General features: G+C 39.7%; 2 protein-coding genes and 2 long non-coding RNA genes across 8 annotated transcripts in view; 3 read left to right on the forward strand and 1 right to left on the reverse strand.

Moving 5' to 3' along the window:
• Nucleotides 1-994, forward strand: part of LOC136793526 (uncharacterized) — a 4,843-nt gene extending 3,849 nt beyond the window's left edge. Inside the window, exon 4 of the long non-coding RNA XR_010838882.1 lies at nt 854-994. This is a non-coding gene — a long non-coding RNA (uncharacterized lncRNA). The remainder of the gene's footprint in view (nt 1-853) is intronic.
• Nucleotides 995-6,504: 5,510 nt separating this feature from the next.
• ANKRD1 (ankyrin repeat domain 1) lies at nt 6,505-15,577 on the forward strand. The gene is made up of 9 exons (XM_059055474.2): nt 6,505-6,829; nt 7,488-7,667; nt 8,581-8,718; nt 8,846-8,953; nt 9,997-10,095; nt 11,627-11,725; nt 11,867-11,965; nt 12,103-12,201; nt 14,731-15,577. The coding sequence occupies exons 1-9, from the start codon at nt 6,803-6,805 to the stop codon at nt 14,839-14,841; spliced, it is 960 nt and encodes a 319-aa protein (XP_058911457.1). The 5' UTR covers nt 6,505-6,802; the 3' UTR covers nt 14,842-15,577.
• A 9,347-nt stretch (nt 15,578-24,924) lies between these two features.
• Nucleotides 24,925-59,469, reverse strand: RPP30 (ribonuclease P/MRP subunit p30). 5 transcript variants are annotated; one of them, XR_010838884.1, is made up of 14 exons: nt 59,351-59,458; nt 57,798-57,853; nt 57,191-57,247; nt 55,916-55,990; nt 53,188-53,259; nt 45,364-45,453; nt 36,250-36,366; nt 35,668-35,697; nt 35,264-35,301; nt 34,800-34,879; nt 31,128-31,312; nt 29,818-29,957; nt 27,823-27,913; nt 25,821-27,280 (listed from the first exon to the last, which is right to left on the reverse strand). XR_010838884.1 is itself a non-coding variant. In XM_059055477.2 (11 exons), the coding sequence occupies exons 1-11, from the start codon at nt 59,430-59,432 to the stop codon at nt 31,203-31,205; spliced, it is 807 nt and encodes a 268-aa protein (XP_058911460.1). In that variant the 5' UTR covers nt 59,433-59,469; the 3' UTR covers nt 29,353-31,202. The 5 variants fall into 5 exon arrangements, 1 of the variants encoding a protein (XP_058911460.1); XR_010838886.1 differs by lacking the exons at nt 25,821-27,280; nt 27,823-27,913 and adding an exon at nt 24,925-25,734; XR_010838885.1 differs by lacking the exons at nt 25,821-27,280; nt 27,823-27,913 and adding an exon at nt 28,604-28,747 and having other exon boundaries at nt 59,351-59,460.
• Nucleotides 27,379-31,438, forward strand: LOC136793527 (uncharacterized). The gene is made up of 2 exons (XR_010838887.1): nt 27,379-27,528; nt 31,150-31,438. It is a non-coding gene; the product is annotated as an uncharacterized lncRNA (long non-coding RNA).
• Nucleotides 59,470-66,895: the final 7,426 nt, after the last annotated feature.

Below are 66,895 nucleotides of genomic sequence, written 5' to 3' on the forward strand. Positions count from 1 at the left end.
CAGCAAATGGACTCAATGACTGCTCAGTGCTTTTCCTGGCCCTCGAGTTTTCTTCCCAAGGAATCCAAACTTAAGATGTTTTGCAGCATTTTCTCTTTTATTAGGGAACTCCAAACTACACCAAGAAAATTTTTTTTCCAACGCTCCTTAAAGTCAGAAACTGTATTTTAAAAATAATTCTCCTCTGCTTTAATAAATTGGCTAAAAAGCTTAAATGGACTTCCTTTCTATGTTTGCAGTGACAGAAGCACTTATCTCTCACCCCAAGTGGATGTCCTATGTAATTGAATGTGAAGTCATTCCAAAGTTGCATCAAAATCTTTTCAGAGTGTTACTATGACAATCAGACTTCTTTTTAAAAAACCACTTCAGTGCAAACTCTCCATCATCCCACTGTCCATTCAGTACAATTTCATTGCATGAAGTAAGTTTAGCTTTTCAGAAAGCTTAGGGGCAGGAGGGGGAATCATTATGCACTCACATTAGCTGCTTCTTCCACACACCCATTCTTCTCCGAGTGGTAACAGGCAGTCCACTCATCCTTATCAGCATCTCAGAATGTTGGTTGTTAAAGGCTCTGCCTTACTAAGACTGGGAATTAGTACAGGAGCCTAAAAGAGAACACACTGAGGAAATAAAGTCACTGACAGCTCTTCCTGCTTATTGATACCTTTCCTGCATGGACTCTGGCAAAAGCAAGAACCTGGGCAGAGAGTCTCAGAGGGGAAGGAGGAGGGAAGGAGCCTTATCAATATCTCTTAAGGCCTGGGAAACTTTGGAAAAGCATATTACCATTTCTTTCATTGGTTTGGGCCCCAGGCTGATCTTGACATTTCTATTCATGTTAACACAGGGTGTGAGATCTTTATGTTTATCAAGTGGGGCATGTCTTAAAAATGGTTGAAATACACCGGGCAAGTGAAGGCTTTACCGGCCATTTCCTGTTTTAGAGGTTTTGGAGAATCAACTTTGTGGTCTGCATGTGATGCTTCACATGTGAGTGTTATTTCTATCTTCTGATTCAGTGGTTTTGAGACCTCAATAAAATTTTAGGGGCCCAGAAATCATTTTGTTCAAAGCTCTCCTTTGGTAACTTGAGGAGTTGAAGGGATTTGCTCAACTAGTCCCAAGGCAGAGGCAGATTAAAAGCCAGGTTCCCTAATTCCTCATCCTATACCCTTCATCCTTTACAACTTCATATATATACAACTGCTGCCTTCCCTGACCCTCCTTGGCTTTGTGCCGGAAGAAGCATATTATATTGCCTGCAGTTTTCCTTAAATAGCTCAGTAAAACTGAAAACTCCACAAGGGCAGGAGAGTTTGTCTCTTGTGTGCATTGGTATATCTCAGCTCTAAAAAATGCCTGACACATAGTAGGGCCAAATAAATATTGATGAGTAAATGTTGTGTGTGTGTGTGTGTGTGTGTGTGTGTGTGTGTGTGTGTGTGTGTGTGTGTTTGTTTCCCATAGTTGTAGTAAAGGCAAAGCCTTTCACAATCAGAATTCTGAGACTGGGATAAGGATGGCTTGATTGCCTTCTACATCTTCAAGGATATACGTATGTATATTTATGTACATATTCATTTAAATCTATACCCTGGAGTGGTGTTCTCAATGCTGGTGGAAATTAGAATCAACTGGAGAGTTTTGCTTTTTTTTTTTCCAAGACAATACCTGGATATTAAAGCAAAGATTCAGATTTCATTCACCTGGGTTGAGGTCAGGGCATCAGCACCTTTTAAAAGCTTCACAGACGATTCTAAGATACACCCAGTCTTGGAACCACACCCTAGGAAAGGGCACTTCTCAGGTGCCATAACTGGGAGGTTACACTTGTTGTGGTTAGTTAGCATTTGAAAGATGCTAATAAGTTGCTCACACTCCAGAGTAGGTTACCCACTTTAACTATCTTTACCTCTAATTAGTATTAGCAGATTATCTGTTATTTAAGAAAGGAGGATTTAAGATATGTGGTTTGGCTAGAAAAGAATGTAAGACTCTTGCCGGGTGTCAACTAAATATTTAGCCTCACTATGTGTCAGGCACTTTGCTATGCCCTTTAGAGTCCTAGGCCTATATTCCGTAATAGGAATTGGTCATATCTTGTGTTGGGTCATACACGAAAGGTTCTGTCATCTGATTAGACTAGAAAGTTAGCTGAAATCTACTGCTAGAATGGTTTCATTTGCCTCAAGTAAATTTTTTATGCCAGGCACTGTCTTAAGATCTAAATGGCCAGGGGCTGCTTCATTGAGTTTACAGAACAGTCATGTGGCTGTGTGTACCTGTTGGCTGACATGAATCCATATGTGTGGCAGAATTTGGCTGGAGACATAATTTACAACAAGGCACCTGCTGCTGTAAGGTGTGGAGGAGAGACCTACAGCCTTCACCTACATCTACCAAAGGAGGCCGCCAATATCTGCAAAAAGGCAGCTTGTACTGGGTTGCTTACAGCAATGTGCATGCACTTTCTATACAGAGCCCTGGTTACAGGAGGACTTTGGTCTTGACTCTGTCCTTTGAGAGGAGATGAAGGCAGATGCCACAACCCTGCTCAAAATGTCCCCAGTACGTGTGGCTTTTCAAATGCAGGTGATTCCTTCCCTGGTTGGCAGGGGAGGGGAAACAACCTTGAATCTTGTTTGCTTCAGCCTTATGACCTCCCTTTGGTATTTCTGAGTGTGTAACTGAGCCTTGGCTTCCTTGTAGGGATACTTAGGTTCCCAGTTGCGCCAAGTCAGCTATTTCACTGAGCCAAGAGTGGTGAGTAGCAGCTGGGACTGGGAAGGCAATTTAGGAGGTATGGAAAATGAGCAATTACAGGTGCAACAGCAGAACAATGCGGCTTCCAAGTCAGAATCTGGCTACAGTCTTCCAAGTCCTTCCTTTTAGTATCAAGGTGGGTGCTCTAAGGGCAAGGAGTATTAATAACAATAACATTTTATGTGCTATAAAATAATTTGGATTGTAGCAAATAAAAGGACCATTTTGAAAAACAGCCTGAATGTCCATAAATAGGAGCATGGTTAAATAAGCAAGGGTATGTCCACACAGAGAAATCCGTATAGTTCTTGAAGATAATGAGACAGACTTATCTGTGCTGGTAGAAGATGATCTCTAAGACAAGGATCAAGTGAAACAAATCAAGTACCGAATCAACACTCAGCAAGATTGCAATTAAGCAACCTTCTCTCTGTGTTGTTTTAATTTTCAACAACATAGTTATATATTACTTACACAGTCAAGAAAATATAGTAAAAATAAAAAGTCTGAGTAGAAGTATAATATCCTAAAATTTGGAAAGACAAAATTGTCCTTGGAGCTGAGCTGTGGCCCACGAACCCTGGTGGTGTCTGGGCATGTCTCTCAAACTCTGGGGGACAGCAATAGGTGCTTTAGGCCCTGCTTCTCTGCCTCTCACTTTCCTCACCTGTAAACAGGGTTATAATTCTGGTCTCATTGAAATGCATAAATCCTGAGGGGAGGGGAAAGGCTCATCATGTAACTCTGGCCAAGCTCAGGACCATTCCCCTGCTCATTCTGGCCATAGATAGTTGACATCGGGTTGCTAAATCATTCTAGAACCAACTTGCAGGCCTGTTGTCTTAACTCATCTTGGTAAGGAAAGGTTATGCCTAGTTTGAGGTTATGATCAAGCCAAATATACAAATTTCAGAATTTATCCCACTAGGGGAACTTTTATGGGAGGAAATCTCCTGAAAAACTAGTGACAGAGAACTCTCCTCTAGTTGCAAAGTTTGGTTCTCAGTTTTGATGAATAAGAATGATTTGAAAATACAATTTTGTCTGATGTGTTGTTAGGGAGCTAAATGTATCTAGAATTTCTTTCTGAAGAGCAAAATCCTCTCATGTTTTATAATGACAAATGGGATCTACATGGGAAAGGGGAGTGGAGAGGCTGGCAGTGATTTTCCTTGTCTGAAGATACCCGAGGATCTGGCCAGCTGGCTCCTTCTCTAAGTTCTGCCCATTCCATCAACCCTTCCTCAAGCGTCATCCTCTCCAAAGTTTTAATACTTCTTGGACTCTCCTGCATACAACCAGTCAGGTTTGAGGGGATGATTGATTGACCAGAGGAAGGAATGGTTTGGTGAGCCATCCCACCCACTTTCACTTGCATTTTTTGAGGTGATCTGAACACAGAAGAGCCCTTTAATCAGTTTTGGTTGGGCGCTGAGTGGGTCTAGGTATGAACCACCATGGGAAATCTGGTCTGGCCTCAGTGATTTTCTGCTTCTGATGGATGGAATCCAAACTCTTCAACCTAGCATCCACCAACTAGCTGTGTGTCTGCAGCCAGTGACTTAACACATTTCTGTGCCTCAGCATCCTCTCTGCAGAATGAAAGCATTGGTCTTGTTTGAACATTGAGGGCACTAACAGCTCTGGGATTCTATATCCAAGACGCTTAAACAACACACAACCCTTCCCTCAAAGATATCTCCTAAGGCTCCCCTCAGTTTGGGTCAGGCCTGGAACAAATAGGCATAACACAAATGGTAGGAAAAGCTTAAATGGCCACTTCTTATTTAAAGAAACCAATGAAAATGGTTATAGCTGTCTCCACCTCAAAGAAAACACCAGGAAATCTCCTTTAAGTAAAACCTTTTAGGGTAGAACATTAGGAGACCAGAATAGATAACAGGAGTTATTGGGAGGGTCCCTCTTTGCCAGCACTTTGGTTTTTGGGGTGTGTGTGTCAATGTCTCATTCTGAAAGTTCCAGAAAAACCATCAGTTCAAGGGGGAAGAAGAGATTGGCAGCCATGTTTGTTGTGTGGGCACGTTTAAGGGAGTGATAAACACAGGTCAACATAACAGCCTAATGAACACACTTGTTCCATTCAGACTCCCACTCCCCACCTCCTTTCTTTTTTTAAATTTTTTTCCCGGTACGCGGGCCTCTCACTGTTGTGGCCTCTCCCATTGCCGAGCACAGGCTCCGGACACGCAGGCTCAGCGGCCATGGCTCACGGGACCAGACGCTCTGCGGCATGTGGGATCTTCCCGGACCGGGGCACGAACCCGCGTCCCCTGCATCGGCAGGCGGACTCTCAACCACTGCGCCACCAGGGAAGGCCCCCCTCCCCGCCCTTTCTTTTACTGAGAAAAAATTAGATTTTAAATGGCTTTGGAGATAGTAATCTCAGTTTCTTCTTGAACTATAAAGAGACCTAAGTATTTTCACATAATTAAACACCTCAGAGATGAGAAACCAGAAACAGAGGTATTTTTACCCCACCCCAAAGCAAAGCTCTTTGCTCCTCTGGCAACCTGGCTCAAGCCTTCATGCATCAGAATTACAAGTGCTTTGAAAAATACAGATTCCTAGGACTCACCATAAATCAACTCAGAATGCCTGAGGTGGGGCCCAGGGATATGCATTTTTTTAATTATTATTTTTTACTTACTAATTAACTTTATTTTTTTTTCAGGAATTTTAAATTTCCTTTATTTTTCCACAACTCACACACACACTGTATTTTATTTTTACAAGAGATAAATTAACTAACACCAATCATTGTAAATGGATGACCACAACAAAAGCAACAATGGAAAAAAAAAAAAAAAAAAGCAACAATGGTTGCAATTACCAAACACGAAACACACTCATACTATGTCATAATATTGACATTCAGTCCAGTAATCCTCCACTGTAACAGCTCTTTTACTTTGCAGTGAAAATTCATTTGTATATTTTTTGCTTCTGAGTCCTTCTGGGATTTTTTTTTTTTATTCAAATGGAAAGTCACAAAAATTATAATCATCCTCATCAGTTCACTCAGTCCCACATAATTAATTTTTTTTTTCATCTTGATCTTTTGATCAAGATGAATTCAAAAATTCAATTTATGAATTCCTCAGTTTTCCATTGACCAGCTCCTACAGGTTAGTCTTTTATCCACAGCACCTGAGCACTTTGGCTCTATGACCTAATCAAGGTTGTACTGTTACTAATAACCGGTCTCATATAACCTATCTTGGGACATTTTGGAAACTTTTTGAATAAAAATTGCTCCAGTAAGCATGCTGTTTTAGAAGACAGTAAGCATGTCATGTGCTAATTATGGCCTGTGACACCATAAAATAAGAGTGCATTACTGAATGCTTTCAATTTCTTATAATGATGGGAAGGTGGCATGTCATGGGGCCTTTTTAGCCCCAGACATCACTCCAGAGAATTCCAAACAGATATAGACAAGGGCAATTAGGACCCGGATCCTTTCCTCTCAGGCTGTTTACCCATGGGAATAGGATGTCCTGAAGCAACACTTCCCCCAGGTGACGTGTGTGTCGATAAGTCTGGTTATCAGAAAGATATTATTGGTGGTGTGATACACAGGGCATTTACATTTTCTTGATAGGGTTAGTCATATGAACGCTGACAAAGAAGGCAAAGGAGCAGTGGTGTGGTGTAATGTCAACAGACAGCTGTCCCCTGGCTTCCCGATAAATAGGATGGCTTGCATTGCTGAGCGGTGTGGTCACTGCCAAAGGAATGGCCCTCTCACATTTCCTCCTGATTCACATATTCAGTGGGGTTACTTGTCATCCCCTCCCTCTCCTGCTTCCCAGACACTGAGTCTGGAATGAAACTTCACCTGCCTCTGAGTTGGTCCCGGGTTGGGGGCAGGGGTGTTACTTGGGTTCCCAGGTTGGAAGATTAGCTCACTCGGCCCTAGCTATATAAGCTGATCAGAGTAGGGGGGCTTCCCAGGGCCGACTCAACGTTTCATCCCCCAGGAGGAAAACAGACAGACGAACTTCAGGTCAACATGATGGTTCTGAAAGTAGAAGAGCTGGTATGTAAAGCACATTATTTCTACGCAGTGAAAAATGGGGCAGCCTTGATTTTTATTTGAAAATTGAAATGCCCTTTTCTTTCTCGCATAATGTGCTGGTACTCTGAAAATGTCATATATGGAAAATGGTTGGTTTATGTGATGAAATAAGTGAAACTGGAAAAAGGGAGCTGGCAGTAATGAATTCTCTACATATTTCCTATCTATTATCTTCTCCTTTGCTTTTATTACTAAAGTGTGTAATCATGTATAGTTATCAAAATGCCTTAGGGGAGAAGTTCTATTGCAAGAATATATGTCTGGAAACTATAACTCAAGGCAAGGGATCATCAACCTAAAATGAAGGAATTTTAAATAATCGGTGGGGATGGGGAGGACAGATTGTGATTTTCCTAGGAGAAATGTGATTAAGTAGATTAAAAGTAGATTTAAACATTTCAACCTAACCTAAACCTTGATTTAACCAAGAGAGGGGGACAAGCATCTGAAGGTTATCCTGGAACACTGCAGCAACTCGTGGCGGCCTGAGATATGAGAATGTGCTGCATGGAGGCCACTGTCAGCAGGGAGGGAGGGCTGGGGCTGCCTGCAGCATCCTCTGTGGAGAATGACCCCAGGACAGGCCTGCTACTTCTGACCCTGCCATCTTCCCCTGTAGGTTACAGGGAAGAAGAATAGCAGTGGGGATGCTGGGGAGTTCCTTCCTGAGGATTTCAGAGACGGAGAGTATGAAGCTGCTGTCACTTTAGAGAAGCAAGAGGACCTGAAAACACTTCCAGCCCACTTTGTGAGCCCGCAGGAGCAAGAGTGGAAAACTGAGAAACAGCGAGAGGCAGAGGTAAGACCCTTCCATGAAATTCATGAGTGGGAGGTTGGGGACGGGGCAGAGGATGGAGATGCCAGACAGGAAGGAGAAGAGAGAGAAAAACCAAACAGATACAACCATTCCAAAGATGTTTCTTTATCAGATTCTAACCTATAAAGAGGCAACTTCTATGGGACAGGTTGCAGAAAATAACTCTTTGGCAAGACTATGATCTCTGGATTCTGAATCAAGCACTGTATGTTCTGTGACTGTGTTTTGATTGAAAGACTTGGAAAGAGAAATGTGTCCAGTGAATTTCTGATGTCTTACACTGTCTAGTTAATCCCAAACAAGGGAGCCTTCTTTTTCTTAGTAATGTGGTTTGTGGTCCATGGATCATTGTTTGACTGTGGCCGCTTTCTGTGTTGACAAAATGTGTTGCTGGTTGAATTTTCATTACTTACTAACCACAGATAAAACATGCATTTGTTAGCTGCAGTCCAGGATAGTCTATTTCATGAGCCCTGTTTAGTGGGCCTCCTGAAAGACACTGGCATTGAAATTTTAGAGCTTAAAATTTATTAGTGGAGTCTTTTGGGTAAAAAAAAAAAATTCATGAGCATGATACAAAATTCTACAGAAATCTGGGGTTTGTTTATGGAAATAATTACAAAATTATCACTTAGAGACTAGATCCTATCTCCAGTGAAAAACTGATGCTATAAGCAAGGAAAGTGAAGATGAAGGCAATTAGCTGAAAAATCTGACCCTTAAGTACTTGAATAAGAAATCACTAAATCCAAGTCAAAGATTTATTATAAATTTTTTATCTTTTTGCGCAAACTGTTCACATACTTAGCTCAGACCTTGCAGATTCTGTTTTGACACAACCAGAATGCTTGTCAGTAGAACTCACTGTATTTTGAAACATGGATTTCTTTTTTAGCTCAAGAAGAAAAAACTAGAACAAAGATCAAAGCTTGAAAATTTAGAAGACCTTGAAATAATCATTCAACTGAAGAAAAGGAAAAAATACAAGAAAACTAAAGTTCCAGTTGTGAAGGAACCTGAACCCGAAATCATCGTAAGGGCTGCTTGGTTTTGTAGTATTACACCTCGGCATCAGGCTACAGGGGAATAAATATCTGTGGAGGGTTTGATTGAATGTTGGAAAACCCATGGTAACTCTCACACTGCTTTTTTGGCTTTAGACAGAACCTGTGGATGTGCCTAGTTTTCTGAAGGCTGCCCTGGAGAATAAACTGCCAGTAGTAGAAAAATTCTTGTCAGACAAGAACAATCCAGATGTCTGTGATGAGGTAAAGCTTATACAAAGCACTGCAAAATCCAGCTCATTAATTTTGTGTTTCTTATGCTTTGCTGCAGCCTTGCTAATCTGGTGCCAAAAATCAATCCACCTGAAACAGTCTCCCCAGCTGTTGCCACATATGCCAATAGCATAACAGGGGAGTGCAGTGGTCCAAAAAAAGAAAATGCTGGATTAGTGCTATGGATTGCATGATTTTTTGCACTCTAATATACTTCTGACTGCTTTTTCAGCTTGTCTTTAATTTTTAGATCTTTGGGATAGACTCTTAATATGGCAGGACCAACGAGTCACCAATGGAGAAATTTATTATTAGCATTATCTTTGATTGGACTCAAATACATCAGCTCTACACAGGGAATCTGTAGACTGAAGTTCAGGTGCTAGCTGTATCACTACTTGCCTATTTGATTTTTAGCAGACAATCTGCATTTTCTGGACCTCAGTTTCCTTATCTGAAAATAGAGGGCATTGGAGTGAAATAATGCCTCAAAGGTGTTCCAGCACAGTCTATTAATCCATTTATACGAAGCCATTTACCAGAAATCACTAATCCTTTTTGTATCCTTTCCCCCATGAATTGAAATGGGGAATCATTTCTGAAGTTGAATGAAAAATGTCTCCCATTTTCTTAAAAATGAATTGAATGCTTTTTGATATTCAACCTATCAACCATCCCAGATGGAAGAAAATAGCCTGAACTGCACGGCAAATACTACAGAAACCATGAAGGCACAAAATACCAGAAAGTGAAATGTCAGCATTTAGGGAGTTTTGAATCTTTAAGCCCATGTGCCTCGATGTAGACCTCTAAGCACTTAGAAATGTATGTTGCAGGAGATGCAAATCTCAGTTGCAGAATAATTGTTCTAGACAACAATTTTAGTAAATTTGACATTTCTAATTCATAAAGAAGCACTCAAGTTTCTATCAGCTAGGCATCAGAGTCCTCAGCTTCATACTTCTTAGAAAGGATTTATACTCATTTTTATATGCATTGCCACCTCTCTCCTTCTTAAATCTCTATTTTGACAGTATAAACGGACAGCTCTTCATAGAGCATGCTTAGAAGGACATTTGGCAATTGTGGAGAAGTTAATAGAAGCTGGAGCCCAGATTGAATTCCGTGATATGGTAAATATATTTCTTTGTTTGGAAGTGAGCCAAAGTAAGTAGACTATATGAAACTTGAGAAAACCTACAATGGAAAAGGGGGCTGACTGTATTGAAAATTGATCTGCGAGAACTAGGCAGAAGCTCATTTCTCCATACAAAGGGAAGTTGGGAGATGGGACTAGGTCATGTGGGAAGTATTTTCTACACATACTGAAAGGAGAGGAGTGTTCCAGGGAAACGAAGGAAGTGAGAGCTGCTGGACAGAATTCAATATCCTCATCGAAGACTTGGGTCATCATCAAGTCAGTAGCCTTACTGAGAAGTAATACAGTCAACACTTGCCTTTCAGCCTCCATGTCCTTCCACTATATGTGGCCGCCTGCTCCTGGCCCCTTGGCTGCCAACAACATCTCAGAATTCTCTAGCTGCACACCTTATATGATAGATGCTGATTGCCATCAGTGAGATTTGGGGCTAGACTGCATACAAAATGAATTGCATCTATGGAAAGTAGCTGCTATTCAGACCTCAGTAATTCAACCACTGTGATTTCTACACAGACCAGTACACAGTATATTTATGACCTGAAGATTGAGCTGGTGAAATGCTTTATTTAAATACAGCTCAATTTGACTTTTCAGCAAAGTGGAAAAGGGACTGGAAAAGTCCAAAGGAACTGGCCAAAATTGAACCCAAAAGACGTACACACAGAAAAACAGGAAAAGAAACAAAATATAAAGTTTGTATAGAAAGACACAAAAATTCATGAGCATGGGATTTGGAGGGCCAAGGATATACCAAACTTACTCCTGTGAATAAGTGCAGTGACCATGAGTGATGACGGTCAAGGTACAGAGGGTGCGCTGGCACAAAAGGCAGGAGACAACCAACGGGGGATGAGGAAAAAGCAACAGGGACAAGGAAGAGGTGTCAGATCCAGATGAACGTCTTTTGGAAGGGACTACTTTTATTCTGCCAGAATTTTAAAATACATTTGTCTAGAACTTTTGAGTGTATCTGGCAAAAGTGGTTAAAAGTTCCAGGCAGACTGTGGGTTGGAATATCTCTTCTGCCACTTACGAGCTGTGTGTCCTTGGGCAAGAAACTTGAATATTTTGGAGGCTTGTTTTTCCTCAACTGCAAAACGAACACAGAATACCCACTTCATAATGTTGCTGGGAGCATCATTGCGTCTGAAGTATGCAGCAGTATGTTGGCACGAGGAAATTCCCAATAAATTGTAGCTCTTATCCTCTTTTAAAAAGATTTATTAGGTTTATTAAGAACATCCTAATGATGCAAACACACACATGGATACATACACAGGAGCACATACACTCACATTCACACACTTAAGAGTTTAGCCAACACATCTGGCAAGAGCCTTTGACTACAATAGTTACAACTGGCAACCTAGACGAGGACAGCCCAGTGTCACCCACGGATGCCCTAGCAAACCTGGCGTTCCTGGGCTTTAGAAACGAAGTACTAATTCCTCTGTCTAGGTTCTTCTTTCACTAACTCCTGTCCTTTTACCTTCCCGGTATAGCTTGAATCCACAGCCATCCACTGGGCAAGCCGCGGAGGAAACCTGGATGTCTTAAAACTGTTGCTGAACAAAGGAGCAAAAATCAGTGCGCGGGATAAGGTATTTCTCCTCCTCCTGTCCCCCTCCTCTTCCCCTCCTCCTCCCTGTCCCTCCTCCACTTCTCCCCTTCACACATGCCTTGGGGTCTGGGCAGCCTCTGTCCTCATGCCCAGGGACACAGCAGGCTCTTGCATTTTGCAGTTGCTCAGCACGGCGCTGCACGTGGCGGTGAGGACTGGCCACTACGAGTGTGCAGAGCATATCATCGCCTGCGAGGCGGAACTCAACGCCAAAGACCGAGTGAGTAGCCCCGCAGAGTTTGGCCTCCTAAAGCTCCACTCATTTACATATTTGGAATAACTGCCCCAACCGGGCACCCTTGTGGGACCCACTTCCTGGCCTCAGGCTCACCTTGTCTGTTCACTCTGCTTCTCTAGGAAGGAGATACCCCCCTGCATGATGCCGTGAGGCTGAACCGGTATAAGATGATCAGACTCCTGATCACGTATGGCGCCGACCTCAACATCAAGAACTGTGTAAGTGCTCAAGCAAGGGGCCCTGCTTCCCAGCTTTCTAAGGAACAAAAATATGGCTCACATACTTGAACATATTCTTACAACGGTAGTGTTGCTCTTTCAGGGGTCTCTTGATGGTTTAAATGCCCCTGGTCATTCCCATAAGGACATTGCTGAGTTTGGCAAGGACTCAGATCACCTGGTCAGAGATGGGGAAGCCATAGTGACTGCTATGACCTCGGTGCCTAATATAGCCTGTAGTCATTCTTTAAAAATTTGGCCTTGAAGATAAAAGATGGCCAAACCGCCCACGCTTACAGACATAAGCACAGTCTGCCTTGGCCATCCCTGGCTGAGCAAGGTCTGGGGTAGTCAGGAATAAAGACAGCCACCATTGCTGAAGTTGTCAAAAATTCCACAGTGGTCAATGCAACCAAGGGCCAAGGAACTCAAATTAATCAACATCTAATCCAAATAATTGTGAATAGTCCTCCCCTCCTTACAACAGCATGACAGGCTACCACTTTTTCCAGGGGTAGCCATGCTTTTGCCTCTATTTTTGAGATAATTTCTGTTCATACTCCTCTTTGGTTTATCTGCACATCCCTTAAAATACTTTCCTATATTTAGGCCCTGAAAATGCTTGTATAAGTCCCCTTTACAAGTACGTATTAATTAAGCTTCATCTGTAAGCCAGGGAATGTAACCAAATTTTCCTCATGGTCCCAATTCCCAGTCAAGCATCATCTAAGCTTTAAAAATATCACTGGGAGGAATGAGTGTAAAGTACTGAAGAAGTAATTTGAAAGAAGCTTTAGGAGAATCACTTTACAAAGAAGGAAAGAAAACCCCAGTCATCTTATACTGTGAATAATTTCTTCCTCTTACTGTGTTACTATAAGACTAAGAGGAATACATCATTCAAAAAAAAAAAAAGTCTTGGTGACAGGAGCAAAAAATAAATGCAACAGAGACTGCGTTAACAGTCGGGGTCCCCTCATTCTTGATATTGGGATTGGTCTTATCAAATAATTTAAACAAACTATCAGAAAGAGTAGATTCAATGAAATCCCCAAGGCTGCAGAAAATATGATTTTTTTATTTTAGGCAGTGAGAGACACTACCTGCAGAGATAAATAGCGTACAGATTTGGGGAGACTGTGTAAGTAGCCAGGGAATCACGAGATAAATTTCAATACAGAGGAGTTTGAGGAATTCATGAAAGAATAGCCCCAAATATACAAATAGGGCTCAGGGCTCTGAATTATCAGTAAGACCCCAGCATAAAGGTTCTGTAACTGTTGATGTCACTGACCCAATAGATGGATGTTCCCCCAAAAGACCACTAAGCTATTGGACACCATCTTGAAGGGAACTGGAAACAATACATTACTGTATTGTTGTCCAAAGCTCTGTCTTCATGTTTGCTGATGAGTGTCCCTCAAGGTGGAATGCTACAAGGTGAGAAGGTCCAGAATGAAGGTTGCAGGGCCACTAACTCAAATCCACACAGAGCCCAGGCAGATGGCATAGATGACTTACATGGTGGCTGCTGGTGTCATGCACACAACTTACTTAAAGGTAGCAGCCCTTCCCCAACTCAGTCCATTGCTGCTCCGTGAAACCACAGGAATTGTGCTGCCAGGTCCCCAGTTTTTTCGCAGAGATCACAAATTCAGTTGGGAAATCTCTTAATTTCCAACTGTTACCAATTAATTCCAACTTTTAAAAAAACCTAAGCTCTGTTTGGGCCAAAACAGGTCTCTAGCTTTGTTTGCATCTCAAAACTGCCAGTCTGCAATCTCTGGGATAAAGAGGGACTTCTGAATGAATAGAGATGGAAAATTTTAGGACTTCTCAAATTTAAAGACAAGAATTGAGAGGTGACAGTTTTAATTGTTGTAAATATCTTGAGATGTATGCTTAAGGTAAAACAATTTTGGTCTCAAAAGTTATTTATTCATACATCATTGATATCATCTCCAAGAAAAATAAATTTCCTAGGAGAGACCAATGTAAGTTCTGGGCAGCTGTGAAAAATCTACCCCTTGGAGTGGTACTTGTGTACTTAAGCCAAGGTGTTGAAGTAGCTCATTCCCCACCAGTTTTTATCAATCAGGAATCATTTTCCAAATTGATAGGAAGTGGTTCTTGACCAAGAGGGATACTACTACCTCCCCACACCCATTTTGCAGGATACTGGGTAAGTATGGAGGAATTTTTTGAGTTTGAAAATGACTTGGCTTACTCTTGCTGTTTAGTGTCTAGGGACTGGAGATTTTTTACCACCACCTGGGATATCCCACAGGCAAGAAAACCACTGCTAATCTGAAATGCCAAAAGCATTCCCGTGAGAAACAGTGAAGGGTTGGTTTGAATATAAACTGCAAATCACTCATAATGGAAAACATAAAACACTTCAATAACATACACCTATCCATTACCTCATTAAATACATACACACACACACACACACACACACACACACAGGAGATGAATTTATAGATGCCTCCCCACTGGAAGTCAAATTCCCTCCTCTATTTTGATTAGGCTGGAAAGACCCCGATAGATCTGGTGCTACAGTGGCAGAATGGAACCAAAGCAATATTTGACAGCCTCAAAGAGAACTCCTACAAAGCCTCTCGCATAGAGACATTCTGAGAAAAACGACGACAGAAGCTTCCATTGGCTGCTCTTCACCGCCCCGAAGAGCAACTCATCATGAAAACCAGCTTCTCTTTATCAACCTGTTGTAAAGTGGCACCTAATTATGTTTTGAGAAAGCACAGGGACGTAGGTATTGACATTTCCCTTAGTGAAACCCACTCTATTTATTTGTATTTATTACTGTTTATTTATTTATTTACTGCGATACCACCGACATTCAGATCCTTCGTGATCACCCATTTGGAGAACAAGCTTAGTTTGTATGGGATGCATCAGAGCCTCTTCCCATAGGTAGCTCTTAAACCGTGTTAACCAGAAGTGCTGTCAGTGCCGACTTACGTGTCACCTCGCTCATGGAAGATGTTTCAAGGTGTTTTTGAAAGACAAAGGGGATTATTGCAGCCCTCTTTTCTCCTGAATTTTTCATGCTGAAGTGTGAGGTCATGGAAAGCCTGTAGCAACAGGAGAGGAAACAGAATGAAAGTGATTCTGTGAGGACAGTAAACCCGGCCATTTGACGCCTGGGCCTGGTAATTCTTACTAGGTCACACACTGTACGTACCAAGGTAAAGAGAATGTCTTGAGTGTAAGTGGAAGGAGCGGGCCGCTGGGCTGTGCAGAACTGAATGAGTTCAAAAAAGATGAAAGTAACTGCCGATTGTAAATGTGTACATGTATATTATGCTGTATGTATATTTTATGTTCATAATAAAAGCAAATACTAACCCTCTTTCCTCCTTTTAGTGGGAAAGAATCATGCAAAAAGGCCATTTAGATGGGGTTTTCTTTGTCTTCCAAGCTTTTCATATTAGGAGTGTCCTGTAGAACCACCATTAAATACCTCTCAGTATTTAATGTGTACACAGATCACCTGAGGATCTTGTTAAAATGCAGATTCCGATTCCTCCAGTGTGGGTGGGGCCTGAGATTCTGCATTTCCGACAAGTCCCCAGGCGATGCAGAGGTGGTGGTATAGCACAGCCACATTGAGCAGCATGGCTGAGAAAACCATAAGGATACCCAGGAGTTCAAGCTTTTTTGGCCCCAGTGATGGGGAGAAAGAGACCCCTGGTGGGCAAAATGATTACTGCAAGTTAAGGTGTTCCCTTAAGATGTTCCCCTGGGGCTTAACTAATCTGAGGTTTAGCAATTATTGTGCACACCGGCGGTAATGTCAAAGACTGCCCACGAGAAAACACACCTGGTCAATGATTGCCGACCTCCAAGGGGAGCTACTTTGCCGCCACGTGCTGGGCCAGGTGCTATGACCTGTGATGAGAAAACCAAATTGTCCCCGTCCTGCCTTCCTGGAATAGATGAATATTAAAGAAATAATCACAGAAATAAATATATGGTAACAATCTGCAGTAACTATACAAAGAAGTAAACAGTACAGAGTGCTGAGAGTCTAAGTTGTGGAGGCCCGTCATTCGATGGGGAGGCAGCGGAGAGGGTTTCTACAAAGACTTCTTTGAGGTGGGAACCTTTCAGGGGAGTCTGAAGGATAAACTGGAGTTATTCAAGCACAGTGTTCCAGGCAGCAGAGAGAACACAGAAAAGGGCAAGGTTATGGGAAAAGTATGAAGGCCAGCACGAAACACTCGCACTAGTACCCCTCCCAAAAAACACCCCAGATAGGATAAAAACTCATAACCTCTTCGCTATGCCTCTAACACTTTGGGAGGGAATGTAGGCACAATCCATAACCAGAAGATCCTCCAGTTAGCTGATCATGGAGTTGTGAGGATGGTTTGAAATATTTTTATACCTTTTCTATCTAGTCTCTGAACAACCTATAGAGTCCACCTCCTGGGGGTGTTGGGAGCTTCATTCTCTCTGTTATCTCCCTCTCAATCCCCTTCTGCCACCCTCTGCTCTCCCTTTAGGGTCCTGGCTCTAACCCATCAGATTCTTAAGGCTTGGGGTCCTTCCATTTCTTCCAAGTAAAGCACCTACAACATAGGCAGCATGTCCAACTGCTGCAATGATGTCTCCCACAGCATAGCTTGGGTGTGTTATTATTTACGTGGCTAAGTTTTCTCTTGATGTCTTCCTCAAGTTCCCCTCCCCACAAGAGCTGGAAGGTAAAGGAGAGAAGGAAGTAAGGGGTTAAAACACTTTTGTGTTCCTGTATATAAAGATTTGCACTAGTACAGAGGTAGGGGGCATGAGAATCAACATGGAATAAGCCCCATTATAACAAGGCCAACTCAGTGACCTTTGATAACAGAAAAGATAAACACTTCAGGCAAAACCTTCAAGTTTCTGTCATACTGGCGGTCAACTTTTATAAGCTCCCTGTCTTCCCACCTAAGCCAGCTCTTTGCCCACAGTCTGCGTCTTGTGTTCTTTTAGTGAGGGGAATGTTCCACTGGCCAATGGAGACTCTTGGAAGTTGTTCTAGACTTTCCCTTTGCCTCATCCCTCTTTCAACCAACCACCAAGACTTCTTATCAAGCATACTACCTAAGGGGTGCTGTAATCTGTCCACTTCCTCTCATCCTAGGGGCCACTCCCCTAGTTCAGATCACCACAGCAGCTCCTGGATTACTCAAATGCCCTCAGCTTACTTCCCTCCAGTCTGTCCCTCAAGTTGCAGCCAGGGTGATTCTTCTAAAATGCAAATATGATCAAGTCATTCTCCACTTCAGAGTTTTTCAGTGGCTGCCCATTTCTCTCAGGATGAAATAAAAGTGCCTTGACGTTTTCTAAAACTCTTGAAATCTGGCTGCTGTTAACTCTTTATTCTCATCTATTTCTCATTACTTTCCTAGCTAAACAGCAAATTTCAACTCTACTGAATTTTTAGTTTCTTAAAAAATCCAGGCACTAGCTTTTGTTCTCATATACTGTGCCAACTCCCTGGAAGGCTCTTCTTCCCACCCCACTGCTTAATTTCTTCTCATTCCTCCCCTTCAGGGTAGCTGTATGTCCTCCAGGAAGCCATCCTAACTCTTACTTAGGCTTTGTTAGTCTCAAGTGTGTTCCTGCTGTACTTTTTTTCTCCATGTCATAACATCATACTACCTTTACCCCCCAAATGAAAAAATTTCCTCTCCCCTTGAACAAGGAATACATGCTCATTAAGTATTAAGCCAATTATAGAAATGAAGAAAGCAAACATCACCAATAATCCTAATTTCATGACACTGATTATTTCTGTGCACATTACATATGGGCACTGTACATTTAGCTTTGTAACTCTGGTTTCAATTGAACAACTTATTCTAGACATCTTTATAAATGGTAGTCTTATGTTTCAATGTACAATGGATCATTTAACCAATCCTATCATTATTGGGCATTCAGGTTGTTTCCATTTTCCCATTTTAGACATTGTTGCAATGAATATTCTTATCCATGCATCCTTTACACCTAACCAGTTATTTCTGAAGAAATACATTTATAGAAATACCTATAAGGTTGGTATCAAATTATCCCTTCCACAATGTTATTGCCTTTCCCCACAATCATGAAAATACTCATTTTATAAATCTTTTATTTTTTCAACCCAATTAGCAAAAGAAAGATATACTTTAGATGATTTTCCCTTGATTACTAAAAAAGTTCAGCATCTTCAGGTTTATTGAGCATTTTTCTGGGCCAATCTTCCTTGCTCAATTTTCTATTAAGTCAGGTTCTCTGGAAGTGGTGCTTGAAATAAGGATTCTTGTGGAAGTGATTTGACAGTGGTCTATAAGGAACTGATGGAAACAGGACAGGGCAGGAGAAGAAAAGAAAAGAGGCAAAGACATGGTTTCAAAAGTCTCTCCTAAACCTAATCCCATGGGGAGCTCAGGAGCATAAACTGCACCACAGAGGCCAGAAGGCCAGGCTGTAAGGCCCTGCATCAGGCATTCACCATGGGCCAACCTCCAAGGGAGGGTGAGGATAAACCATTAATATCCAACATCTGCAACAGCTGGAGAATGGGTACACCAGCCTGGTAAAAAGGATCTCGATGGACACTAGCAGTATTTGTCATGTTGCATATTTGTTTTTTAAAAGCAATTTCTTTAAAGAAGCTAAGGATGCTACGCCTCTCTGGAATATGCACTGTAAATGTTCCTTCCTAGTTGTTTGTACTTTTCTAACACTACATTTTTATAGACAAATTGATTAAGCTTTTATGTTTTCTGGCTTCGATGACCACGTTTAGGTCTCTTCCAATCCAAGCTTATTTTCTTTTCAAATAATTACCTTTTTCTTTAGTATTTTACACTTTAAAAAAATTTAAATCTTTAATCCACCTAAATTTATTATGCGTGTTTACTGGGTATGAGATAGGGAATGGACTTGTTGTTTTTCCTAAATGACAGAATAACAGCTGACGTTTAGTAGGTACATTCTATATGACAGGTTCTGCTCTGGGCCTTCTACAAATTTTAATCCACTTAACCCTTGCAATAATGCCCTAAGGAGAAGAGAAGAAGGAAGTGAGGCACAGAGTGGTTATGTCATTTGTCCAAGGTTACAGGTAGTACGTACTAGCAAGTTGGAATTTTAATGCAGGCACTGTGTCTTCTGTCTTTGCACTTAACTGTACTGTGCTGTGCTGTCCTGCCTCTCCTGCCAGGTAACCAGTTGTTCCAACACCACTTACTGAACAATCCATCATTTCTTTCTATAACTGAAGTGTTCTGGACTTCCAGCTCTTTCATTCCTCTATATGAATTTCTGTACCAATTATACACTGTTTTAGTTATTAGAGTTCTGTTATACTCTGTAATATTCACCAGTACAAGTGTCTTTCATTGTTTTTCTACAAAAGTCCCTAGCTATTCTCAAATTTTTTTCTTTCAAAATAGCAAGCCTAAAAACAAAACCTATACACAAGCAAACAAAAATACATACAGACACTTTGATTTGGCTTTTGTTAAATTCATAGATTAAATTGGGGGAGAATTTGATGTACCATGTCTCCCTTCATGTATTCCAGTCTTTAATTTCCCATGTCACTTTTATTTAAGAGTTTTCTTCACAGAGTCCCATCATTTCTTGGTAATTCATGTCTTTGTGATTAGGGACACGTTTTTTTTTTTTTCCATTTTAAAGTAGACTTTAAAAAAATTTTTTTTTTATTTTTTAACATCTTTATTAGAGTATAATTGCTTTACAATGGTGTGTTACTTTCTGCTTTATAACCAAGTGAATCAGCTATACATATACATATATCCCCACATCGCTTCCCTCTTGCATCTCCCTCCCTCCCACCCTCCCTATCCCACCCCTCTAGGTGGTCACAAAGTACCGAGCTGATCTCCCTCTACAATGCAGCTGCTTCCCACTAGCTACCTATTTTACATTTGGTAGTGTATATATGTCCATGCCACTCTCACTTTGTCCCAGCTTACCCTTCCCCCTCCCCGTATCCTCAAGTCCATTCTCTAGCAGGTCTGTGTCTTTATTCGTCTTGCTCCTACGTTCTTCATGATCATCTTTTTTGTTTGTTTTTTTGATTCCATATATATGGGTTAGCATACTGTATTTGTTTTCCTCTTTCTGACTTACTTCACTCTGTATGACAGACTCTAGGTCCAACCACCTCACTACAAATGATTCAATTTCGTTTCTTTTTATGGCTGAGTAATATTTCATTGTATATATGTGCCACATCTTCTTTACCCATTCATCTGTCGATGGACACTTAGGTTGCTTCCATGTCCTGGCTATTGTAAATAGAGCTGCAATGAACATTGTGGTACATGCCTCTTTTTGAATTATGGTTTTCTCAGGGTATATGCCCAGCAGTGGGATTGCTGAGTCATATGGTAGTTCTATTTTTAGTTTTTTAAGGAACCTCCATACTGTTCTCCATAGTGGCTGTATCAATTTACATTCCCATCAACAGTGCAAGAGGGTTCCCTTTTCTCCACACCCTCTCCAGCATTTATTGTTTGTAGATTTTTTGATGATGGCCATTCTGACTAGTGTGAGATAACACATTGTAGCTTTGACTTGCATTTCTCTAATGATTAATGATGTTGAGCATTCTTTCATGTGCTTCTTGGCAATCTGTATATCATCTTTGGAGAAATGTCTATTTAGGTCTTCTGTCCATTTTTGGATTGGGCTGTTTTATTCGATACTGAGCTACATGAGCTGCTTGTATATTTTGGAAATGAATCCTTTGTCAGTTGCTTCATTTGCCAATATTTTCTCCCATTCTGAGGGTTGTCTTTTCTTCGTCTTGTTTATGGTTTCCTTTGCTGTGCAAAAGCTTCTAAGTTTCATTAGGTCCCATTTGTTTTGGGTTTTATTTCCATTTCTCTAGGAGGTGGGTGAAAAAGGACTTTACTGTGATTTATGTCATAGAGTGTTCCACCTATGTTTTCCTCTAAGAGTTTGATAGTGTCTGACCTCACATTTAGGTCTTTAATCCATTTTGAGTGTATTTTTGTGTATGGTGTTAGGGAGTGTTCTAATTTCATTCTTTTACATGTAGCTGTCCAATTTTCCCAGCACCACTTATTGAAGAGGCTGTCTTTTTCTCCACTGTATATTCCTGCCTCCTTTATCAAAGATAAGGTGACCATATGTGTGTAGGTTTATCTCTGGGCTTTCTATCCTGTTCCATTGATCTATATTTGTTTTTGTGCCAGTACCATACTGTCTTGATGACTGTAGCTTTGTAATATGGTCTGAACTCAGGGAGCCTGATACCTCCAGCCTCGTTTTTCTTTCTCAAGATCGCTTTGGCTATTCGGGGTCTTTTGTGTTTCCATAAAAATTGTGAAATTTTTTGTTCTACTTCTGTGAAAAATGCCAGTGGTGGTTTGACAGGGATTGCACTGAATCTGTAGATTGCTTTGGGTAGTATAGTCATCTTCACAATGTTGATTCTTCCAATGCAAGAAGATGGTATATCTCTCCATTTGTTTGTATCATCTTTAATTTCTTTAATCAGTGTATTATAATTTTCTGCATACTGGTCTTTTGTCTCCTTAGGAAGGTTTATTCCTATTTTATTCTTTTTGTTGCAATGGTAAATGGGAGTGTTTTCTTAATTTCACTTTCAGATTTTTCATCATTAGTATATAGGAATGCAAGAGATTTCTGTGCATTAATTTTGTATCCTGCACTTTACCAAATTCATTGATTTGCTCTAGTAGTTTTCTGGTAGTATCTTTAGGATTCTCTATGTATAATATCATGTCATCTGCAAACAGTGACAGCTTTACTTCTTTTCTGATTTGGATTCCTTTCTTTTTCTCTTCTGATTGCTGTGGCTAAAACTTCCAAAACTATATTGAATAATAGTGGGGAGAGTGGGCAACTTTGTCTCGTTCCTGATCTTACAGGAAATGGTTTCAGTTTTTCACCATTGAGAACGACGTTGGCTGTGGGTTTGTCATATACAGCCTTCATTATGTTGAGGTAAGTTCCCTCTATGCCTACTTTCTGGAGGGCTTTTATCATAAATGGGTGTTGAATTTTGTCGAAAACTTTCTCTGCATCTATTGAGATGATCATATGGTTTTTCTCCTTCAATTTTTTAATATGGTGTATCACACTGATTGATTTGCACATATTGAAGATTCCTTGCATTCCTGGGATAAACCCCACTTGATCATGGTGTATGATCCTTTTAATGTGCTGTTGGATTCTGTTTGCTAGTAGTTTGTTGAGGATTTTTGCATCTATATTCACCAGTGATATTGGCCTGTAGTTTTCTTTCTTTGTGACATCTTTGAGTGGTTTTGGTATCAGGGTGATGGTGGCCTCATAGAATGAGTTTGGGAGTGTTCCTCCCTCTGCTATATTTTGGAAGAGTTGGAGAAGGATAGGTGTTAACTCTTCTCTACATGCTTGATAGAATTCGCCTGTGAAGCCATCTGGTCCTGGGCTTTTGTTTGTTGGAAGATTTTAATCACAGTTTCAATTTCAGTGCTTGTGGTTGGTCTGTTTATATTTTCTATTTTTTCCTTGCTCAGTCTGGAAAGTTGTGCATTTCTAAGAATTTGTCCCTTTCTTCCAGGCTGTCCATTTTATTGGCATATAGTTGCTTGTAGTAATCTCTCATGATCCTTTGTATTTCTGCAGTGTCAGTTGTTACTTCTCCTTTTTCATTTCTAATTCTATTGATTTGAGTCTTCTCCCTTTTTTTCTTGATGAGTCTGGCTAATGGTTTATCAATTTTGTTTATCTTCTCAAAGAACCAGCTTTTACTTTTATTGGTCTTTGCTATCGTTGCCTTCATTTCTTTTTCATTTATTTCTGACCTGATCTTTATGATTTCTTTCCTTTTGCTAACTGTGTTTTGTTCTTTCTTCTCTAATTGCTTTAGGTGTAAGGTTAGGTTGTTTGAAATGTTTCTTGTTTCTTAAGGTAGGATTGTACTGCTATAAACTTCCCTCTTAGATCTGCTTTTGTTGCATCCCATAGGTTTTGGGACATCCTGTTTTCATTGTCATTTCTTTCTAGGTATTTTTTGATTACCTCTTTGATTTCTTCAGTGATTTCTTGGTTTTTAAGTAGTGTATTGTTTAGCCTCCATATGTTTGTATTTTTACAGATGTTTTCCTGTAATTGATATCTAGTCTCATAGCATAGTGGTTGGAAAAGATACTTGATACAATTTCAATTTTCTTAAACTTACCAAGGCTTGATTTGTGACCCAAGATATGATCTACCCTGGAGAATGTTCCATGAGCACTTGAGAAGAAGTGTATTCTGTTGTTTTTAGATGGAATGTCCTATAAATATCAATTAAGTCCATCTTGTTTAATGTATCATTTAAAGCTTGTGTTTCCTTTCTTATTTTCATTTTGGATGATCTGTCCATTGGTGAAAATGGGGTGTTAAAGTCCCCTACTATGATTGTATTACTGTCTATTTCCCCTTTTATGGCTGTTAGTATTTGCCTTATGTATTGTGGTGCTCCTATGTTGGGTGCATAAATACTTACAATTGTTATATCTTCTTCTTGGGTTGCTCCCTTGATCATTATGTATTGTCCTTCTTTGTCTCTTGTAATAGTCTTTGTTTTAGTCTATTTTGTCTGATATGAGAATTGCTACTCCAGCTAACTTCTGATTTCTATTTGCATGGAATATCTTTTTCCATCCCCTCACTTCCAGTCTATGTGTGTCCCTAGGTCTGAAGTGGGTCTCTTGTAGACAGCATATATACGGGCCTTGTTTTTGTATCCATTCAGCCAGTCTATGTCTTTTGGTTGGAGCATTTAATCCATTTACATTTAAGGTAATTATCGATATGTATGTTCCTAAGACCATTTTCTTAATTGTTTTGTGTTTTTTGTTGTAGGTCTTTTCCTTCTCTTGTGTTTCCTGCTTAGAGAAGTTCCTTTAGCATTTGTTGTAAAGCTGGTTTAGTGGTGCTGAATTATGTTAGTTTTTTTTTGCGTGTGTGTGTGTGTGTGCTACGTGGGCCTCTCACTGTTGCGGCCTCTCCTGTTGCAGAGCAGAGTCTCCGGACTTGCAGGCTCAGCGGCCATGGCTCATGGGCCCAGTCGCTCCATGGCATGTGGAATCTTCCCGGACCAGGGTACGACCCCGTGTCCCCTGCATCGGCAGGCAGATTCTCAACCACCGCGCCACCAGGGAAGCCCTATCTTAGCTTTTGCTTGTCCATAAACGTTTTAATTTCTCCATCAGATCTGAATGAGATCCTTGCTGGATAGAGTAATCTTGGTTGTAGGGTTTTCTCCTTCATCACTTTAAATATGTCCTGCCACTCCCCTCTGGCTTGCAGAGTTTCTGCGCTGAAAGATCAGCCGTTAACCTTATGGGGATTCCTTTGTGTGTAATTTGTTGTTTTTCCCTTGCTGCTTTTAATATTTTTTTGTTTTTAATTTTTGATAGTTTGATTAATATGTCTTGGTGTGTTTCTCCTTGGATTTATCCTGTATGGCACTCTCTGTGCTTCCTGGACTTGATTATATATTTCCTTTCCCGTATTAGGGAAGTTTTCAACTATAATCTCTTCAAATATTTTCTCAGTCCCTTTCTTTTTCTCTTCTTCTGGGACCCCTATAATTCGAATGTTGGTGCATTTAATGTTGTCCCAGAGGTCTCTGAGACTGTCCTCAATTCTTTTCATTCTTTTTTCTTCATTCTGCTCTGCAGTAGTTATTTCCACTATTTTATCTTCCAGGTCACTTATCTGTTCTTCTGCCTCAGTTATTCTGCTCTACTGATCCCTTATAGAGAATTTTAAATTTCATTTATTGTGTTGTTCATCACTGTTTCCTCTTTAGTTCTTCTAGGTCCTTGTTAAACGTTTCTTGTATGTTTTCCATTCTCTTTCCAAGATTTTGGACCATCTTTAGTATCATTATTCTGAATTCGTTTTCAGGTAGACTGCCTATTTCCTCTTCATTTGTTAGGTGTGGTGGGTTTTTACCTTGCTCCTTCATCTGCTGTATTTTTCTGTCTCCTCATTTGGCTTAACTTACTGTGTTTGGGGGTCTCCTTTTCATAGGCTGCAGGTTCGTAGTTACCGTTGTTTTTGGTTTCTGCCCCCAGTGTCTAAGGTTGGTTCAGTGGGTTGTGTAGGCTTCCTGATGGAGGGGACTAGTGCCTGTGTTCTGGTGGATGAGGCTGGATCTTGTCTTTCTGGTGGGCAGGTCCACGTCTGGTGGTGTGTTTTGGGGTGTCTGTTGCCTTATTATGTTTTTAGGCAGCCTCTCTGCTAATGGGTGGGGTCGTGTTCCTGTTTTGCTAGTTGTTTGGCATAGGGTGTCCAGCACTGTAGCTTGGTGGTCATTGAGTGGAGCTGGGTCTTGGCATTGAGATGGAGATCTCTGGGAGATTTTCGCCATTTGATATTATGTGGAGCTGGGAGGTCTCTGGTGGACCAGTGTCCTGAACTTGGGTCTCCCACCTCAGAAGCACAGGCCCGAGGCCTGGGTGGAGCACCAAGCGCCTGTCATCCACACAGCTCAGAATAAAAGGGAGAAAAAAAAAAGAAAGAAAGAAGGAAGATAAAATAAAATAATTAAAATAAAAAATAATTATTAAAAAATTTTTAATTATAAAAAAATAAGGAAAGAGAGCAACCAAACCGGAAAACAAATCCACCAATGATAACAAATGCTAAAAACTATACTAAAAACCAAACAAAAAAACAACAAAAAAAGGACAGACAGAACCCTAGGACAAATGGTAAAAGCAGAGCTATACAGACAAAATCACACATAGAAGCATACACATACACATTCACAAAATGAGAAAAGAGGAAAAAAATATATCGTTGCTCCCAAAGTCCATCTCCTCAATTTGGGATGATTTGTTGTTTATTCAGGTATTCCACAGATGCAGGGTACATCAAGTTGATCGTGGAGCTTTAATCTGCTGCTCCTGAGGCTGTTGGGAGAAATTTCCCTTTCTCTTCTTTGTTTGCAGAGCTCCCGGGATTCAGCTTTGGATTTGAACCCGCCTCTGCGTGTAGGTAGCCTGAGGGTGTCTGTTCCCACCCAGACAGGATCGGGTTAAAGCAGCAGCTGATTTGAGGGCTCTGGCTCACTCAGGACGGGGGAAGGAAGGGGTATGGAATGCGGGGCGAGCCTGCAGCGACAGAGGCCAGCGTGACACACCAGCCTGAGGTGCGCCACGTGTTCTCCCGGGGAAGTTGTCCCTGGATTACGGGACACTGGCATTGGCAGGTTGCACAGGCTCCCACGAGGGGAGGTGTGGATAGTGACCTGTGCTTGCACACAGGCTTCTTGGTGGCTGCAGTAGCAGCCTTAGCGTCTCATGCCTGTCTCTGGGGTCCGCACTGATAGCCGCGGCTCATGCCTGTCTCTGGAGCTCCTTTAAGCGCCGCTCTTAATCCCCTCTCTTCATGCACCCTGAAACAATGGCCTCTTGCCTCTTTGGCAGCTCCAGACTTTTTCCCAGACTCCCTCCCAGCTAGCTGTGGCACACTAGCCCCCTTCAGGCTGTGCTCACACAGCCAACCCCAGTTCTCTCCCTGGGATCCGAACTCCGAAGCCCAAGCCTCAGTTCCCAGCCCCTGCCCATCTTGGTGGGTGAGCAGACAAGCCTCTCAAGCTGGTGAGTGCTGGTCGGCACTGATCCTCTGTGCGGGAATCTCTCTGCTTTGCCCTCCACACTCCTGTTGCTGCGCTCTCCTCTGTGGCTCCGAAGCTTCCCCCCTCCGCCACCCGCAATCTCCGCCCACGAAGGGTCTTCCTAGTGTGTGGAAACCTTTCCTCCTTCACAGCTCCCTCCCAATGGTGCAGGTCCCAGCACTATCCTTTTGTCGGTTTTTTTTTTTTTTTCTTTTGCCCTACCCAGGTACATGGGGAGTTTCTTGCCTTTTGGGAGGTCTGAGGTCTTCTGCCAGCATTCAGTAGGTGTTTTGTAGGAATTGTTCCACATGTAGATGTATTTCTGATGTATTTGTGGGGAGGAAGGTGATCTCCATGTCTTACTCTTCCGCCATCTTGAAGCTCCTCCCTCAGGGGCATCTTTTAAAATGGTATTTTATAACATGTTATTGTTAATTAAAACTATTGGCTTTTGTGTTTAGTTTATAATTGACCACTTTGCTGAACTTTTATTGAAGGTACTGTCATCTTGTTGCAACTAAACCAGTTCATCTTCTAACAAAGGCAAACTTTAAAGAAGCCCACTTGCTGCTCTTCACTGGTGACCAGCCATCATGCCCTCCTATTTTGAACAATAGGATAAGCACCTGTTCGTAAACAGAAAGCAGGTACAACTGCAAATACATAACAAATGTATTTGAAATACAGGTGCTAAAAAGCACCTGTATTTCTAACCTTTACCCAGTTGCTTTTCTTGAATTTTTCAAGAAGACTCACATTGTGCCATTAACTTTTCCTCCTTTCTAATATAACATGAAAGACCTCAATATTATACCTGGTACAGCTGGGGCTAAAATATAGTCAGTTGGTTGAAAAAGTAGATTATTGTGGGCCATCAAAAAAAAGTTGAACATACATCTCTTTAAACATTTCAAGTTTAAAATATATAAATGTACATTCACATGCCAGTCTTTTAAAGAAAGGTCAAAGCCTATTCTTGGAAGTATGGCTCCACTGATGGGAGATCTACAGTTTGTTCTTGAGTTCCAGTCTCTTTAAAGAAGAAAGAAAAGTGATATTTCATTTAGCTTTGATTTGCTTAATTAGTAATGTTGAGCATCTTTTCATGTGCCTATTAGCTATCGGTCCATCTTCCAAAGACATATTGGACATTTTTCAGATCTTCTGCCCATTTTTATTTTTATTTTATTCATTTATTTATTTTTGGCTGTGCTGGGTCTTCGTTGCTGCATGTGGGCTTTCTCTAGTTGTGGCAAGTGGGGGCTACTCTTGGTTGCGGTGCGTGGGCTTATCACTGTGGTGGCTTCTCTTGCTGTGAAGCATGGGCTCTAGGCATGTGAGCTTCAGTAGTTGTGGCACGTGGGTTCCACAGTTGTGGAACTACAGTAGTAGTTCCATAACTACTCGCAGGCTCAGTAGTTGTGGCTCATGGGCTTAGTTGCTCTGCGGCATGTGGGATCTTCCCGGACCAGGGCTCGAACCCATGTCCCCTGCATTGGCAGGCGGATTCTTAACCACTGCGCCACCAGGGAAGCCCCCACTGCCCATTTTTAAATTGGGTTGTTTGGTTTTTATTGCTGAGTTGTATGAGTTTTTTATGTATTTTGGCTATTAACCCCTCATCGGGTATATGATTTTAAAATATCTTCCCATTCAGTAGGTAGTCTTTTTTTAAACCTGACAAAAACTTTTACATACACACACATACACACACACATATTTCCAGATTCTTTCCCTTTATAGGTTATTACAAAATACTGATTATAGTTCCTGTGCTATACATTAGGTCCTTGTTGGTTGTCTTTTTGTTTTGTTGATAGTTTCTTTTGCTGTGCAGCTTTTTAGTTTTGTATTTGTTTCCCTTGCCTGAGGAGATATATGCGAAAAGATAATGTTAATACCTATGTCCCGCCTGATAGCCTGTTAGAATGGCTATTATCAAAAAGGCAAGAAATAAGAAATGTTATAGAGAGGATGTCGAGAAAAGGGAACCCTCATACACTACTGGTAGGAATGTTAATTAGTCCAGTCACTACGGAAAACACTATGGAGATTCTTCAAAAAATTAAGAATAGAACTACCATATGATCCAGCTATTCCTCTTCTGGGAATTTAGCCAAAGAATATGAAAGCACAAATTCGTAAATATATACATACTCCTATGTTCACTACAGCATTATTTATATAGCCAAGATACGGAAAAAACCTAAATGTCCATCAACAAATGAATGGATAAAGATGTGGTGTGTGTATACACACACACACACACACATATATAAAATGGAATACTACTCAGCCAATAAAGTTAGAGGAAATCTTGCCATTTGTGACACCACTGATGGACCTTGAGGGTATTATGCTAAATGAGATAAGTCAGATAGAGAAAGACAAATACTATATGATTTCACTCTTATGTGGGAAAAAAATAAAGAAAAAGAACAAACTAAATTAAACAAAAACAAACACATAGATAAAGAGAACAGAGTAGTTATTACCAGAAGGGAAGGAGGGATGTGGCGGGAAAGCAAAACAGGTAAGGATTCAACTGTATGGTGATGGATGGAAACTTTTGCTGGCAAGCTGTAATGTACACATGAGTTGAATTATAATGTATACACATAAAACAATGTTATAAACAATGTTACCTCAATTTTTAAAAAAAGAAGAAAAAAGAGAACTTATAAAGACTCTGGTAAAGCAATCCAAGTGCAGAATTTCCACTGGACCTCCTCTAAATCTAGTTGTCTTGCTCACACCTATTTTGACAGTTCTTTTTAATGACTCATCTTTTTCAAACTTTTCAAAAGCATTAATTTTCCAGGGAATTCCTTTTATTCCCCTCCTGGTTCATCAGTTTTTATAATTTTAAATTAACTTATATTAATTTTACAATGCTAAATACAATGGCATAAACAGACTTGTGAATAAACACACACCTAACTTTTGGTGAATCCAAGCAGGGTGAAGGCAGAAGTAAGTTGGCACTCAAGGAAGTGGCAGACTCTGGGTGTGAGGGCTCAGCAGCAGTGGCCATGAATTTTATGGAGGGAGTGTAGTAGGCTAATCCATCATATTGCTTAAGAAGAAGTAAAAAAATGCTTTATTTTTAGAACCATGATGCTTAATATATATACAATATATAAAGAGAAATGAACATATACATGTATGTGTGAAATATTCTTCTATTTGTATTTTTGTCAAGGGTTTTTAATTCTTGTTTATATTTTTAAAATCAGGAGTAGACTTTAAATTTTATCAAATGTCTTACTGACATCTATTCAGATGATTCTGATTTTTCTCATTTCACCTATTATTATGATAAAGTGTAGTACATTGAAAAGAACTGAAAAATCCTTACATTTCTAGAATAAATCTCACCTGGTTATCGTATACTCTGTTTTACCAATATCTTATTTAAGGATCTAAATTCATAAGTGAGTTTGGTGTAAAGCTTTCTCTTTTTAAAACTGTCTTTTCTCTAACTCTCAGAACAGTGTTCTTATCTTCATTTAAATGATTTTCTTAATATCAATATAGCATAAATGAAGACATTTACAAAAAAGGCTACTTTTACTTAATATAATGATCCTGCTATTAAAACAATTATTTCCAAAGTTGATTGAATCCAGTGCTTTGAGATTTTTACTATAGCAATTAGAAAAATCAATATTAGGTTTTCATGGGCTTCCAATTCAAAGGAATCCTATTTCAAGGACATCACGGAGGTAAGAAGCAGCAAACGAAGAGGCCAAGTTTGATTTTATGTGCACTTTGCCTTTCCTTCCACAAATTTTATAGCAATTCCTTTTAGAAAGGACTTGGACTTGATGACTATAATGAAAGAGAAGCTTAAAGCAAAAGTAGATCAACTAAAAGCCAACCCCTTAACATAAGTTTTAAGTCCTCAAAATAACCACTTTTTGAGTAGTAAAATTAAAAAATAATAAGCCATGTATATCAAGTAAAGCTGAAAAGCATGAACTTTTAAATGAGCAAGAAACATTTTTAAAGAGTCTCTTGAAATACTGAAACATCTTATTCAATTATACCTTCCATTTATCACTTAACGGAAAGGATAAATGAACTAGTCTTTGCTTTTCTCTTAAAATATCTAAATTCATTACGGGGGCAGCCTTTTTTAATTTTTTTAATGCTTTACTAGGTTTTGTTATTTTAATGGCTTAAATATAAGACTGCTTTTATAGACTACTGGTATCTAGCTCCAAGTGAAAATAGTGAATCATACGGAGGTTCTGCTTCTGTTGCAGCTGATGGATTCTCAAAAGGCAGAAGGGAGTGTTGACAGAGACGGGGACTCGTTTCAGCTCTCACACTTGGCCTTCTTGCAGGCTGGAAGAGAATCATCATCTACTTCTGATGTCCGAGGTTTCTTCACCGTGGAAATAATTCCAAAAGCAGTTTTTCTAGTTTCTATAAGACAAACAGGGAAACCAAAGTGCCTGAAATTAAGCCATGATTTCAAAAGAGGTGGTTTTAACAAGCATCCCCATGTTACTGTGACTTACAGCATAAGTAAATGATGAAACCATAATAAAATGCTATGAGTGTTGATGCCATTTACAGTTCTCACCTTTCCCCACCACCAGCTTCTACAATTATCTGTATATTTTTAACATCTAGTTCATTCCAAAGGGACTACCCCAAGGGTAAAACTATAGGGAAGGTTATCTCTAATGGTCTGTCCGAGGCATCTTATGTAGCCAGAACCCAAGTTTCAGAGCCTGGTGCAGCACGTGCTTAAAGTGTGGTAGAAAGACAAATGAATCAAGACGGCAACTACAACAGTCTGCTTCCTTGGTTGTGTGTGTGCTCACTTCATTTTATAGCACAGACCATTCATTATCTGTGTCCCCCACTAGATCATGATTATACCTCTGAAGAATCAATTGTATGGTGAACATCCAACAATGCCTGGTTATTTAACAGGTGTTTAAGAAATACTTGTTGAGTGAACAAGGAATAACACACATGGTTATTGATCTCATATATTGGTGACAATAAACAAAGAAGAATGGGAATTATTAAATGTTTAGGTCAGGTTGCTAGCAGAGTTCAACTTAAATGTAGCTAACTTCTGCTAAAAATGTGCTAAGGGGCCAGGCTCTGTGTCATCTACAGAGGATCTTAGGAGCCTAACACAGTGCTTCTTCCTACCACACACTGAGATAGCACATCAGGAGCAAATATAATAGGAATGGAGGCACCACAAGAAGTAACTCTGCCTGGATGAATCAGGAAGGTATCATGAAAGAAGTGATGCTAAGAATAGGGAAGAAGGAAAAGGAAAGGAGAGGAAAGTGTTCCTTTGCAAAGGCAAAGAGAGAGAGGTAAGAAGAATCTGATATGGCCGGTATAAAGAAGGAGCATGAAAAAATTAGGGGGAAACGAGGCCAGTACTTGTGAAGGGCCACAGTGCTGTGAAAAGAGATTTAAACTCAATCCTTAGGAAACAGGGAAGGACTGGGGAAGAGAGAAAGAGACCCTTTGGATACAAAGGAGATAAAAATCAAAAGGATTTGATAAACATAAATTTAGTTAAGAATTATTTCTTATTTCATGTACAAAAGTGAATTCTAAAAGTTAAACATTACCTTCTCATTTATGAGGATTAATTTACCAAGTCTACTACATCTTTCTTTGCCAGTTATATAAAACCATTTTAATTTATAAAAGGGACAAAACTGCTCTCAAGGTCATTAAAATACCAACAGTCAGAGAACCTCAAAATAAACAGAAATTGCCCATGATTTCCAAAAAATGTTACATTTAGAGATGTTTATTTTATCACTATGATTATGAGAAAAAGTCTAAAAATCAGTAGAACGAATAAAAAATACAAAAATTATATTGTGAAAATCAATACTTTGTAACAAAACAAAATGCATTCGTTTCAAAATTATCTCAGTTCCATCTCAGAAATATTTATTTTTACATCACATGAACATTTACTTCTTAATCTAAGACAACGGATTATAAACAGCTGAAAAACAAGACTTTTATAATTATCAGATAAAGTAACTCTTTTAGATCTTGAACCTCTTTCCTCTGTCCCCTGCCCACAACCTCCTTAGAAGTGCTATTCATTGGTTTCTAGAATCCCACAGGACCCATCTAACTGTGATGCCTTGTAGCAAGCCTTCCAATGTAGAAGCCCAGCTACTGTGTGTCCCAAGTCTTCTGTTCTCCAGGTATCCATTCCTGCACTGTTTTCAACAATTGCTCTCATGATAAGGTTTTCACACCCTCCAAGAATTAACCATCTTCTGGTAGTGTTTCAGTGCAGTTCTGTCCTTCTTAAATGTGGCACTCAGGATGATACAGATGCCAGCCAGGACTTATCAGTGCAGAGGATAATGATGACACTTTGAATCTTCCTGCTTCAGAATCTTATATTTCTTCTAATGTAACCTTAGGCTGAATTTGCAATCCTAGTAAACTGAATTTTGAAACTGCTCTCTCAAATTGATCCCAATGTCAACTAAAGTCAGGGTAATTATAACATCCTGTAGATGTGTTGTTAATTCTGCAGGGACAGCAGGCATAAACTAGGACTGTCCTGGGCACAACTAGAATGAATGGGAATGCTGAAGTCCACAAGGCTTCTTTTAGTTTAGCTTCTGTAAAAGCCTAGCTTTATATATAACTTCTTTTGAAAAGCTGAGTTTTTTGAAGCACAGATCTCTTCATATTTTTCCCTACTAAATTTTAAAAATTAATTTCCCTTCCTTGTCTCAGTCTGTTTTAGACCACTAATTGTTATCCAAAATCTTGACGATTCCTTATGTTCATTTAAAATAGACAAAAATAATAGCAGAACTACCAGTGTGAACCAACTGTTCCCTAATTTCAAGAAAATCTTGATTAAGTTTTAATTAATTTGGTCATTCCCAGAGCTTATGCGATGGGTCTAGGCTATATAATACAACAATCTCAAACTAAAAATGTTGAAAACAAAGGCAAAATCATCTAATTCATGGTAAGTTAATACAGTAACCAGTTCTACGAAGTGGAAATCAGATCACTAAAATCCAGACATAATACACAAGCCCTCAATATCCTAACTATTCATATGCTAAATCACCCAGTTTATATGTAGCAACCAATTCTGAAGTTTAACATTCATCTGGGTAATATCAAGTCAATTGCTTCTTGACCACTACCACTAGTGCTAAAAATTACAAAGAGAATGAAGATAAAACAGCAGATGAAAAGTGTACATTTTTTTCTTTTAAAAAGCCTTATTTTTATTCTCCAAAGTCCTAGCATATCAAACACTTCTAGTTCAATTTTTATCATCTGATGAATAAGAAATTCAGTGCCTTCAAGTAGTGAAATTAAGGTGAGGAGGAGGATATATATAAATGAAATGTGAATAAAAAATGTGTAGTCTGTGCATAATTGAACAGGTAAACCAAAAATGAGAAAGTAATCACAAGTTGTAATAAATGTGAAAAGTTATGATTTGTGTTTGTTAGTGGGATTTTTAAAAATGTATTTGGTGCTTTCGTGTTCCTCATAACTGGCTTAACATATTTTTCACCGTTCAGTTCTCTAAAACAGTGATTTTCAGCAGGGAAAGCATGTCCCTATGGAGGAAAAAGGGAGATTAGAAGCCTATCAAAATGCAGGCAGGGATACATGTGCAGAACTGGAAAGAACACATTCAATACTCATTTCTGTAAGGCCAACTATATTCATTCCACAAACTACAGAAAATAAAGCCTGAAGTAAAGGGTGAGAAAGCACTGATGGGTATGGCTAAACAGGTTCAGAAAAGATGACCTTAATGGAACTCTGAGGGGCAGGATAATGAAAGTAGATATGGCTCAACTGTTTCACAGAAATGACTGGCTCTTAACATGACCACTCAGCGTTTTTCTTGGAAGGACTTGCTCACCTCCGTGCAGAAGCACCGCTCGGCAGCTGGTGGACACTGCGGCCTTGGCATCACTTTCCGACAGCCCAAACAGCAACCCTCTGGGGGGTCGTTAAAGATTTCAACCCAGCGTCAGCTGAGGACAGGAGACTAACAGAAACAACTGACAATGCCAGTTCACCAGAGAGAGGCACTGAGAGAGACACTTTAATTCTATAGTTCTTAGTCCAAATGGAACAGGCATTTGAGAAAAGACTCATTTAACTCTAAGCTTTTATAGAGTCCTTCTTTCCCCCTTTTTCTATTTCACCCTTAATCCAAAAAACAAAAGGATGAAGTTTTCACAACCTGATGTAATTTGGTTTTGAAGCTATTAATTGATAAATTTATAGCAAAAGGTTAAAAAATATTGTTAAAGTATAACATACCAAATTCCAAATTTCCTAAAAGAAAATTTCAATGACTTATTACTCAGAAAAGGATACAAGTTTGCCACATCATATGGGCCTCTTATTTCTAAAGGCTAAAATAATATGAACAAAAATTAGATATGAAAGAAGTTATTCATAACATTTCAGTGACTTCATCTGCAGTAAATAGGATGCTTAAGTACCTAAAAACAAGGAAGTCAACTGCATAAATTTAAGTCCTTTTTGACGGGTTACTTACAGTTTTGAAAATATAAAAGATCCTTGAAAAGCATTTTGCAACAATTTAAAGGAAAAACTATATAAACAAAATTTGAAGCCCCAAAGGAATGGAGATCAATTTTACTCTTCAGCAATTACAATGAGCAAATACAATTAAAAACAAAAACATGCAATAAACCTTTATTACATAACTAATTTAAGTTGAAAAGGGAAAATAAAGTACTTAATGCCAGACTTACCCTTTCAGCAGCACTAGATATAATTACATTCTACGAAATAGAAAGTAATCAATATTAATTTTAGATAAATGTCAAAAAAATTGAAATCTTATAATACAAATAACCAGTAATCAAGTTTTAACATAAATACCAACTTCTTCTAAAGTTAAGGTAAATAAAGTGAAAGGATGAAAGACCTCATGTCATGTCAAACTAAAGGCAGCCTAAAATAAGAAACAGAACAAGAAGGCTTTCCAACAGATCTTAGAAAAGATGCATTAGTTTAAAAAACTAGTTGAAAAGGTCATATAACCTTAATTCAACTCGATGACAACTGTATCTAGATGATTCTTTCACAGTAGGTAAATGGCCAATTCTTTACAGATAAAGACTTTCAACACAACTTTTCCACCCTCATATTATTCTTCCCTAGGATATTTTTCTTTCTCTTAAAACTTGCAGAGCTCATTGAAATGGGAGAATTTGTTGCTGTGCCTTGAGAACTTTCTGCTTTAAGGAAATGGGGTCAGCTTGATAACCCCAGTATATTAATAAAAATAAACTGCTAGGTTTGAAAAATATCCTAAAATTATGGAACCATACCTTTCCTTTGCAGACCTGCATCAAATTGAGGGCATTGGAAATTGTGTACCTTCTCATTGTGGAGTCTTTGATAGCCGGGCTATACACAAGTTCAAAGCCCACACCTCGGTCAATTGCCTTCACAGGAAATAAAGAAAATAAACTGTCAAAGCTAAACACACACTGTCTTACTTTATTTTCACTGAACTTCCCCCCTCACCTCCCTCCTCACACCCCTCCCCCACACTTCCCACCTCCTGCATGTCCAGGTACAGCCTTGAATAAAGGCGGATTTGTGCCCGAATGGCACCATCTATGGGAGAAGAAAACAGATCTGTGGCTCTGTCTCAACAGAGTTTATCTTAGCTGTGGGGAAGCTGACTTTATATAAACAGGAATCATCAAGAGGCTGAAGAGAGCAACGTCCCAGTGGGGTGGCACAAGGGCTACTACTCCATGAACTATCAAAAGGAAACCGGAGATGTGTTCCCTACACGCAGGATAAACTGTTTGCAAACATAGTAAACCAAGTAATTTGACCCAAGAATGAAGAGACAAAGAAATGAGCTGAAAAATCTCCAAAGAACAGGAGTTCTTTGGAGTGCAATGCCTCTCAGGTAAGTCATTTAATATGCATATGTTGAAGGAAGAAACTAACGGCCACAGTTGAGTGCCATGTGCTAGGCACTGTGCTAAGAGTCTTAACGTATTTATTTAACCCCTACAATACCTTTAGAAGGCACTGTGGCAGTGACAGCTAACTGCCCGGCTATCTCTTCTCTTCTCCCCTTTTTCTTTACTAACAGAGCCCCTGATCTTAAACGGGGCTCATGGATGCCCAGCAAAAAAAGATGAAAGTAACCTGGGCCCTTGACAATTCTGCCCGGCTTACCACACTAGCTTGGCCTTTTACATGAGAAAAAGAAAATTCTTTCTTATTTAAGATGTTCTTAACAGGTAGGCATCCACAGGTAAGAAAACAGCCTGGAAGAAGTGGCAATGGGATCTACAACACTATGCAGCTTCCCTGATGAGTGATTCAAATCTTCATCCATTCACAACAGATAGGTTGTTTTTTTTTTTTATTTTTTGGCAGTACGCGGGCCTTTCACTGTTGTGGCCTCTCCCGTGGCGGAGCACAGGCTCCGGACGCGCAGGCTCAGCCGCTATGGCTCACGGGCCTAGCCGCTCCGCAGCATGTGGGATCTTCCTGGACCGGGGCACGAACCCATGCTCCCTGCATCAGCAGGTGGACTCTCAACCACTGCGCCACCAGGGAAGCCCAACGGATAGGTTTTTAAGCCAGCTGTGCGTGGGAATGGGTAAGCAAAAGCTGACATGGTCCCTCTCTTGTGAGAGCTTCCAGTTTAGTGGGGGAGACCATCAAATAATTACACAAAAACACAAAACTTCCACTGTGCTAAGCACCATCAAGAAGTCTGGGAGTGGGTGAGAAAGGACTTAATCAGTTGACTAGCAGAGAGAGGAGCGTTTGCAGAGGGAGGGGGCAGTATGTGAAGAGGCTCTAGGGTTGGAGGAAGCATGTAGCATGTAGAGAAGGTCAAAGGCTGGAGAGGAGAGAATGAGGAGAGCCCTGTGGTGGGAGCGGGGGCTGAAGAGGATGGGAAGTGCCAAACGGAGACAATTAATCTTAATAGCCACACAAAGCATCTAAGGATTTTAGTGTGGAGGGGATAATCAGAGTCAGGATGGCAAAGTCACTTGGTTGCAGTGGTCTTTCAAAGGAGCAAAGGGGGAAAAGCAGGCGAAGACCAGGCAGTATGGTCCAAGTCTCTGCCTGGCAAACGATTTTCTATTTATTACCCAGAGGATGAGTTGGGACTGGTCCAGCTGTGACTGCTGGAGGTCTACTCCTGAATGTTGCAAGGACTGGAAAAACCTGTCTTCTTCAGATCTGGCAGTCCACCTTGATTTAATTCACATGTGACTGGCAGATTCCTTCCACTTGCCCTTCCTGAATAGACTTCATTTCTTCCGCCCCACCCCCCAATCTTCCCTTTCCTTAACTTTTCTGCCTGCCTTGAGGTGCCCAGATTTTATTTTAGATTTCCCTATATATCTGATATTAGTTTAATTAGCATTTACATGCTTTTTTCCACACAGCAACCTCCCCCTCTCCCTTTTTCAGACTTTTTCCTGCCTCCAATTCTTTGGCTTGTGTTAATTATATCTGGGAATGATGTCTGTTATGATACTCTTTGTGCCATAAGTATATACCTCATTCTCCCTGCCTAACTTGTACACTTGAGAGCTGGTATCATGATACTTCTTTGTAACACAGAACTGTCTTTTATACAAAAAGCATTTAATATATTTATATTCTGAGTGAATAAATAGTAGCTTATGGAAAAGAGGTCATGTGATAAGGCTGTTTACTATGGATTATCCATCACAAAAGAAACCAGGCTTAATTTGGCAAACTGAAATTCACAGATAAACCAAAACATGTCCTTTAACCGTAGTCTCAACTATCCCCCTGGTTATTTCTCTCACCAAAACTACTAATTAGCCAAAGAGGCTTACTTACAGGTATTTCTTTTCCTCATCCCTCTAGTTGCTGAACTAAAACACAAGTCGGTAGGATGGAGAAGAGGGGACATAAAACATGTGGATGACACACAGAACTAGGAGACCAGGTCCCAAAGTATTCTGGAAAATTTGCTGCCCTCCCCCTTGGGGACCAGATCAAAATACAAACTCCTTTTTTGGGGGGTGGAGAGGGTTAGGTGGACATAATTATCCACTTAATTATTTTTTAAGAAAAAAGTTCTGATTCTGATCTCTTAGTACATTAATCAAATTCACTTTCAAGCGGAAAACTCTGAGAGAAACTGAAGATAATGTGCTACTGAAGGTTGTGAACATTTCTTTCATAACACCTTATTTAAAATTTTTAGATAGATGAAATACAGACTCATTACCTGAGCTCCTGCTTCTAAGACCATTTTAATGTAAATTGCCTTAAGCTCATCAACTGATTGTTCATAACAGCCTTTTCATAAAGAATGCCAGTGCCTGCCTGATTGGCTTTTGTTTGCATCTCTGACCAAAGGTTCTGGAATAGGCAGACGATTTCTTTACTAATGAGAAATAACAGTCATAACAATGCTACAATCCAAGAACAGGTGTGTGATATTTGAAAAGAGATGGTGGTGGTAAAATTCCAAGAACTAAGCAAAGCTCAAGAGAAAGAAGAGAGAAAGGAAATAGGGGGTTGATTACTGGGACAATATACAGATTCCCTGTTAATTTCATAAAAATTAGTTCTTCATTGAATTCGAAAGGATGATACTGTTGGTGTCATTCCTGGTATCATTCTTTGAGATAAGTAACTTGTTCACATGATTCACAAATCAAGTAACATAAGAAAGCAATAAAAAGTCTTCACTGTATCTCTGCTCCCACTTGCCCCACCCACACTTCCCATAATCACTTTCACTAACTTCTTGTGTCTTTTTCCAGAGTTTCTTCATACAGATACAAGCAAATATGAATATATATTATTATTTTTCCTCTTTCTTATCCCAAAGGTAGCCTACTACATTCTGGTTATGACTTGAAGGGTTTTCCATGTCAGCTCCTAACTTCAGCATTGCTTTACAGCTGCAGAGTACTCCACTGAAGAGGTATGGCATTTACCCAAGCCTCTACTGATAGATTTTGGGTCGTTCCAATCTATCTGTAGAATAAACACTAATTTTTTAGTGTTTTGGGGGATTGCTGGATATTATAGGTTCAGTTGTTTCCCCCCATAAAAGGTTATGTTGGGGTCCTAATCCTCAGTACCTTAGGATGTAACCTTAATTGGAAATAGCGTCATTGTAGATGTAATTAGTTAAGATGAGGTCACACTGGGATAGGGCGGACCCCTAATCCAGTAGGACTGGTGTCCTTATAAGATGATGGCCATGTGAAGACAGACAAGGAGAAAGAACATGTTGTAAAGACAGAGGTAGAGATTGGAGTTATGCAGTTGCAAGCCAAGAACCACCAAACATTGCCAGCAAACCATCAAAAGCTAGGAAGAGACAAAGAAGGATTCCCCTAAGGTTTCAGAGGGACCATAACCCCAATAATGTCCTGATTTCAGACTCCCAGTCTCCAGAACTGTGAGCCAATACATTTCTGTTAGTTTAAGCCACCCCATTTGTGGTACTTTGTTATGGTAGCCTCAGGAAACTAATACACTAGGTCAGAGGGTAAAGCATTTATAATTTTGATAGTTGTTGCCAAATTACCCACTGTCCCATAAGGACTGTTCCAATTACACTGCTACAGTCAAAGTATGAGAATGACTGCTTTCCCACAGCCTCACAAAAGTGTATCATCAAACTTCTGGGTTTGCGCCAATCAGATAGGTGATTTTAATGTGAATTTCTCTTAGCATGATGAATTTAAGCATCTTTTCATTTGTTAAAAGGCCATTTGTATTTCCTTTCCTGTGAAATGTCTTTTCCATATTCTTAATACATTTTTTTGGATTGATCATCTCACTCTCTCTTTTTTTTTTTTTAACCGTATCAACTTCTAGGAGCTCCTTATATATTATAGAGATTAGTCACCTGTCTATGATATAACTGAAACTATTTCTACCAGTCTGTCATTAGTCCTTCTAACATTGTTTCTGATGGGTTTTTTTTTTTTTTTGGCCACACAGACATTTTTTTGATACTGACAGGTTTGCTGGCACTGCTCCAAGTACTGGATCAATAAAGTACTTAACATAGTTAAGTTCACAATATGTGTGATGAAAAATAAAGTTTATAGAGCACTCACACCCAACTCAAGGATATATGGCAAGATTCCTGAAACAACCTCACTGCTTCAGATACTATTTACTGGATTTCTCTCAGTGGGGACTAACTGGACCATGAAGACAGAAATGGATTAGGGTTAAAGGAAATGCTGAGGGGAAAACATTGAAAAGAGAGCATAAAATATACAATCACTGGAAATGGTTTAATAAACTTGAAGTTATTGTTGAATGGCACTAACACTGTAAAAAAAAAATCAAAGGGAAGGTGAAGATACGTGCTGCTTAAAAAAATTCTTCTCAAAACCTGAATTCATAAAGATCACGTTTTAAAATATGAAATTATTCTGTGCTTAACAAAGAGCTCTGCTGTAAAGTAATTTAAAATAGCATTTCCCAGTGGGAAATGACAGCAGATTTAGAATCAAAGCTTAAGTACAAATCCCAAGTCAACCTTTGATAGAGACATGTACCTGTTGTGAGCCACAAGCTACCTGAGTCTCAATTCCATCACCTGCATCACGGAGGTAATTCACATCTACCCCACCCTAAAGCTGCTGAGCTAGAGCAGGTGTGAAAGTGCTTAAGCCTTAAAATGCTAAATAATTAGAAGCCATCTGGCTATCCAAGAAGAGGAGTTGAATTCAACTTTTTTTAAACCCAACTATTACATGATAAAATGATTCTCATACAACTTACTTAAGACTCCAGAGGAGGTTTGTAGGAGATTTTAGAGGGAATTAACATAATTGAAATTACGGTGCCCTAAGCATGTGGTGAAAATAACAGAAGGATTGAGAGCTGAAAGTTATACATAACTTTGTTTTGCTTTGTGCTTTGGTATGTTTTAGCCCCCGGGCCCTCCTTTATAATCCCAACCTTCTTTTTTTTTTTTATAACTTTGTTGAGGGATATTGAGAAATAGAATGCATATATTTAAAGTCTACAACATGATGATTTGATATATACTCTACATTATAGAATGATTACTGAGATCAAGATAATTAACACATCCACCACCTGACATAGTTAACCATTTTTTTTGTTTTTTGGGGTTTTTTTTTTTTTTGTGTGTGTGTGTGTGTGGTGATTGTGGTGAGAGTGCCTAGGATACTCTCTCAACTACTTTTGAGTTACAATACTGGACTATTAACTACAGTCACCCATGCTGTACATTAGAGCCTCAGAACTTGTTCTTTTTTTTTTTTTTTCGGTATGCGGGCCTCTCACTGTTGTGGCCTCTCCCGTTGCGGAGCACAGGCTCCGGACGCGCAGGCTCAGCGGCCACGGCTCACGGGCTTAGTTGCTCCGCGGCATGTGGGATCTTCCCGGACCAGGGCACGAACCCGTGTCTCCTGCATCGGCAGGCGGATTCTCAACCACTGCGCCACCAGGGAAGCCCAGAACTTGTTCTTTTTTTAAGTGAAAATTTATACCCTGTGACCTAAAATCCCAACCTTCTGAGCTGATAATTCTCACATGGCTTATGGCCTCTAGGTTAAAGGCTAATGAATTAAATATCTAATGCTCCTATTTTTCACCACCCTATCCAAATTAACATCTGTGCTCAATACAGTGATCCTTATAAAGCCAACCTATCCACTTTTCATGGCCAAAGACAAGTTCATTCCCAGGGCCAAAAGAGCACACAAGGACCAAGACTTAAGACTGAACTGTTCCCCACATTCACTACATCTTCTATACTTTCATGGTGAACATATTTCCATACTTTAATCATACAGCTCCATATCCAGAATAGATATTATTAGGTACAAATAATATACACACAACTATACAACTACTATTATTTACCCTGAACAATAAGGTGGACAACTTTTATTGTATGCTTCTAGCTTTTAATTTAATTTTAATTAATTTAACTTTTAATTCCAGTTTCTCTTAAATAAAAAAAAGGTGAATGAATTAATAGGGACTCTTCTGCTTCCTGACCAATTCACACCACAGCCTACTTCTACACTAGACGAGGGCTAAAAATAATCCTGCACAGCCTTCCCTCTACTCCATCATCTAGTTTTTATTAAACAACATATGTAAAATGTTCATACCAGATTTTTTAAAAAGCAGACACTGTGTTAAATACTGCCTATCCCTCTCACTTGTCAAGTTTTTACTTTTCAGAATTCTTAAATTGAAAAATGTGGGAATCAAGCCAAAAATATCCAGCAAAAAATAGCACCTTCAGGAACTTACAGATGGAATCAGAAGGTGGGCAGTCCTAGTGCTGCCGCCTCCAGTGCATCTCCTCCTCACGCCGCCCCAATGCCTCACCCCCCTCACAGTGAATGCTGCCTGCCAAGCCCTGACAACCAGCTAAGGACTAACGGTTCACAGGATTTGGCTGTGTTCCCCAAGCTGTACCCAGACATGCGAAATTAGACATATACTCGTTCAATTGACAGATTTTAGGGAAGACCTCTTTTAGGCAACTATTTGGTAATTTGGGTATCTGGGTATTAAAATTTGGGGTATTTGGGTAATTAAAAAAGGACCATGACACAGTTGGTGCTCTCTAGAAGCTCACAATCTGGGTTGGACAGCAGGGCACATTCCTAAGAAACCAATCAAAAGACGAAGCCAAAACAGCCACTGGGCAGCTTATCACTGTTGTGGGACATGAGGAATTATGTGCTATGCACTGCTGTCCATTCCATGGACTTGGCCTTAGCATCACATGCCACTATCTTCTCCCAGCCAAGGACACAGTATCGTATGTGGGTTTACTCTGGCAAAGCCGTCTAGAAAATGGCCTTCCTAGTTCATTAAGGTGAAGAGAAAAGTAAAAAAGTTGTAAGTTTAAGAGCAACTTACGGAGGGTATTGGCAGTGTGAAGCTGGTAAAAAGCCTTGGCAACCTTCTACTAGCTCTGGGGAGCAACAACATGTGAGGCCAGTGAGACTGTCATCATCTTGGGAACTGTGTTAGTTTGAGCCTTTTATCATGGTAGCTGGGGCACACTGGAGATCTCACCTGATGGGGAATCAACCAGGTCTGTTCCACCCCTGTGTCTGAAGAGCTGAACAGCTTCTCCTTCCTCATTTTACCACTTTTAACAACATATATCTCCAATTCTAAAATGTGATGATTAAGGGCCTTATTTTTTTTTTTTTTTTTTTAGTGTTTACTTAAGTACCAGTAAGAATGTGGGGAAACAATGATTTGAGCTTAACCAATATTGTTATATGTTCTCATTATTGATCAGAAAAGAGCTGTTTTATAGTTTGCCCTTTAAATATATAACTTCAAAATTTTGAATACTTTTCAAGTACAGCTTTAGTAGCATACACTTAGGGGTAGAACACAAGCCATCTTAAATTTTTCCACATTGGATTCAATTTTTTCATGCCATACAGATCATTTACTCCTCTCGCTGTCTCTCCCTACTCTCAGCATCAAGCTAATTCCTTAGCAGTGGAGAGGGAAACAAAAATTGAAGAACTTGTGATTCTACAGAGACAAAAAAATAGGGGAGTTATCTATCCTGAAAAAAAATCCATAAATTTTTAATTTTCCAATTCTGACAGGATTGGGGATGTAATCTAGACTGTCTGTCAAACCTTTTTTCTCCTTCAACAGCACTTCTTGAGAACGGGAGAGAGCTTTGGAAGCCTCTATTCTAAAAAAGCATCCTAACTCCTCCTGGGATCTGGTTGCCAATGCAAATAGTTGACAGCTCTGCCAACCTTATAGCTCCCACTGTGAAACAATATCACTTTTATGATGGAGGAAGACATAAAAAGGTGTGACAGGTGAAGATAAGGAATAGAGGAAAACGAGAAAAATTCTATAGCAGAGGAAGGAGCACAAGAGCTGTTGAATACATGGTTCCCCTCTTAGATTATCACAAAAGTAACCCTGGGCTTTTGTGTGAGCCAGCACATTTCAATGCAAATTTTAATTGTCCAGAGATCACACCAACCATGCTTTCCAGGCCCTGCTCCCTCCAGTCCCTGCCACCCCACCTTTCCAGTTTGCTGGTGCCTTGGGAACCCTCTCTCTATTTTGTCCTACTCCTTTCTTGGCTGCTCTGTCTCCTTAATGTTCAACATTCAGACTGTAAGTGTCCATCATTATTAGCTATCCTCTTAAGAAATTTCCTTCACAAATTTGAGCTTCTAAGGCCTTTCAAACACATCTTGGTAATTCACTGGATATTTTTTATTTTAAGCTTTCTTTCTACCTTTAGTCAGCTTAGAAAAAAAAAAAATCCTCTTTTAAAATTGCCTATTTATTACTTGCCTTTGTTTTTTCCCCTCTAAGAACAGCAGTTTCTTCTGCCCCTTTTCCAATGTGTTAATGCACATGTAGAGATTCACATATAGAATGGAAACTGTGACACTTACCACATTAATAGGGGGTCTTTTGAAGTAAAATGGTAGCTTCTCTGTTACAGTTATGCAGACTAAATCCACATCTAAATGTGTACAAGCAACCTGTCAAGAAGAAAAAAACAGGTAAAGCCAAAAGGAAAATTGGCACATGTCAAGAATGGGGTAGGGTCAAACGTGATACAAAGAAATGTAAATAGATATGGCTCACTCCATAGGCATTACATGGTTCTGTGTTCAAATACATCTGTCCCTTTACAAAGTCAATGCTTAGCCATTCCTTCACATTTGGTTTGAATGGTTTAGCTGTAATCCAGCTGAAGCAGAGTGATATGTCTATAGACCATCTCAAAAGACACGGTCTAGAGACCCTCTAATTCATGGTCAGCTACATAAGGAGAGGTTGGTAAGAGAGGCTCAGTTTCTGGAAGGTTACTTCCGATTGTTCTAGAAAAAGGAAACTAACTGCTCTGAAATCCAGGAAAAAATAAATAAATAAGCCAAAAGGAATGTATGCATGGTCAACTTACTCCAGAAATTATTTATTTTTGTGCCAGCAATTGGCCCACACCTGTGGCTCCTATCAGTCTATTGACTGGCCAAAGAAATACATGACACTACCAATGGCATTTTGTTCAAATGCTAATAGAAACAGAGCATCTCCATAAATGGTCAAAGCAGAGCTATTATAAATCAAATGACACTGAATCCATTTTTTTAACTTTTAATTTCCCTTTCCTTTGTTCTGATGTTTGCTATTATTTGTTGATACCCTGCATTTACTTCCAAGAGATCTGAAGCTGCTTATAAAAAAAGACATGCAAGATAAAATAAATAGATAAGGAAATCAGGATAAAAGGAAAATCAGGGAAGGAACATAAAGCCAGGGAAAGGATACTAGCATAACAGTGCAGGCCAAAAGACAGGGCTAGAAGCTGCATACCCGGCTCTCATTTTGCCATTATTTGATTTACAGCAATAAAAGGAATTGGCTGTTTTGTACCATGACAAAAATAAGCCTTACTATCAATGCTGGTGTAATCAGGCTTGACAAACAAATCCAAGCTGCCAGGGTGGCTGTGCTGGCAAACTAACATCCGTGGCACGGACCAAGAGAAAGGGGTCAAGAGGAGGTGACAATGCCCCAGAGGGTCAGCTTGACCTTCAGCAGTGACAGGAATGTCACATCTTATCCTTTCTCTTCAAAATCCCCACTTTACTCGTTCCTACCCCCACCCCAGGGCTCCAGGAAGCAGGTAGTGATCAGAGGCTGCCTGGCTTTAAGACAGTCATAGTAACTTAGTAAGCCTGGGAAGTAAGGCTGGTTTGGCAGAAACACTTGGCTTATGAAGAATCTGCTCCATCCCAACTGCTACAGCTGTCCAACTCCTAAAAGAGTCAATGAAAATTTGATAAGAATGGATGAAGTAAAGGTCTGAATAGCAGATAAAACATAAAACATGCTCAGCTTCTGTTTGCCATCTTTAAACTACCAGATTGGCAAAGATCAAAAAGTTCAGTAATATACAGGTGACACAAAAATAAATAAACAGGGACTCACAGGGTCTTTAAATCAGTACAGGGTCTTGAAAAGCATTTCAGCAATAGGTATCAAAATTTTATAAGCACACATCAGCAAATTTCTATAAGTACAGGAATGTATCCTATAGAGACTAGAAACGCATTCCATAGCCATATACCTTACAAATGCTTGAGGATATTGGTGAAAGGACGGTTGCTGCACCACCAATCACAGAAGACTAGACACAACTAAACATCCCTCAATTTTATTTAAAAAAAATTATGGCCCCTTTATGCAATGGAATATGCTGACTCCTTAAACGGAATGAGGTACCTCTCTAGTGGATATTATGGAACCATCCCTGAGATACACTGTCAGGTGAAAAAACCATGGTTTTTTCACCTGACAGTAGGAAAGAAGGAGAGGAAGAGGAGAATGAAGAAAGGAAAGAAGGACTAGGTAAAAATACTTCTGAAAAGAAACACAAGAACAGCTAGCAGTGGTTGCCTCAGGAGAAAAGGGAGAGGGCGTTTTGGGTGGGAGAAAGGTGTACTTTTCAGTGCATACCTCTTTGCACTGTTTCAATTCATTATTACAAACACAAATTATTTTTCATTTCAAAAAGCTGATTCATTTCTTAAAAGCCTATTAAACATTCTTCCCCAGAGTAAAGCTAAATTAGGTTACCTTTTTACTTATGTATTGCTCCTTTCTTCCCTTTTCTATAACAGTAGTTAATTAAAAAATATCCCTTGTGTTGGTTTAAGTACATGCATTATAATAAACTTTCAGTTACAAAGGATGGCTCCACTTGACTCCCTCTGACACCTCAGACTTAAAATGTTTCAAATTGAATTCCTTTGTTATTTAGCTTTCTATTAATCCAAATGTTCAACTGATATATTTAGATAACTACAAAATAAGAGCTAATGTTCACACTATAAGGAAATGCTTTCTAAATCATTAAAAAGATTAAATTACAACCAAATATATTTGTGGTTAAGAATTTGATTATAGTGGTTTTGGCATGTTGTATATGAATTCATATCAATTGTTCTTAACCTTTTCTTTGCCCAAGGATTCCTATGAGGATTTAAGGAAGGTTTTCCTCAAACTGCACATATACACACATAAACTTATCTTTGATTTCATGGAACAAGCAGAATAAGAGAAGGGGGTTCAGTCTCCCCCAACTCCCCTTCATGGATGTCAGGTTAGTACATTCTGATATTTTATTCAAGGGAGAGCCAGGCTTGCCCAGGGAAAAAAGAGATGCCCATAAATGGGGCCTCCCAAACTAAACTGTTTAAAAAAAAAAAAACCTCCCTGAAGAATTTATTTAAAATGGAGATTACCAGGCCCTACTCTCAGCAGTAAATTCAGTAAGCAGGGTCTAGTAACCTGAGTTTTAACAAATTTTCCTAGCAAATCTGACACCAGTGAAGCCAGAGCACACCTTAAGAACTGCCTTGAAAGATACACCCTTTCAGTAGCCTCAGGTGTTAGCAGCATATACTACAATAATGCTCTGCAAAAAGCAAGGCATGGATTTTGGAAGCAGGAAGAAAACAGAACTTCTACTTTCATTTATTTTTAATTCCTTCCCCTAAAATGTTTTGTTCAGTGTGTGTATATTATTTCATAAAGCACACTGATATAATGGAGCAAGCAAATAATTTTTTTTAATGGAGTATAATTGCTTTACAGTGGTATGTTAGTTTCTGCTTTATAACAAAGTGAATCAGTTATACATATACATATATCCCCATATCTCTTCCTTCTTGTGTCTCTCTCCCTCCCTCCCTCCCTCCCTCCCTCCCTATCCCACCCTTCTAACTGGTCAAAAAGCACCAAGCTGATCTCCCTGTGCTATGCGACTGCTTCCCACTAGATATTTTACATTTGGTAGTGTATATATGTCCATGTCACTCTCTCACTTTGTTGCAGTTTACCCTTCCCCCTCCCCATGTCTTCAAGTCCATTCTCTAGTAGGTCTGCATCTTTATTCCCATCCTGCCCCTAGGTTCTTCATGACCAATTTTTTTTTTCTTTTTAGATTCCATATATATGCGTTAGCATACGGTATTTGGTTTTCTCCTTCTGACTTACTTCACTCTGTATGACAGACTCTAGGTCCATCCACCTCACTACAAATAACTCAATTTTGTTTCTTTTTATGGCTGAGTAATATTCCATTGTATATATGTCCCACATCTTCTTCATCCATTCATCTGTCAATGGACACTTAGGTTGCTTCCATGTCCTGGCTATTGTAAATAGAACTGCAATGAACATTGTGGTACATGACTCTTTTTGAATTATGGTTTTCTCAGGGTATATGCCCAGGAGTGGGATTGCTGGGTCACATGGTAGTTCTATTTTTAGTTTCTTAAGGAACCTCCATAGTGGCTGTATCAATTTACATTCCTACCAACAGTGCAAGAGGGTTCCCCTTTCTCCACACCCTCTCCAGCATTTATTGTTTGTAGATTTTTTGATGATGGCCATTCTGACTGGTGTGAGATGATATCTCATTGTAGTTTTGATTTGCATTTCTCTAATGATTAATGATGTTGAGCATTCTTTCATGTGTTTGTTGGCAATCTGTGTACCTTCTTTGGAGAAATGTCTATTTAGGTCTTCTGCCCATTTTTGGATTGGGTTGTGTTTTTGATATTGAGCTGCATGAGCTGCTTGTAAATTTTGGAGATGAATCCTTTGTCAGTTGCTTCATTTACAAATATTTTCTCCCATTCTGAGGGTTGTATTTTTGTCTTGTTTATGGTTTCCCTTGCCATGCAAAAGCTTTTAAGTTTCATTAGGTCCCATTTGTTTATTTTTGTTTTTATTTCCATTTCTCTAGGAGGTGGGTGAGAAAGGATCTTGCTGTGATTTATGTCATAGAAAGTTCTGCCTATGTTTTCCTCTAAGAGTCTGATAGTGTCTGGCCTTACATGTAGGTCTTTAATCCATTTTGAGTGTTTTTTTGTGTGTGGTGTTAGGGAGTGTTCTAATTTCATCCTTTTACATGTAGCTGTCCAGTTTTCCCAGCACCACTTATTGAAGAGGCTGTCTTTTCTCCACTGTATATTCTTGCCTCCTTTATCAAAGATAAGGTGACCATATGTGCATGGGTTTATCTCTGGGCTTTCTATCCTGTTCCACTGATCTATATTTCTGGTTTTGTGCCAGTACCATACTGTCTTGATTACTGCAGCTTTGTACTATAGTCTGAAGTCCAGGAGCCTGATTCCTCCAGCTCTGTTTTTCTTTCTCAAGATTGCTTTGGCTGTTCCGGGTCTTTTGTGTTTCCATACAAATTATGAAATTACATAAGAATAATTTAAAAGAAGATAAACATACACATATTGGGGATGTCAGATCACTACTTTTTTAAATTGATACAGTACACACTCAAGGTAGTTTGGAGACCACTGGACTAAATAACCTGAATTCTCCACAGCCTGTCTTGTCCTGAATGGGAGTAACAATGGAAAAGAATACGAAGAAAAGTACATATGTCTATAACTGATTCACTTTGCTGTACAGAAGAAATTAACAAACATTGTAAATCAACTGCACTTCAATAAAAATTTTTTTTTAAATCCTAAATGGGAATAACTAACTCAGAAGCTCCTGAAACTTCTCTGTATCTCTCTCTGCCACATTCCACCACCACCCCCATCCTAAGAAGCCCCAGCCAACGGACTATGCTTACAGACTTTCATCTTTGCCTTATCCCCTGGGGAAACTATGGAGAAAAAGGATTTATCTGTGAGATATCTTCCAGATACTCTGAGTGGAAAAGAGTATGTTATTTCCCATGGAAACAACTCTATTTAAGGTGGTTAGATTTTATACTACTAATTGTTAACATATGTTTATAGGAATGCTTTTGTAACTCATTTTGGAGACCTTAGTTACAGAATATCATATCTACAGGGACACTTGTTTACATTCTAGATGATCAACTTACAAACCAAACAAATAAAATCACTTAACAGAACATAACCTGTTCAGCAACAAACTGCTTGCATTTGACCCAATTCCAAACCATGATATGCTTACAAAAGCTTTATAATTAAAAGAAAAATGTCCTTTAAAATTGATTTTCTATATAAAACATGGAGAATGCCAACTTCAACTGAATCTTAAAGGATGGGTAAGATCTGGAAAGACAATATGTTCTGATTTTAAAAACTGTTTTCTCTGCAGTCAATTCCAAACAAATACTCTTTCAATTATTTACAGCTTTCTTCCATCTTCCAGAATATTTCTGACTGTTCCACCCATCATCATGAATTATGTGTTCACAGTTTTGAATTAAAACTTGTGAATAATCTGAGAAAAACAAGTAATAAGATAAATTCACTAAATCTAATTATAATGTATTCTAAGACTCCAAAGTCCTATCTCTATGACATAACTATAAGTTTAGAGCAAATCATTGAGCCTAAGTCTCAATTTTCTCTTCTACAAAGTGGGGATAATAATAAGCCTTTGTCCCAATTATCCCCAGGATTGTTGTTTTCTCTAATCACCAGTAAATGGCTATGGAAATTTTAAGTTGTATGCTCTTCAAAATCCATTCAAAAAACAAGTGTACAATAAAAAACTGGGTACACTACCAACTTTTAGTCTACAGTATAACTGAGGTGTTAATATTTAATAACAAAACTAAATCGCTGTTTAACAAATTTGGACATATCCATGGTCCATCTTAGGGTTTCGGCACTGAATCAGAATCCCCTGTGGAACTTAAAAAAAAGATACCCAAACTCAACCCCAAACCTACTGGATCAGAATCTCCAACAGTGGAGATCTGAACATGCCTGATTTTAAAAGGTTCCACAGGGGTCTCTGATAACTAAGAACTACTCAATCCTACTCCCCTTTTTTCTGAAATGAAATTCTTGAGAATTACTATAACGGAGCATTTTAGAAAAGGAGTCACCAAAAAACGGGAATTCATAAATAACTTGTACTGTTACTCTGCATTAATACAGTAATTCCCCTACATACAAACTTTCAAATTACAAACTTTCAAAGATGCAAATGTGCCCCGTATGCCAGCTGTTGTACTGTACTACTGTACTTTTCAAGGTACTGTACTGTAAGATTAAAAATGTTTTTATTTTTTGTGTTAGTTTTTTATGGTATATTACTTGTGTGAAAAGTATTATAAATCTATTACAGTACAGTACTACATAGCCAATTGTGTTAGTTGGGTACCTAGGCTAACTTTGTTGGACTTACAAATTGGACTTACGAATGAGCTCTTGGAACGGAGCCCATTCATATATAGGGTACTTACTGTATAAACAATTAAGGGTTGTTAATGTGCCTTGAAAATGAAATTTGCCACAGACGTCTTCTTAGTCAACAACTCCATCTACTGGATAAGCTTAGGGAAAATCTTATAATTTTAGAACGGACTTTGCTTAAAAACAAATTATGCTGTAAAATTAAAACATCAAAGACCAGTGCTTTCTTTTCCCCCCACAATATCCCTTTGGTGGATACACTTTTGGTAGATGGCTACCTAAATAAAGATAACATTCCGAACTTCCTAAAAGGAGCTATACCTCACTTTACACAGTAAAACATATTCCTATAAAACTATATTACAGTTGATTTTTTCTTTTCTGTGATCACTTACAATGCCCAGCGTGTTCTGTCTCAAGTTGACAAAATGACCATACACAGTAAACAACTTTCCCTCCTGAAAAGTCACAGAAATGGCCATTTGAAAAGGACAAAAGAAATTAAATTCATAAAGGTTCTCTTATACAAAAAGGAATAGTATCAGCAGATGGTTTATTCTGAAGGATTTCTAGAAGACCAAAGGCTGACATGATCATGCTGGCATATGGACCACACCTCAGAGCACACAAACGGGAAAGCTAAAACAGAGAAGGGATCTTTTATGCCACAGTAGAACCTTGCTCCCTCCTTCTGTCACAGGCAGCAGCAAATAGTAACAAGGGCAGAAACTGACATGCTTTTAGAGCTAGCAAGAGATGGACCATCATTTACCTAAGAGAAGTTTCAAATGAATGAATGAAGCAGAGATAAAGAAACAGAAGAAAACTTGATGGACTCTTTCAATCTCAGCCCATCAAATATCTAGCAGAATAAATAAAAGAAAACAAAATATGTCACCCAAATACACCCTTGTGCAATTCCAGAACACCAAATATAAATGAAAAATCCTCAAAGTTTCCAGATGAGATGATACAGGTCACCTACAAAGGTATAACATCAGATTTCTTATATAAAATAATGAGTACTATTTTCTTTTACTATCTGTTACTTACATGAAAAAGTTTTTCTGTCTTTGGAAAAACTGCAACGATATCATACAGCCGGACTCTTGAAGAAGTTGCTCTCTAGTAATATAAAAAGAATGTTACCATACAGTAACAACAACAACAAACGCATATGGAATTCTGACTAGTGTCCTGGTTGCACTTATATTTCAATTGTGTAATACTTCTAATATGCCACTGACATTTCTGCTTTGCTTTGTATGTTGTCAGAAAAGACCTCCTCAGCACATGAGACTCCAGATACCAACTTCCATTCCACCAAGGAGGAAGGAATCATCCTCCTTCCTTCCTTCCCACATTGTTATGCTTTAACTATGCACCAAACATTTTGTTTGAGATACAAAAATCAAATTAGATAGCTGTTGCTCTTACAAGCTAGTGGAGGAGCTTGCCAGAGATTTACTGAGCACCTGCTGTGTGGGGGGCACCGGGGATACAAAATCATTTAAGGCATATGTCTGCTCTCAGTGGAACTCACCATTTTTTGGTGAGACAAGAAATACACATGACTAAATGTGATGTGATTAGGTTCACAATGAGAATACTGTTAAATACAAATTAAACTGCTAAGCATGCAAGAAAATACCCGAGAGTCCTAAGACAGAAGAAGAGGAATTTATCCGTTAAAGATTGTTTATAAAAGAAAGTCTCAAACTTATATCATGTGTGTATGCATGTGAAAAGGCTGGAAAAATATATATTCAAGAGTACAATCTCTGAGTAATGAGATATGTGATATTTCTTCCTTGCCTGCTGGCACCTTTAAAATTTTTTAACTCTTATTCTGTAAAAAGAAAAGGTATGATAAAAATTAGAAGAGGAAAGAGATAGGTTGAAGAGAAATAGCAGGTACTGTGCTTGAGCAGGTAAGAAAACCTGCTGGGCAGATGTATGCTGAGACAGGGCAGGTTCTAGGTCTCAGAAAAAGTCAGGATCCAGGACTCTTTGTCCTCTGCTTGCCCACTCCCACCTGGGATGTGGACAAATAGGGGCCACCAGGATGTTCATAATAACACGAGAAAATCAAACTCTTCATGACCATAAAAAGTGAGCTCCATTTATGTCTCCCTGGGCTTAGAGAACCAGAATGCTGCCTGCAGTTGTATAAAATCCCCAAATTTGGCTTTCCGTAATTTCTTTAGCAATGCTAATGTTAGAAAGGAGGCCGGCCCTTCCTTGATTACCCTGTTCTATGAGAGAGGAGGCCATTCCAGCTAAAGATGAAACAGCTCACCTTCTCAGAGATCTCACTTTCTCTCTCCCTCACTGGATCCATTCCATCAGCACCAGACATTCTCAAGTCTCCATCTAACAAACAAAATCTAGACAGCAGGTTCTCATCCACCAGCCTCCCTACGCCTTCTGTTCCTCCACAGAATCAAGTTTCTCAAGCAAAGTCAGCAGCACACACTGGCTGCATGTTCTCACGTCCCTATCATTTCCGTGGAAATGGCTTTTACTAAGGCACCGAATGACCTCCACGTCGTTAGGAGACTTGCCCATCCAACACATGGTTTAGCCCTTCTCTGACTTGACTACTCAGGTACATTGATCCTGCTGAGCCTTCTCACATTCCTCGTTGTCCACCTACTTCTCAGACAGTCCGGCCTCAGTCTCTAATCCTAGCTCATCCCTCATCCTTTACTCCACCATTAAGTACCAAATTTCCTCAGGGCTCTGTCCTAGACCTTCTCTTCCCACATCATATTTTTACCAAGGAGTCTCATGATTTCAATTACTCTCTACAGGGTGACCACTTCCAAATCAGTATCTTTCATTAGGGTCCCTCTTCTGAGGGCCACACTTTTTCTCCAACCCCCCCATTTGACAAGCTCCACTGGAACTCTCACAATAACCCATCATGTCTGAAACATGATGATCTAAACTTACCTCTCTTTCTATGTCCCATCTCAGGAAATGGTACCATCTACTTACCTGGCTGCTCAGGCCAAGGCAGGGAGTCATCACCTTCTATCAAATCAACAAATCCATCCAAATCCTGTCAATCCTCTCCTCTCCCCCAGCCCCAATTCCTCTTAAATCCCCTCCTTTATCCCCTCTAATCTATTCTCTATAATGCAAACTTCATAATTGTACTCCCTTGGTTAAAACCTTCAAAGGCTTCTTCTAATTGCTCACCCAGACCCATCTCCCTAACCTCATCCCAGGATAGACAGCTCATCAGGCTCAACTCAACTGGTGTTTCATTTTCCAGAATGCACCATGTTTCTTCTTGGATTCAGGACCTTGCATAATCCATCCTGTCTGGGGAAACATTCTCTCCCTCACTTGGCACCTATAACACTGATTCTTCTGGCCCTTGTTTGAACATCAGCTTCCTCGGTGGGCCTCCTGTTGCACATTCCCAGGACATTCCTTATTTGCTACCTCCCACTTTTTAAAAATTCCTCCCATTTTTAAAAGGATTGTGTCTGTATTATTCATAGCAATATCCCCAGTACCCACCTATGTCTACTTCATGTAAGTTCAATGAATACCACTTGCTGAAAGATTCTTTAATTGTGGTATTCTTATACATGTGCCATGAGTAGAAGAGATTCTGTTATACTATGTGAATTCTGAGCTAAGGAGAGCAGTCAAGTGTCACACTGGGGGTCGGGGGAGATGTAAGAATGGGAGGAGTTGGAAAAACAACAGTATTCAGCAGAAATCAATACAACTTACAAGGCCAAGAGAGAAGAAAAAAACAACGTACCAAAACATTGCAGTGAGATGGATCCGAAACGATAATTGTCAGTCTAGTTAAAATCTTAATTGGTTTTGATTTTCCCTGTAATCAAAAAAAGCACAAAATAGAAATGACTGATTTTCCTCCTTAGCAGTGGAAAGTACTCATTAAAAGGTACTAACAATAAAGGATAGTGAAGATCAGTAAAACCTAGTCCTCACTCTCAAGGAATTTATAATACAGGCGTACCTAGTTTTATTGTGTTTTGCTTTGTTGTGCTTCACTGATATTGCATTTTTTACAAATCGAAGGTTGGTGGCAACCCTGTGTTGAGCAAGTCTACTGGCGCCATTTTCCAACAGCATTTGCTCACTTCATGTCTCTGTGTCATACTTTGGTAATTCTCCCAGTATTTCACACTTTTTCATTATTTTCATATTTGTTATGGTGATCTATGATCAATGTGAACCTGGGGCCTCGCAGTGGAAGTGCCGAGTGCTAACCACTGGACTGCCAGGGAATTCCCTGATCACTGATCTTTGATGGTACTGTTCTAATTATTTCCAATGAAAAAAACCATACCCATATAAGACATCAAACTTAATCAATTGTTGAAATGACAACAAAGGATTTAGAATATTATATAAACTTAGTTGATAAAGCAGTGGCAGGGTATGAAAAGATTAACTCCAATTCTGAAAGATCTGCAGTGGGTAAAATACTATCAAACAGCGTTGGCATGCTACAGAGAAATCACAGTGAAAGGAAGAGTCAATTCATGCAGCAAACTCACTGTTGTCTTATTTTAAGAAACTGCCGCAGCCACCCCAACCTTCAGAAACCACCACCCTGATCAGTCAGCAGTGTTCAGCACTGAGGCAAGACCCTCCAGAGGCAAAAAGATTACAACTTGCTGAAGACTGAGACGATGGGGAGCATTTTTAAGCAATAAAATATTTTAAAATTAAGGTATATACATTGATTTTTTTTTTTTTTTAGACGTAATGCTACTTCACACTTACTGAACTACAGTACAATGTAAGCGTAACTTTAATATGCACCAGGAAACCAAAACATTCATGTGACTTGCTTTATTGTGGAGACCCGCAATATCTCTGAGGTATACCTGTACAGCCAGAGAAAAAGAGATGTACATAATGTTTCGTGGAAGAGCTGAGTCTTCATGGAAAGGTAAGACTGGTAGACAGAGGAAGGGGCAGTACAGATTAGAGAACCACATATATGACTGGGCATGTCTGAACTGGATGAATAAGTACTATGTTTCTTAAACAAAACACTTACCTGTACAATTGGCAACGTTGTAAAGAGTTCAGAAACAGCTACTGGTTTTTCAATTTCCTACAACAAAGAAGAATATTTTTTTTAAAAAAGCTAATTTCTGGCACTCAGAAACACTAAATAAGTTGTGTGTATGTGCATGTGTGTGTTTTTTAATAAAGAAAGCTAAAGCAGAGAAGCAGCTGAGAACATCAATGGATAGGTGGGATGAACAATAGTTTTTAGAATGAAACAATCTGTAAGGAGCAGTTGTTGGCCTAAAGGGAGATATACATATTTACTAGTATGTCTGGGAGGGAAATCAATTAGTAATGAGTCCATGACAGTACAATAAAAAAGATTAAATATTGTGATTACAGTTTAATCAATAACAATGCACTTTTAAGAAGTTATTGAAAGTTACTTAACATCAAATCAACTTTAAGAATCCTTACACCATGCCCTAGCACTTCACAGAAAACTATCATTTGTACAAATACACATCAGCTCAACTATTAACATTAAAATAAGATAATGCACAAAGAGTGCTCGTCTGTAGCTTCAATATTACCAATATACACAAAATAACTATAAATGCTGGTTATTATTAACTTAAGAAATTGTATTTTACCTGTTTCTTTTCCTTAAATTCAACAACATGATTGATGGCAACAACTGAATAGCCCACTGAAAAGAAAAATTGAACATTCTTGTTAAATACAACAACCTCTTTTACACATAAGCTCATCCCAATTCATGTCAAGACTAGAAGGTAGTAAGAAGAATGATTACGGGCTCTGGAGTCAGACGGCCCATTTTCAAATCTAAGCATTACTACTTAGAAGTTACTTAACCTTAAGTTTCAAGTTCTTCGTCTGCCAAATGGTGATAATAACAGTACTCACCTTATACGACTGGCAGAATTCAATGACATAACACACAAAGGATGTTTTACAACGGTGGCTGGCACAGAGTCAGGGCTTTGTTTGACTTTGGTGGTGTATTATTAGCATTATACCAAAGACACTTTGCACAACTCCTTTAAACCACCATTCTCCTTCGTGTCCCTTTGTTCATTTTCTTCCCATCACATGTATACTTTTCCACCTTCATTCTTACTTGTTTCTTTTGCTTTTTACCCTTTCTACTTCAAAGGCCCTTTTGCTAAGGAGAAATGGAGTAACGACTCCCTCACACCACTGTCCACATACGCCTTTGAGCTACCCACCGAGAGACTGGGAACTCTCTGAAGCCAGGGCCTTGCTTTACCAGCCTCAACACAGCCCTGTTTTGGACATGTGGACTATCAAAAACATGCCTAAATCATGCCTCCAATCTTTAAGTTATTTAAACACCAATGGGAACAACAGGATATTAATATTAAAAGATAATGCATACTAATGCCAAAATAGTGGTCCCCCCTCTCATTAGTTTGTCCAGTTTCCTTCTTTTCTTCCTCCCTCAATTATTTACTGAGCAACCATTACTTAACAGGCCCTGCAGAAACCTCTTTATTTTTATCTCCCTCTATCCCCACGTAGACATTTTACAGTCTAAGGAAAGAGACAGCAGTCGCGATTGACTCCATTATTTAAAATGGGGTCTTAACTCTCAGAGCTTTTGCTTCCCTTGGATTCAAATATGAGTAACATTCATGCATTTTGGCCATGCTGCTCCCCTCTCACCCTCCTAGTATGTCCTCCGCCCCTACCAACCCTCCCTCTACATAATATAATTCAAACACTCGCGACCCCATGTCCCTCCCTCACTTCTCGGACCCATAGGTGCACCAGCTTCGTGCATTTGAGTGTCAGAACACTGTCGTGAGACGCAGGAAGGGGCGATAGTAAAAGCACTGGTGTAGGAGACTACACTTGGAAGCCCTGGCTTCTGCCATCCACCAGCTGTGGGGCCCTATGAAAATCCCCCGCCCTGTCAGAGCCTCAGTTTCCTCAATTCGCAAGAAATAAGGAGCTAGACTGGGTAACAGCTCCCCAGTGCTTTCGAGTTTCCCGCGCCCGGGATCAGAGCAACACCGCAGGGGCCTCAGCTTCCAGGGACAGCCGGGAGACCCCATGAGACCGGAACGAGGCCCGCCTGGGTCCCTCCCGAGCGTGGCCTGACAGTCTCCGGGGACAGCTAGACTGGGCAGACACGGCGGCCCGTGAAGCCGGGGAGACTCACGGTGAGCGGCATTCTCCACGAGTCCGCGCAGCGCCTTCAGGTCGGAACCCGCCCGCAGGTCCAAATCCGCAAACGCCGCCATGCCGAAGTCACGTGACGGCCGCGCGCCTATCTGCGCAGCCGTCGGTCCCTCCCCCTCGGGCATGCCGGGAATTGCAGTTTACCTGCGCGGTCTGCCCCTCCCTCCCGTGGAGTAGGGTTAGCAGGTTCCTCGCTCGCCTTCAAGTACGGGCAGAAATTAGTGTGTGGGAATCAACAGCCTCACTTCAATCCTTCTTCGTCTTCTTCCGAATGAGAATGTTTGGTTTCTCCCGGAAGAGTTCACATCTTCCACCGTTCCTCCTATGAAATAATGTAGAAAGTGATTCTTTCAAAATGTACGTATACAGCATTTATTGAGCGCCTACTGTGAACCAAACCCTTTTGCTAAGGGCCGGAAACGGTTAAGAAGTAGTAGGGAACCCGTTTTTCTTTCCCTCCCCTAAAGTCCATTCCGTTGTTTATAAAATGGACTTAACGGGGAAATGGAGAAGCTGACCTAAAAGGACTGCCTGAGAAAAATGTCTTTTTGCCCAATCACAACTGTCGGTGCCACAGCACGCTACTCTATTTCTTACAGTCAACGTCCTCAGCCACGAGATGACAGGGTTCTCTCTAGGATGAGCGGTTAGCTCCAACACTGGTTTAGCCAAAAACTGGTTAGACAAGGAGGGGCAAAATTAAAATGTTTTACAGTTTTCCATCTAAGAAATGTACAATCAAATCCCACACATTTGATGTTTCCACATTTTTGAACTTCGTGTAAATGAACTCTTCTTAAAGATTGGTAAATCAGTGATCCGAGAACATAAAACTGTGGAACTATAGTTTACATCAGTGCTTCTCAAACGTCTGTGATGAAGGGCCAGGTCGCCGCCCCCCACCGCCTCCCCCAACCAATTCTTCTAGGACCACCAGTACGTGGTCCATTGTGCATTACCAATAGGCAGATCTGGCCTCAAAAGACTAACATCTGAACTGCTCTGTACTCAGCTGAATAAGAAGAGTCCACTAACTGGGGGCTTGGGCATCCAGACAATGCCTAATGGCTGTGAAAGTTTCTAAAAAGTTCCAATTTCTGTGCTAACTTACCACAAACAATACACAGTCTCTGGTCTATAGGGCCACATCTTGATTTGTACTCCTCTTCATGATTTTTTTCTTGGTCTCAGAGGAGAATTTTAAGAGGTATCTGTCCCATGTAGTAGCATGTAATTCTCCTTTTGGTTTAATTTAGTAAAGAAGAAATCTTTTGCTTTCCCAATACTTGGTATTTCCTGAGTAAGAACAGAAGAAAAATGTATTTCTGCAAATAGAACGAAGTCATATAAAGCAAACCCTTTGCTTTTCATCAGAAGATCTGGCGTTAATTTCACAGGTCTTCACCTATGACCACAAAATCTAGATGGGTCAGAAATATGTGTGGTGAAGGTGAATAAGATGACTCATAATTTGATGCCAGCATTAGACCACAGAGAGCTTCTTTCTTTGAAAGTCATGGTGCTGTTGCTGTGAACTGTACCCTTTAGACTTCTTTTCTCATCTTCACCCTGGGCTTAGGTGACAAGGAATAAAAAGGGCAAGAAGGAAAATGGATGGATAACACTTGAGCACTTCACTGAGGGTAAGCCTATTTGCTAAGTAATTACCTACATATCTATTTAATCTTCAAAGCAACTGTGAGTTAAGTCCTGCTTTTTAGCAACATCTGCATTTTACATCTGAGTCATCTAAGGCTTAGTTAATCGTGGTAAACCTACATTTGGATCCAGGTAGTTTGGTTCAGTTCTCACTTGGTATACTGTCTCCTGGGCAAAGCAAGCAGAGAGGAGGGTTGGAGGATGGGAAGGGAGGAGGGAGAGAAGAGGGAAAGGAAGAAGAGAATGGAGGGCTGGAGAAGAGGAAAGAGGAAGTAGGGAGGGAGAGGGGAGGAAAGGATGGAGATGGAAGAGGGGAGGAAGAATGAGAAGAGGGAAAATGGACGATGACATAGGGGAGAGGAGCAGGGAAGAGTGGTCAGAAGTTGGCCTGGGGGGCTGGGTTCCTAGAGCAGAAAGGATCTGGAGTTAGAAGACCTTGGAAATTTCTGACTGGAAGTTAATAGTACTGTATAATTACTCTACATACTTCCTATCTACTGTCTGATTTAGTCCTCACAACCAGCCAATATTGTTATTGTTATTCCTATTATATCAAGTAGGAGTCCTGAGCTCAAAGAGGATGACTCTTCAGTTATTTCCTCTTCCTTAGGGAGCTAAGAAAGAGAAAATGAGCTTTAGCATCCAAAGCAATGTTCCAGCCCTTTTGGGTCTCCCTGAGGACCTCTCTTTCTTGGGCTGGCCCCTCAGTGTCAGTGCATGCTCCGTTGGTCTGTGCCCTTATCCTCTTCTGACTTGGCTCACCCTTCCTGAGTGAGCTGAGAAACATTCCTCTGGACTCCCTGTCCTCTGTCAGCTTAAGGCTGAGGTGGGGCAAGGCAAGAAAGCAATATTATAACATGACTTGCACAGGTGTGTCAAAAACAACTGGCAGGGTCTTCTCTTCCAGATTGAGGGAGAAGTTTGGGAGATTTGGAGAGGATATGGGACAGTTTCCTGGAGGAATTAAAATTTAATGCATGAAATTGAGGAGCAACAAGATGCAGAGGTCTGGCATGTATCCAGAACTGGCATAAATTAGGTGGTACTCAGTAAAAAGTTGCAGATTTAATAAATGAACCCATGACCTCTTGTTTACCTTCATACCCATGTCAACCCAGTTGTAGCACTGTTGGATGTATTCAAGTATCTAAACACATGGCCAGAAATTCACTGAACTATATGCATGTGGTAGACTGGCATGATACACCAGCAACCCAAATAGAACACCCCCTCTTGTTCCCAATGATGGAGCACTTACTGGAGCTCCTGTGCCGATCAGAAAGAGATTCCCTTCCTCCAACCAGACTCGCATTTGCCCCTATTTATCACATGGCTGGTAAGTCTGTACAGTGAATCACCTGCCCAGCTTTTCCCAGGGGCCCTGGTAAAGCATACTAGAGGAGTTAATTGCTAAGTCTAGAACTCAAATGGGACTCCACAGGACATCACCAATTCAAGGAGCCTCTCTCAATAATCCTCCCTCAGAAACTCCCCTTACTGACCTGATAGCATAAGAATTTGTCCATCTTCTAGGCTGTGAGTATTCCTGCTTGCAATGGTAGGGTTTTTTATTTTAAAGTGCGATTAAGATGAAAGTGAATTCTTTTATATCTATGTTTCTATCAAAAGTTTGAAAATGAAACACAGGTGAAGAAGTCTAGTGTATTATAAAAATTATCATTGTAAAAATAAGGAGTATTCCTAGCTTTTTGAGATGCAAAGTATGCCTGTGACAAAAGAATACATCTTAAGACGTTATTACAAAAGAAATCAAAAGAACTATGATTGGTATCTGGAAAAGATGTGTGATGGAAAGGAATGGAAAGAAAAGGGATAAAATTTCAATATGGTTTTTTTTTTAATGCAAGTAAAATAAGTGATTGTATTAGTGTCAGGGTCCTCCAGAGAAACAGAACCAAGAGTGTGTGTGTGTGTGTGTGTGTGTGCGTGTGTGTGTATATATATATATATATATATATATATATATATATATATATATATAAAATGTGAGAGAGAGAGAGAGAGAGAGTGATTTTTAAAAAGAAGTCAACTTGTGTGATTTTTGGAGGCTGACAAGTCCCAAGATCTGCAGTTGGCAGGCGGGAGACCCAGAAGAGCTGATGGTATCGTTCCAGTCTGAAGGCAGGCAGGCTCAAGATTCAGGAAGAAGTGATATTTCAATTTGAGTCCAATGAAAGGGGAATATCTCTGACTCAGCTTGAAGGCAGTCAGGCAGGAGGAATCCTCTCCTATTAGAAGGTTCAGTCCTCTTGTTCTATTCAGGTCTTCAACTGATTGGATGAAGCCCACCTACATTATGGAGGTTAATCTGCTTTACTCAATCTACTCGTTCAAATGCTAATCTAATTTAGAAAAAAACTCAAATACACAGCCAGAATGTTTGACACTTATCTGGGCATCCAGTGGCCCAGTCAAGTGGATAGAACCACTGCAGTGATGCTGCCTTGATTGTTGTGTATTTTTTGAGGGGGGGTATAGTTGTTTTACAATGTTGTGTTAGTTTCTACTGTACAGCGAAGTGGCGTTCCCTGTGCTATACAGCAAGTTCTCATCAGTTATCTACTTTATACATATTAGTGTGTGTATGTTAATCCCAATCTCCCAGTTCATCCCACCTCCCCTTTCCCCACTTGGTGTTCATACGTTTGTTCTCTACACCTGTGTCTCTTTTTCTGCCTTGCAAATCGGTTCATCTGTACCATTTTTCTAGATTCCACAAATATGTGTTAATATACAATATTTGTTTTTCTCTTTCTGACTTCACTCTGTATGACAGTCTCTAGGTCCATCCACATCTCTACAAATGACCCAATTTTGTTCCTTTTTATGGCTGAGTAATATTCCATTGTATATATGTACCACATCTTCTTCATTCATTTGTCTGTCAATGGACATTTAGGTTGCTTCCATGACCTGGCTATTGTAAATAGTGCTGCAATGAACATTGGGGTGCATGTGTCTTTTTGAGTTATGGTTATCTCTGGGTATATGCCCCATAGTGGGAAATTGTTGTATATTAAGTGAAGAAAAAAACTGCTCAGGCAACTAAAACTTTTTTTTTTTAACTGAAGACTAGTTTGCAAAGAATATTTATTGAAGGCAAAAGAAAGAACAGGTCCCAAACAGAAACTAGCATTTGCAAACTCTATTCTCAGTATGTTGGAAATATAGCTTAGAACTTGCAGGGTAAATTGCATGAAAAAACTAGGTTATTTCTGGCATTTTCTATTACAGCTGATAAGCAAGTAGATATATGAAAGTTGTGTTGAGAATTTTGATATGACTAAATATCTTTTGGAAATGGTGCTCAAATAGGGCACATCATTAGGAAGTGGCTTATTTTTGTGTATGGAGAAAAATTTTGAGCATTTTAAAGTAGATGTGTTAGAATTGGTAACCATGACTACAGATGGGACTCCTGAAAGGGGCCAGTGTTAACATCAGACTCATGAAACATAAGCACAATGCGACATCTTGTCAAGACACAGAATTTTAGCCAATTTATTATACTATAGGCCAGAACCACTTTGAGCTTTAAACTTAAAAACTATACAAATAATAGCCATCATAATTGACCCACACAGTCTGTGCTCAAAATAGCTGTAGTGCATATAGTGGATGCTGAGAAAATTTTGAACTGCTGAAAGAAATTTACTTACTGATGCTATCAAGGAAAAAGATATCCACCTCGGCTTACCAGTGGAGGCTGGACCAGATTTGCTTCTTTTGTCGATGCTATAACCCCTTTAAATACTCTCTCTCCCCACCTTTCGAAAAAGCATATAAACTGATTTGTTCATATACAGCAAAATTGTGTCTTTGGGAAACTGATCTGGCTAGGAATAATCTAGCTCATTTTTGGCATAGAAACTGGTTTCCAGATGTGAAAATTATGGTCTAACCTCATAGTGCAGCACCAATGTGGAGTTGAAAACTATGAACCAAAAAAGGTACTATGATTTAAACCTTGAAACTTTATGACAATCTGCTTAATTTGCCCTTCTCAATATCACTAATGTGATTAAAAATTACAAAAGGAAGTTTTTCTATTTAAGCACCTACATAATAGCCTCAATTTTTCATCTTGGCCCACAAAACCTAAAATATCTACTATCTGTTGTAAACTACAGAAAACGTTTACTGAACTCTTCGTTATTATTTTTTTAAATTATTTTATTCAAGTATAGTTGATTTATAGCTGTGTAATTTCTGCTGTACAGCAAAGTGATTCAGTTATACATATATACATATATGTATATATATATATATACATTCTTTTTCATATTCTTTTCCATTATGGTTTATCACAGGATATTGAATGTAGTTCCCTGTGCTTTACAGTAGGACCTTGTTTTTATCTGCTCAACCCTTTTTATTTATTTATTTATTTACTGTTTTTTTGTGTGTGTGTGTGGTACGCGGGCCTCTCACTGTTGTGGTCTCTCCCGTTGCGGAGCGCAGGCTTCGGACGCGCAGGCTCAGCGGCCATGGCTCACGGGCCCAGCCGCTCCGCGGCATGTGGGATCTTCCCAGACCGGGGCACGAAGCCGTGTCCCCTGCATCGGCAGGCAGACTCTCAACCACTGCACCACCAGGGAAGCCCATGCGCAACCCTTTTTAAATCAGAGGTCCACAACAGTGTTCAGACACTGTATTCTACCTCTCAGCTCACCCTAGGGGGAGCATTTGAAAATTTGTGTGGGTATGTTTTTCTTTTTCGCTTGTCATAGTAATTTATTATTGTTTGAATCTTATCATTGTCACTATAATTGAGAAGTGAGGTGGTTGACACTAGCTTTTAGTAGGAAGGGGCCAGAAGTGTTAACTGTGCTGCAGTGAATGAGAAAGTCTCATACAATGAACACTTGTCCCTCATCTTGTATGACTTTTGAATATCAAGCCAGACATTCACATGGGGTAGAGCTTGCTTATCACTACCTGAGCCTAGAACCTAAATAGGTTTTACATATAAAAGCACAGCAATTTTTTTCACAATTTTTATAGGCACAGAACTTTCTAGGAGTATAACTATTGAGTAAATACAGGGAAGATTGTACTTTGCTTGGAACTATGAGAGTTGGTTGGAACTACACATATAAGAAAACTATAAGAGTTGTTCCCCATTTCAAAAAATTATGTCATTGCAGCAACACTACTTTTGTTATTCGAGTTGACAATGCAGCACACCTGTATCACTCTGCATTTACAGCAGTCACATTCATGGTGATTCATATATGTACATATTACCAGACATACCCACACATACATACATACATCATCTTATATACTATCTGATATATGTTAAATAAGTAAATATATATATGTATTTAGCCCTTACTTCAAAATATTATGCATGTTAGAACTATTGACAATATTCAGTTAGTTATCTTAAGTCTATATTTAAACATTTAAAAATATAAACATATTTGTTATATGTAGATATAGGCATCTGCTATATTTTTGATACAGTGGTGCCCAAGCATTCATATACTTAAATACATATTTATTTATTCTCTCCTCTATCACTACAAAATATTTTATTTAAAAAGCAGGTGCTATGGACTGAATGTTTGTGTACCCCCAAATTCATCTGCTGAAATTCTAACCCCAAATGTAATAGTACTTAGAGATGGGGCCTTTGAGAGATAGTTTGGTCATGAGGGTTCCACCCTCATGATGGGATTAATGCCCTTATAAGCATTGACATGAGAAAGCTTGCTTTTTCTCTCTTTGATCTCTGCCCTATGAGCACATAGCAAGAAGATGACCATCTGCAAACCAGGAAGAGAGTCCTCACCAGAACCTGACTTCCCAGCTCCAGAACTGTGATAAATAAATTTCTGTT

Source organism: Kogia breviceps, chromosome 2 (genome assembly GCF_026419965.1).
Source record: "Kogia breviceps isolate mKogBre1 chromosome 2, mKogBre1 haplotype 1, whole genome shotgun sequence".
NCBI classification, from domain to species: domain Eukaryota; kingdom Metazoa; phylum Chordata; class Mammalia; order Artiodactyla; family Physeteridae; genus Kogia; species Kogia breviceps.

Excerpts from the sequence above, each read along its gene's own strand:
- ANKRD1 (XM_059055474.2), top strand. The coding sequence starts at position 6,803 with ATGATGGTTCTGAAAGTAGAAGAGCTG. Across the intron at positions 8,719-8,845 it reads AACCTGAACCCGAAATCATC|ACAGAACCTGTGGATGTGCC; the intron begins GTAAGGGCTGCT and ends TTTTGGCTTTAG. Across the intron at positions 8,954-9,996 it reads ATCCAGATGTCTGTGATGAG|TATAAACGGACAGCTCTTCA; the intron begins GTAAAGCTTATA and ends CTATTTTGACAG.
- RPP30 (XM_059055477.2), bottom strand. The coding sequence starts at position 59,432 with ATGGCGGCGTTTGCGGATTTGGACCTGCGGGCGGGTTCCGACCTGAAG. Across the intron at positions 57,248-57,797 it reads AATTTAAGGAAAAGAAACAG|GAAATTGAAAAACCAGTAGC; the intron begins GTAAAATACAAT and ends TCTTTGTTGTAG. Across the intron at positions 36,367-45,363 it reads AAAGACCCCCTATTAATGTG|GCAATTGACCGAGGTGTGGG; the intron begins GTAAGTGTCACA and ends TTTCCTGTGAAG.